The sequence below is a fragment of the Cupressus sempervirens genome, chromosome 10 (genome assembly GCF_028749045.1).
Source record: "Cupressus sempervirens isolate cs-2001-9-10 chromosome 10, ASM2874904v1, whole genome shotgun sequence".
In the NCBI taxonomy this organism is placed as follows: domain Eukaryota; kingdom Viridiplantae; phylum Streptophyta; class Pinopsida; order Cupressales; family Cupressaceae; genus Cupressus; species Cupressus sempervirens.
In genome coordinates, this window is record NC_143127.1 from 118,533,713 (window position 1) to 118,605,801 (window position 72,089).

General features: G+C 35.4%; 1 protein-coding gene and 1 pseudogene across 1 annotated transcript; both read right to left on the reverse strand.

Moving 5' to 3' along the window:
* Positions 1–12,721: 12,721 nt before the first annotated feature.
* LOC149532878 (uncharacterized) lies at positions 12,722–13,980 on the reverse strand (annotated as a pseudogene).
* A 326-nt stretch (positions 13,981–14,306) lies between these two features.
* LOC149532879 (uncharacterized) lies at positions 14,307–16,638 on the reverse strand. Its single transcript, XM_089805460.1, has one exon. The coding sequence runs from the start codon at positions 15,983–15,985 to the stop codon at positions 14,840–14,842; it is 1,146 nt and encodes a 381-aa protein (XP_089661586.1). The 5' UTR covers positions 15,986–16,638; the 3' UTR covers positions 14,307–14,839.
* Between the last annotated feature and the right edge of the window lie 55,451 nt (positions 16,639–72,089).

Sequence of the window (72,089 nt, forward strand, 5' to 3'; positions counted from 1 at the left end):
ACAGAATTGAATTGGACTTTGAGGGTCGCTAGAGAGAATCCGGTAACTTGGCAATTTTGGAATATACCATCACAAGTGAAGGCTTGATAATGTTGAATATCAAGAGATATTTTCTCATAACCAAATGATTCATCAAGTCTATAGATAAGGGATATTGAGGTGGCGCCCACTTTCTTCAACTAATTAGAAGGCTCCAAATGCACATCTTCAAACTCATTCAATCAAATCACGCCAAGTGTACATACGGAGTCCACATCATGCCTCTACCTAATTTATTTTCTCATTGGTCCTCAAAGACATCGTAATTTTCTTACCAGGCCCACATGGCGGTGCTTTGATATCATTGGATGATAGTGTGGCAACCCTGATTAAGGTTTTTAATGGATCAATCTTGGCCATCAATCTTGAATCAATCTTGGCCCTTCATTTTAACTAAACAACTATAAAAGGCCAAGGTCTTCTCATTTGTAATGAATTAGATTGAGGAGATCAGTTTTAGAGTAGGAGAGGAGACTTGTTGAAATTGTTGTCATAATGTTATCAAACTGATTGCTAATTCAATGTTGGTCTTTCATGGTGGATTACTTATGTTGCTTTGGATTATTACATGGCTTCTAAATTTCCTCACATAAGATTAGATTTATTTCATGTCGGTTACAAACAGAGTTTAGTTGAATGGAAGTGATTTTGTATGCATCTTTGGTGAGCTCGCTTATCAAAAACCACTGGCTACTTGTTGATTGTTGCTTGCACATTGATATGCATTGATAGATGGTGTTAATGGTATGGTGGTAGTTTGAACATCTTGCATTTACCATAGGAGATTGCACTAGCTTGGTTGATGTTGGTGGCTAAAGTCTAGTAAAGTCATAAAGACATCCACAGTTTCTTGCATTCTAAGAGTAGATTAGCTTTATAAACTCTTTCCCTTAGCAGTATGTTGTTTGAAGTTGTTAAAGTAGTTGATATCCATTGAATGAACAACGTAAGTCCCTTTGTGATAACCAATATATCACATCATTAAAACTGACTGAAAGTTCACGATAAGAAGGAACCTTGGGGTTGTCTCATTTGATCACACAATCCAAATACATTGTTTAGCATATGAGCATCCTTATTCGAGAGAGTTGGAGATTTGGTATTTCATGCAGTAATTTTAAGTATTTGACTCTACATGTTTAGGGGAACAAACTCACATCACTAGTGCTTCAACTGTTCTTGGTGGGTGTTCTTATATTGCTAACACATTCACAAGTGAGCATTTTCTTGCTCGTTGCATTCCCTATAAAAACGAATAAGCAATTTCTATACACAGAAAGAGTGGATAAAGAACAAGTCTCTTTCAGTCAACCTCAAAAATACATTGCAAATGGCTCTAATAAAAAGATCGGGTCATTTGATTTGGAGATTTTAGAGATACAATAAGAAACACCTAGTATACTGACTAAAATGCTAAACTAGCTTTGGTCAAGACAATGAGTAGGGATGTGAGTTCCTTTAGGTAAACTTCACATTCACTCGTGGATTCAGAACCTTGCTGCTTAAATGTGCATTTCTGCACCAAAAGGCTGGGTAGCTTACCAAGAGTAATCCAACATATCAATGATGATAATGATTTGCTGTTTTATAAGCCCAAGTATCAGACTTCTAAAATAGCAAAGTCTCTAGGGTTTTATGCATCCTTCACTTATTTGAATAAAAAACAAAAAGCACCAAGTTATTTTTACTTCTCAGTAATTAACAGATTTTGGAGACAATTTCTTATGTTCTACATTCTGAGGCACAAATTTTCAATATTTTCCTTTTATTACTGGCATGATGCATGCTTGGTAGAGATTTATCTTTTTGTGATTATACAAGGGGCAAAGCTTAGTAGAAGATTAGTTTCATGTGCACAACTATCTGAGAAATAATTTCTGAGTTCATCCAAAAAAAAATCAGATTATCGTTCAGAAATCATGATTCTATCTGTTTGTTGATCAACATGTCACCTCCGATATGATGTTATCATCTAAGCGAACTGCCAGGATCATGAAAAGTAGACAGTAAGATACATTTGTAGAATGAAAAAAAAAGATTCCTCTCTACCTCATAGACTACAAAGCTGCAAAGTTAAATATTTAAATGAAAACTCCCACTGATATATCTGTGTGACTGACAACAATGGATTCCATGCCAACTTTAGAAGACCAAAACTCCTAAAAATAGCTCTACACAAAAATTGCTTTTTAGAGAAATGTAAGAACCAAATTGGCATCAAAACACCAAATGCCTACAGAAAGAAACATTAAATAGTTGCACAGAACGTAATTGGAAAATAGAACTTGAAATTCAAATAATGGTACAGCCAGCTACATTTCAGGTAGCCATAGGGCAAAGAAGGTTTGGTCCTCTCCCAGTAGAGTAGTATCTCCCAATAGAGTAGTTAACCAACTAGCTTCAATCAGTGACTTTCATGAGGAGCTGCCATTTTCATTATTTTGTTCTACTTGTTCTGAAAAATTGGTATTATGTTCCAGGAGAGAAACGCAGTCAAAGCTTTCTGAAGTAGACTATTTGCATGTGAAATAGAAAATGCAGCTCGTCATGACATCAAAAAGAATCACAGGTGAATGCATTATGACCAACAGAGGACCCTCTCAAATCTTAAATTTGTAATGCCCCTAATCTGTAAGGTGACAATTAATTAAATTAATTTTTCTTAAATTGTCAAAAAATATATATATGAAATATTCAAATCATTTATTCAAGTAATAATAATAATAAAACATTCTAAAATGTTTGTTATCTAATAAAGTCCTCCAAATATTCTTAATAATAAAGCCTAATATTCTACATACTTCTTGGAGTTCTTTATAATGAGGTTGGATTAAGAAGTGCTATTTGATAAACTTTTAATGATTTTGAGGATGAAAACCTTCAGGAGCTCAACGGTAGAGTTGCACAAGAACCTAGCTCTTCCAAAAAGAAGTGGATTCATTACAGAGCCTATATTTGAGCCAAATTTGAGGTTATATATTATCTTGTTATTCCATATTATCAGCTATCGCAGATAAAGAGACCTTTTACATCATTGCCAAGGTGCTTGCCTGTCTGCTGGATCAAATTACAGTCCCCATCTTGGTCTGTCATTCTTGGGGCACTAAAACATCCAACATCAGTATTCTGCAACAGGTGGATTGCTAGGATTGCGGTCACTCAAATTCTAAATTTCAATATGAATTTGTGATCCTTCATTAATTGACTCAATCAGATCTTAATAATATGTAGTTGCTAGGCTGATTCCTTTGTTGTACATATAAAAGTTTGTGGTTAGTGCATTAAGTCTGAAACCTAGAGGCTGTTCAATGTATAAGGTATTGTATTCATCAAGCACTCAGAATTGACAGTTTGCTGCTTATTAAGGTCGGACAATTAATTGTAGATTTATCTCTGTTTTTAGCTCTTTCAGTCAAATGCTGCAGTCAGCTATTAAACGGATATAAGGTTGCATCAGAATTTTTATATACAGCTATTATTACGGAAGTAATTGGAAAGTATTTGCTTGTTATTAACAGAGACCGAGAGGTCATTATATAAAAAAGAACAAAACGATGTTTCCTTAGGAAAAGATCGTAAAGAATAGAAACATTCTATTCTAGCTGAAAGAAAGCTAAAAATGCTAACAGATAACTACAGCTAACTAAATATTAGAAACATTCATTCTAATATTTACAATAGATTACAAATAGATTACCATTAACTAATAATAAACATTTATCTACTATCATAATAGCTATTTGGCATTTTATAATGAATAATCTACCATCAATTTTGTTAGTGAATAGTTTTTCCTCCCGATTATTTGAATTTATATCAACAAGAAAAACAACTTCCACCACAACTTGAACAGACTCTCTATGTTTTTAAGGCACAGCTCCCTTCTACAATAATTTATCGATGCAACTCTTATTGTAAATGAATTATAACAGTCGTTCTTTTAACCTGAAAGAACTTAAGGAAAATGAAAACATCCTCTCGTAACCATAAAAGAATGCTGTAGATTGAACAATTAACATTTAATACATGCCGTATGACACAGTTTAAATTTTCACAACTATGATCAAGCTCACCAAACCAACAAAAGGAAAAGTAATCTCAGCACAGTTTATGAAACAACATCTATACAGGAATGAATTTCACATGAGTTTCATCACCCAGCAAGACAACCACATGATTATCAACAGATGCACCAGAAATAACCATACAATCACTTCTATTATCATTAACTTTACTGTTCATACCACAAAAAGGGAAACAACTAAACTTACTAGTAAAAAGAAAGATACTAAGTCCAAAGCGTCGACCCTTTAGATCGATCAAAACATCACATATATAGCCATGCAAGGCTTTTCAAATTCTTTCAAAAAGTAACTCCTTAAGGGAATTCCAAATGTTTTTAAACGAACAGAATTTTAAAGCAAAGTTAACTAAAAATAGGGAAATGATGCATGTGACTCTTCGATCCTCTCCTAAGCGCTAGTTGTATTATTGATATTGGCACGAGGTTCATGGACATTAGAGCAGCCACTGCCGTTTTCTTTTCAAACTTTGTGCGTTGCGAGGAAACCAACCAACTCCTGCTGCTGCGGGACACCTAGCTGCTCCAAGCAAAGTTTCCACATCTTCATAATCCAGCAAATATGATCAAGCTTTTTGTCTTGTACATCCAAGTGATCGGTACAAATGATCATTATGGAGTCTGCTCTGGCGACAATGGTTAAATCTTTGACTGAGACTTCGCTCGTTTCCTTCAACAGTTTAATCTTGGAGAAGAAGGTTGTTTCCACTTCCTTCGGGGGCTTTTCATTCCGATCTTCATTTCCCATAATCTCGACATCAATGTATTTAATATCAGCCACTAGGATTTCCTTCAGACATCTACTTGTTTTAGTAGTTCAGAGCATTCTTCTAACCCCTGTTCCATCACTATGTTTCTCCATTCCAGGTTAGCTCGGGCGATGAATAGAAAATCAGCATCGAAATTGGTTTTTGAATTTTCATTCAAGAATCTATCTATGCCATATTCCTGAACCTCGAAAATGTTGATGACATATTCATCTTATTTGATCTTTTCGTGATTCTCAGGCTTTCATCTCTGATTCCAAGGCTATTGTCAGTTTATCAGCTCTTACATTGGTATTTGTAAAATGAGAGAAATAATTGGTCGCCTGAGCATGAACTGTGTTCAACCACTCGCCATAGGCTTGGGAAATGGAACGATCCCTTTTAACCTGTTCGATAAAGCTCTTATTCAGGGGAGATTCAATGTCGATGACAGAAATGGCAGTAGGTAGAGCTTCTGCATTTGAGTTTTGAATTTCATGGATATACTCGGCCATTTTCTATAGTGATTGCTTTAGCTCCTGCTTATCTCTCCGATCTTTCCATGTAGGCTAGGAAACCTTGGAGTTCCCTACGTTCCATATCTTCATATAAGTTGCCCTGGAGGCAACGCCAAGGATGGTTTTCTCAGCTGCATAATCCTAAGGCTGTATTTCATCTATACCTTTCTTAGTCGTTGGCTTCATTACTTATGCTACCCACTACCCTGTATTCTTATCAATATTCAGCATAGTTTTAATTTTGCCCTTTTGGTTTTAGGAGTCTTCCCAAGGCATTTGCTTACCATATCGCCCACTGGGAGAGTCGTTGGCACTATGCTCCTCTTCTTACTCACTAGTAACCAATTAGGGACAGAAGCATTCTCTTTAGGAGGAGTTTGTAGTACAAGCGATGAACTGAGTGCCATCACACTCAAAGTATTAGCCCCTTCAATTACTTGTTGACTCCCCTATTCCATCTCACCAATCGGGGATTCCCTGTTCCTTCTGTCTCTTCCCTTAAGTCAAGCTCTATCGTTACCAATTTGTCAGGAGTCTCCTTCAAGATCCTCCTCTACTCCTGCTTCATCCTGCTATGAGAATGGATCCACTTGACGGAAGGAGAGAGATGAATTGAACCTTGAACAAAGTGTTCAGGTTCAACACTTGACTTTAGCTTTCCTGCAGCGGAAGAAGGAACAACTTCATTAGTACCGAGAACAACTAAAGGTGAACTGGAACTAGCATGAACCCTTCGAACACTATGAGCCACTGATTTTGACTACTTCTTGCTTATGAGCCATTGTTCTGTTCAGGTTAGGACAAGCAGGATTCTTGTATGCAAGTCATCCTCCTCTAGCAATGTCCAATCAATTTCCGACAATAGGTAAGCTTCCACTTGCTCAATGTAAGTTGGGTCAACAACTTCTCCATCTGCTTCCTCGATTACCCCAAAAGTATCAAGCGGGAGATTGAAATCTTTGATTTGTGCTAGTGACAACCTAGACCATAGCCTCCTCTTAACTTCATAATCATCTTGACAGTTAGCCCAGAAATCTTCTAAATGGGAAACATGGAGAGCAGAGGAACCTAGCTCGGAGTACCTTAGGGCAAACTCTTGACTGACAAAGTTAGGTCTAGCAGAATAGGTTAATAGATTCCTAGATCTAATCTCAACTTTAAGCTTAAGGATGTCTTGGATTGTCCTGCATTTGTAGTGCCCCAGTTCGATAGGGAACGTGTAGCCAGAACCTTTCTGAATATTACAATTCTTGTCAACATCTGCCAATTGCCTACATATCTCGATCAACACAAAATGATCCAGATAGTAACGAGGTAGCCTTAGAGGTTTTCCCTCATATCCTCCAATCCTAAGGTAGGTGAACTTGGGGAATTGAGTAAAGAAACTATCGTAAATATCAATCAATTGAGTGGCTTCCTCTGTCAACCTCACATTTTCCTTCCCTTGCAATTCAAACACCAATTTAGCCAAGAAGGTATCTTGGACTATTTTGAAACCCTCAGGATTTTTATTCTTCTGCAAGAGAAGATAGTACTCGTAAAAAGGCATGCTTGGATTCTAGTTTGAGTGTGGTAAACCCTTCCACTCTCTACCAAAAGCCAGGATATAAAACAAGTAGGAGGTCATATAAAATCTAAAAATTCCAAAAGCCTGGGAGAGCTCTTCTTGCAGTCTAGTAGCTATGATATCTCCCCAATCGATGAATTTATCTTCTCCCAAGATTGTCTGGATGAAAAAGTACATCCAATTCTCCCAATGAAAAGCGTGTGGGTTCCCCTTCACTCTGTTCAGCAGTGTAATGACATCCTTAATCTTGGGGATCATGTATTCTCTGCTCAATGGATGTGGAAGGCGAGAACCCCCTCTCTCGGATTTGAAAAGCTAGCCTTTTGCAATGGTATTGTTGAATTCAATGACATCCATCGAGGATTGGGTATAGGAACAACTAATATCTAGTCCTCATAGACTTCGCACGGAGGGATTCTTAGTACACCCATGACAGCAACTCGGCTAACATACACCAGGACTTCACCATTAAAGGCATGGATACAATTCTCAGCTGCATGGTACCTACCCCTGCAAGCAAGGACCAATTAGAGGAAGGGGAGAAAGCTTCGGGGAAAGCAGAAGCTTGCAACAGACCGCTATCTGAGACTTTCTAGGATATGGAACCGGGTTTTGGGTTTGCAAATCTAGCCAACAATTCACCCATATCTTCGTTTTCCACGAAAGTATCTTCGATGTCAGGCATGACGCTACTTAAAACAAACTCCTTGACCTTATCGGGTAACTTAGGATAGAAAGCGGCATCCATGGCAAGAAAGTTAACCAAAACGAAACAAAATAGAAAGAATGCATAGCCCTTAAGATAATGCAGAAAGAAATGACACCTGAAAGATGAAGGGCTAGAGAGTCACCACGCTGAGTGCATGCAAGCTTGCAGAAACAGAATGCTTAAGCTACCACCGCATATATCTAGACGAGACAAAACAACCTTTACAAAAAGCAGAAATGGCAAGGGAATGGAAACAAGACGGCTTCCTTTTAAAACATAAAACCCGGGCTTAAAGCGTGCAGATGGCTAACAAGATCGGTGACAAGACAAGTATTTGCAATCATTAAAAGCTCACTCGAGTTCCACACGTACTGCGACATGCCTTACCACCATTACTTTTAACTCCTAATTAATACATATCTTTTTGGTAGATTTGGTAAACATTGTGCTTCCGCTGAGCTATCAACTTGGACATGTGGCACCAAAGGCATCAGTCTTTATGACCAAGTGAACATGAACAATTGAACTACAAAACAGTTCAATGTTCAAGTTCAATAGTCGCGATGTATTGGAAACTATGCTCTTTGACAATAGACTGGACACGAAGGTGAACCCGTGAACCTTGAACCTTGAACAAAGTGTTCAATGTTCAACTTCAACTTCAATGATGAGCAAAAGTATCCTTGGGACAATTGACCTTCCTGACTCAACCAAGAAAACCGATGAACCTATGAACCTTGAACCTTGAACAAAGTGTTCAAGGTTCAAGTTCAGAGATTTGTTCGACCGAGAGACTTGAAAACAAGGAATGCCGAACTAGTTAATGTTCACAATGGGACTACGATAGGAGACCCTCCTACAGCAGCTTAAAAATGCCATGATCATGTACGAGAAATAAATGTGGACCATTCATGGGTAACAAATTGAAAGGAGCATTATAATTTTGTTTTCAATATGACATGCTTTTTATAGAGCGGAACTGGTGTGAAATTGAATAAGCAAACCTGAATTAGAATCCTCAGAAGAAGAAGTGTTTAACAAAATCTGTGAGAAAGGACTACATTATTTTTGTGAAACTATAAAAGGGATTCAGAGCTAATCTTGTCAATGATATCAGAGCTAATACTAAGGTTCATTACAGAAATTGAAGAAAGGGATACTGAAATTGCAGGATGGTATAATAGATATCAAAAGTTTAAGAATCTACTAACATTTCAGGAATATCCAAGTCTGGCGAGAAATATTATACCCATGAATGAGGAGATTATTGCACCTAGAAGTGGAGAACAGATAAGCCTTAATAGCAAACACAAGGTTGAAGTTAATGCTTTCACAGAATTTGCCAAACCATCATTGATTGACCAGCTATGTGGAGGTATAAATTGTACTGATGTTCCTTTGTGTGAACAAAACTCTGCATCTTATTAGTAAGAAATCAGTTTGTAATTTGGATAGTGATGATGTTCATACATATGAAAGCAATACAGAGGTGTGATCATGTAGTGAGATTGACTTCCCTTGTTTCACATACATGATTACATTGGAGGAATACTTAGAGAGCTGATTGTAGATACTAAGAGATTTCCTGAATCCTAACAAGAAGGTCTTACAATTTGATAATGCTTAGATTGTCATGGATGCTTCACCATGGACTTGGTCGGGTTCAACAAAAATAACAGCTAAGGAGGTGCTGGTATGGATCAATACAGTGATAACTAAAGCAGCTAGGAGAACATGTGACTTTCAGCTGGACACACCCATAGACCAGCACTTATGAAGAAGAGACCTACCTGGGAAGAAGGTGCAATAAAGGACAACGGAGACATTTAAAAAACACATAAAGATGATTCTAATTTTTTGAGTTCGACCAACAGTCTTTTATCACCACATGAGCATTGCATTGAGGACAGCCAAGAGCGGATTGATAAGTATGACATAAAAGTTGGAGATTATATTGCTCAATCTAATTTTGTATCAGCAGTTGAAGAAGAGCATGAGGTAAATGATTCTACTCACGGTTTTCCTTTGATTAAGCATGACATTTTCTAACCTCAAAATGAAAAGTTGTTGTGAAAAGATACGTTCTTGAATGGCATGATTATGAAGACAAACCAGAACACTTGTTGCAAGATGTCAGACCTCAACAGTTGCATCGCTTGGAAGGTCAATTGAGAATAAACGAAGAAATGATTATTGTAACTATAACTTTAATCGATGATGTGCATAAGATGATGGCAGATTATTTTTGGAGGCTCAAGGAAAACACGTAGGCCTTGAAGGATAACTAGTTCTTGCAGACTTACAGGTACTCGAAGAAGCTTTGTTTTGATGAAATCAAATTACCTGCACCTAAACTCAGATAGCGATCATCTCCTCTGCTTAATGAGATACATTTCGATGGATTGAGAAAAAAAAATGATGAAGCTAATAAGCTTACCTATGAGCTTAGAGCTACTATGGATGCATTGGAGAGTACTCAAATGGCCCTTAAAGAATAAGGAAATTGAGTAGATGAGCTTTGTGTGGAGTTGAGCTTGACAGATTCCTCATCATCCAAGCCAGAAATTCAGTCATCTGCAGCAGCCACATCCAAAGAGCATAAACTCAATATGAAGATTGTGAGGACCAGAAACATAGATGAAGAAGTTATGGGACCTCAATGCGAGGTTTTTAGAACTGAAGATGAAGATATAACTTGCAACCATGGGACAGAAGTTAAGACAGGAGGTACATTTCATTTCCAGTTGGAAACGTTCCTTGAGCCAGCATTTGTTGATGATCACACTCGTGAAAAGAGAGGTGATTAAGATCCATGAAGACATCATAAAAAGGCACGAGGAAAGAACTGATTTTCTAATTTAGAACAGCAATCCCCAGTCTTCCCATTTTCATGAGTTGACAACCTGTATACATGAAGATGTTAATATGATAGGGACTTCCAAGCTTGGCACTCAACTTTTGCGTGTTCAACACAAGAAATGTATTGAGGGTACAAGCCACTTAGGTTCTGATTCTGATTAATTATGGCATACCCTGGAGAATGTTAATAAGACACAAGGCATATGTGACAAATGGGTCCAGAGAACTAGGGAGACAAAGTTGCTCGCTGGCAAAGCAAAGCAACATCTACAAGGAATCTAGGAATGCTGCAATCATATATCTCAAGCAAGACAACGAAGAAAAGACCATCTTCGTTCACTATTTCTTCTAAAGGAAGACATGGAGATGGAGTATACAAGAGATAAGCCTCTTGAGATAAGGAAGAAAGAAGAACATGTAGTTGCATGTGAAGAAGAGATGAGGTACGATTCAAAAGCTTCTATTTTGATATCTGCTTTGCACCATGAGGTTCATGAATTTCCTTTTTAGAGAACCCATTGAAGGCTCAAGTCATAGAATTGGATCAGGAAGTTGAGCATACATTTTGCAGACCAAGCAACAATGAGAGGCAGGTATGTGTAAATAGAGACATGGGTGGTTCAGACTCGGTCGAACACTTAGCCGTCGATGGACTTGTGACACATGATATGGGGATTCTTGTCTTTGATTGGTATGCACTTGGAGAAGTGGAGTCTTAGCTGGTCTATAAACCAAGGTATGTAAAAGTTGCTGCAGAAAAAATTGGTTTTGAGTGGCAAAAGTTTGAGTTTCAGCCGGGATGTGATCCATGGTATGTACATGAGCATAATGGCAGAAATACTCCAATCGTAACTCAGGAGTTTCTGCTACAAACATTGTTGAGCAATGACAGTTCACAGCTCCCTGAGATAGTTTTGTCTCTTTATATTTGTCGAATATGACAGCAGGATGATATGGGGTCCATTAATCATCTTGATTGTGGGAATGCTTTAGAATTAACAAAGTTGCAGGTGTCACACCAGTTGGTTCCATTGGTGGAGCAGTAGAGTGATACGGTGTTTTTCATATGGCTAGTCTCAGATCCTGGTGGTGCAGCAAAGAATTTCTCAAGGACAAGCAATTTTCTTCAGCTGGGAGCACTGTGATGTCCCAAATTTTTAAGGTGGCAATCAATTAAAAAATAATTATTATTAAGTTGACAAAAAGCATATGAAATGTTCAAATGATGACTTAACCTTAATTAATTTTGTTAAACAAAATAATAATATTTAAATATTCTAAAATCTACTTTATTTAATATTAAAATAAGTTCTGCAAATATGATTAATAATAAAGTCGGCCAAGTCAGCATAATATTCCAAATGCTTCTTGGAGTTTTTATAAGGAGGTTGAGTGGAGGGAGTAAGGCATGCTATGGATTTGATAAACATATAATGACTTCTGGGAATGAAACCTTCAGGAGTTTGACAGTAGAGTTGGACTACAACCTAGCTCTTTCAAAAAAAGATGATTCATGACAGAATTTACATCTAAGCCAAACTTGTGAGGTCTCTGATAGGGAAAAATTTATAGTAATAAGGGATTCACAGATATTGAGGTTCCATATTATCTTGTTATTCCATGTTATCAGCTATCACAGATAAAAGGACCTTTTATATTATTGGTGTGGCGCTTATCTGTCTGCTTGGTCAAAATACAATCCTGATCTTAGTCTGCCATTCTTCGGTCCCTAAAACATCCAACATCAGTATTCTGCAACAGGCAGATTGCAAGGAGTGTGATAATTGAAATTCTGAATTTCAATACCAATTTGTGGTCCTTAATTAATTAGCTAAATCAGATGGGAATCGTATTTAGTTGCTGGACCAATCCTTTTGTTGTAAACATTGATATAAAGGCTTGTGGTCAGTGCATGAAGTCTGAAAACCTAAAGGCTGATCAATCTATAAGGTATTGTGTTCGTCAAGCACCCAGAATTGACAGTCTGCTGCTCATAAGGTCAGACGGTTGCAGATTTATCTCTATTTTTGGCTCTGTGAAAGTGAAACCATACTGCAGTCAGCTGTTAAAATAAATAAACTGTTGCTTCAAAAAAATTATATATAGCTATTTTATTATTTATAATCTGCTGTCAAGTGAAATAAAAATTATATCTTTGTTTTCAATATGCCAAGCTTCTTATAGAATGAACCAAGTGCAAAATGGAATAAACGCACCTGCATTAGAACTCTTCTCAGAAGTATGCAAAGTGTCTTACAAAGTGTGGATGAAGAGGAAAACATGATTTTGACGAAACTATAGTAGGGTTCTTACATAGAATATCCATCCCCATAGCTGAGCATCTTCACTCTGTAGTCAAATAGACCCTCCACAAAAGCTGTCCCAATACATGTTCCTAAGAATATCAGTAAGCCCAATTGGGTTCTTTCGTTGACCAAGGTCCAAAAACATTGATCTAAAAAATGCTCCCATCCCATTGTTACCTTACAAGATTGAAACTACTATCACCAAATTGCAGATAATCATAACACATGCAAACAACATAGAGAAATTTACCCATTCTCCAAGGTCAACATATATTGTCTAAGTGGAAGGAACCCCCAGGGAAATAATCAGATTTATTGAAACCGTGACCAGCAGGAGAAAAATACAAGGTATTCCCAGATCATCTCTATCATGGTAAGAATTTTTTCTATTAGAAGCTTTTTGCTTGCATAGATTTAAGCTACAGAATAAACTACTATAGCCTTGGAGAATATAAAAAGGAAAACAAAATGCGAATGACAGAAGACTCTCAGATAGTTTGTGGAAACCTGATCGAGCAAAATGACCTTTAATAAACCCAATAGATTTGGCTACTCATTGAAACCAGGGAGATAACTTTTGCACCTTAAACTGATTGACAAAAACATTGGAAAGAAAGATTACAGATACTAGGCAAATGAATACTGCTGCAACTGTCAGAAAGGCAGTACAATTGAACCAAAGAAGTTTTATGGTTTCCCTCAAGATCTCCAGTGGTTTTAGAGTGTTGAATTGTTCTATCAAAATGACCAAGTTACTGGGCAGTCTAGGGAGCACATCCTCCTCCCTCTCCGTTGCATTGTCTTCAATGAGGTCGTGTATCCATATTTCCTCCCTTGTATCTCTTGGAGAGCTTGATCAATGTAAAGAACCATCAATTAATTCAGTAGTTTCATCACACTAGACCATCGCCGGCACCTCATAGCTGCTTCCCCTGCAATAATGTAGAAGTCCTTTGCTAATGGACAATCTTTATCACAGTGTCCATGTTGAAGCCAGTTGGGCTTTATGTAGATCTACAATATCCTTCCTGAATCAAATATGGATTATTGACAGATCTCAATTGTTGAAACTATACCAAATCACCAATGATGCCTCTACTATGTGATGTTTGTTGGTCAAGCTAACAAAATCACCTCAGAAATGATGTTAATCATCCAAGCCAAAATGCTAGATTCATGAAAACTAGACAGTAATATACATGTATTAGAAAGTAAGAAAGAAAGACTCCTCTCCATCTCAAAGATTGCAGAAGTGCAAAGTTAACGATAAAATTAATAAAAGCTCCCACTAACATGCCTGTGTGACCAACAAAAAATGGCTTCCGTGCCAACCTTAAAAGCCCAAAACTCCTATAAAATAGTCCCATACAAACAAAATCAAGTTTTTTACAAAATTGCTTCTTAGAGAAATGTGGGAACCAAATTGGCATCAAAATGCTGGATGTCTACAGATGGCAACATTAATTAGTTGCATACAATAATTTAGGTAAATCAAATTTGATTCAAAATACAAATAGTGGTACAGACAGTTGCATTTCAGAATTTAGAAACAGAACAAGAAAATAAGCGTGTCTAGAAAATATATATTGCAAGGAATAGCTCCCCACTCTCAACAGTGAGAATAATGGAGTCAAAAAATAATGAGAGCACTTATTCATTTTTTGACAGGGATGTGTGTTTCAGAAAACAATGTAGCCCTGAATGAAGCCAAAAAATAGTGTAAGGAAGGATATTGGGATGTTGGCAACTAAACAGAGCACATGAACTGCAGTAGAACTAACAACTTCTCCAATCTTGATTTACATCAGTGGACAGAATGAAATTTACGTTAATGGAATATGAAACCTGATATAATAGCCCTATAGCTGCATCTGAGTCATTCCATTGAGGAAACAATACCAGAACTCCCCTGCATCAAAAGTGGCTGCCTACATTTTCAGGTAGGCACAGGGTATAGGAGGTTTGGTCCTCTCCCTGTAGACTAGTTGACCAACTATCTTCCAAAGAGTGACTTTTATGGAGAACTTTCATTTTCATTATTTTGTTCTCTCTGTTCAGAAAAACTTGTATTAAGTTCCACGGGAGAAGTACTATCAAAACCTTCCGAAGTAGACACTTTGCATGTGAAATAGAAGATGCAACTCATCATGGCATCAATAAGAATCACAAATGAATGCATTATGACTAACAGAGGACCCTCCCAAATTCTCGAAGATCCATCACCATAGCTGAGCGTCTTCACTCTGTGGTCAAAAAGGCCCTCCACAAAAGCTGTCGCAATACATGTCCCTAAGAATATCCATAGGCCCACTTGGGTTCTTTTTTTGATCAAAAACATTGATCTAGAAAATGCTCTCACGCCATAGTAATCTTCCAAGATTGAAACTACTGTCGCCAAATTGCAGATAATCATAGCATGTGCAAACAACAAAGAGAAAATTACCCCTTCTCCGAGAACAACATATGTTGCCCAAGCAGAAGGAACCCCCAGGAAAATAATCGCATTTACTGAAACCACGACGAGCAGGAGAGAAATAACTATGCACCCAAGAATAGTAACACAGTTCCACAGATATGTTAGAACAAGGTGTTTCCAGATCTTCCTTAGCATGGTAAGAAATTTTTCTACTAAAAGCTTTTTGCTTGCATAGGTTAAAGCTACAGAATAAACCACTATAGCCTTGGAGAATAGTAAGAGGGTAATATAAAAGGGGAAACAAAATGCGAATGATAAAACACTCTCAGATAGTTTATGGAAACCTGATCTAGCAAAATGACCTTTAGGAAGTCCAATGGATTCGGCTACTAATTGAAACCAAAGAGCTAACTTTTCCACCTTAAAATGATTGACAAATACATTGGAAAGAAAGATTGCAGATACCGGACAAATAAATACTGCTGCAACTGTCAGAAACGCAGTGGAATTGAACCGAAGAATTCTTACAGTTTCCCTTAAGATCTCCAATGCTGTTAGTGAGTCGAATTGCTCCATCGGAATGTTCAACTTACTGGGTAATCTGCGAAGCACATTCTCCTCCATCTCCACTGCATTGTCGCCAATGGGGTTTTGTATCCATATTTCCTCCCTTGTTTCTCTTGAAGAGCTTGATCTATGTAAAGAAACATCTATTAATTCAATAGTTTCATCAGGGTGCACCATGGCTAACAACTCTTTCCTGCTTTCCCTGCAGTAGTTTTAGCAGCCTTTTACTTAATGGGCATTCTTTATCACAATGTCCATGTTGAACCCAGCTGGGACTTATGGTAGATCTATATATCCTTCCTGAATCCAGTTGTCTTTTTTGTTACATCTACAACAGCTTTCTTGAACCAAGCTTGGATTTTTGACAAATTTCAATTATACCAAATTCCTCTACTCTGTGCTGTTATTTGCTTTTCTAGGAAATGTGCCCGTGACAGTACCTAGTCCTTATGAAAATCTTCTAGGTGTTTGGAGACGGTAAATCTTGAAGATGGGGTCGGAGAAATAATATAGTACCTCGGCTTGGGAGATTACTGACATCCTGATTTGATCTCCATATGTATTGATTGTCAATACTGCCAGAAACTCCCCGTTTCAGAAAAAATAAGCAGATAAGTCGCTTGAATGACAATGCAATGCTTAGAATTTTTTTTATAGCATCTACTGGTACGCAGGTAACTATATTTTATAGAACTTTACCATGTTGGTGTTTGACAATACCTCTTCCATCTTCAGCGTGCATCTGTGAATTATTCGTAACGTGAGACGAAAAAACACGGGGTATTTGTTTGACCCTTTGCTCCACAGAAGACTGCCAAGTACCAATTTTATTGTTAAGAAAGATTTGGTTTAAAGATGGTTTATGCTAAAAATGGGAGTTACACAAGAGTCACATTATTTTTTGCTTTTTTTAAAGAAATTACTAATTTAAATGAGAACGTACAACTAAACTAAAATCAATGAGAGTAATTATCACTCCCTCAAAGTCATATGGGAGAAGACAAGAAATCATAAGAACAAGGGTGAAGCCTTAAAATATAAACATCATAAAGATAAATGGGTGTAGTCGATAAAGGAAATACTCTCAAGCAACAAAAGTTGTAGTCAAGGAGGTGGAGGGTCTAGACCATCCTTCTTTCTATATCATGGCTCATGATCTAGTTCAAGGTCTAGCAATGTCCAACCATCTACATTATCCTCTCTAACCTCCTTATCTTCTCGTTGTAGGGAGATGGCCATAGCTAACCTAGGGTAGCCTTTAGAAGACGAGGTGATAGGGAGACATCCACACGGAATTCCTTTAAACTCCTCACAAGGCCACTCTTAAACCTTCTAGGGTTTGCTCTCTCTTCAACTCCATACCCCTTGGGAAACCCAATCCACTTTCTCCTTACTCTAGAGTCTCTCTGTTGATTCAAAGTTGTACTTGCTTTCTTGAACTCACTAAAGTAAGTCCACTCAACTGCTTTGACCACTCACCATCATCTTGCAAGAGTATTTGGCTTCTAGTCCCACTATTCTAATCACCGTTGATCTCAATTTGCATGATCTTGACATACTTCTCTTACCGATCTCCAAATTTCCTAGTTTTAGGAATTTTAGGCCTATTAGACCTAATTAGGTCTCTTAATTGAGTCTTTGTCTAATAACTCCAAAATTTCCCAAATGAGACCATAGACCAATCACCAATGTTGATGTACCCTTTTTGGAGAACTTAAGTCCCCACCCTATTTGTACAGTACCATACCCAATTAGAACCAAAATCAAAAGGAAATGAGTTAGGTTCAATCTTCCAATGGAAAATATTCCCAAATGAATTCAATTAAGTTTGATATCACACTCAAGGTCTCTCTAGACTCCATACAACTCATCTATGCTCATAGATTGCATATATCAATCCACTCCTGCAAGAATGATCAAATAGTGATCCTTCACTCCTAGTTGGGCTACCACTATGCTCACCAAGGGCATCAGAGAGAAAATAGAAAACTATATTTTCTAGACCTATACAAAAGGTAGCATTATGTACATTGGCTCTACTTTCAATCCTTCCAAGGCCATTTAAGTCCCACGGTTAAATTTCAGTTAGAGTAATTTGTTCAACACAACCCTAAACCTAGTAGTGAACACTCTAGTATGCTTCAAATTTTATTTAACCAAGTAAGAGTATTCACAATGTCACAATAAAGCTTCAAATGAAAGAAAATGACTAATTCTAATTGTACATGATGAAAAGAAGGCAATGTCAATCCTTGGAAGTGGATTTGCTCGAGCAAAGTCTTGACTGTGATAAAATGTTTATAAATTTGTCTTCTATTCAAGTTGCTTAATCAACAAAATGCCTTCCAACCTAGCAAAATCAATTTGAAATGTCTTAAATCGGCCTACTTCAATTGTCCTAAGTGATTCTTGGTGCCTTTAACTAATTTGGCATGAAGTTGCACATTCTTGCAAAAAGTTGTCATGCAACTGTGCAAAATGTGACAAAATTTTCATTTTTGCGTCTCGTTGTATCAACTAGACTCCAACGTGTTCAGAATGTCCGAGAATCATGTTCAAAGCATGTCTAGCACTATTTTGACCCATTTTAAGCATTTTGAGATCCTTGCACTTATTGGGCCAAATTTGGCCTATATAGGAACTTTTCACTATGTAATGATAACTTTTTGGCCAACTTAGGCAATGACTCACGTACACATTATCAAACCTCCTAAACACACTTATTGGATCCACAAATGATCCTTATTTCACTCATGGCCTGACTAAGGTCATTACAAGCCAAAATTTCAAGTGTTATTGCTCAAACCCTAGGTGCTTATGTACAATGAAGGTCAGCCCCAGATCACCACCCAAAGTTGGCAAACCCAAGTAAGGTGAAGTATGTTGGTGTTTTAACACTACTGAATCAACAAAATGTTCAATACCAAAATGATAACACTCATATAACCTAAGGATTAGCCAATTCTCATCAACAATTACATAAGTAAACCATTTTGGACCCAACTTCAACAAAACCAAGGATGGTTTCCTACTCTTTAGGCTCTACAAAACCAAGGTGGGTGTACCTAGGGGATAATTCACCAAGATATTGCTGCATGAGACTTAATTTAGTTTCATTTTGATTTTCATCCTCTATCACTGTCACATGTGCAATTTATCCATTTGTTGATATTCTCTAATTCATATATATCCCTCCTAAGCAGATTTGGTCCTAATTCTCCTTAACTTTACAATTACTTCTGGGAATAGTAGCTACCTAATATCCAGAAGTAAAATATAAATGAGTGCTAACCAACATGATAAATTTAAACAAAATGGAACAAGAATGATTTTAAATTTGAAATGTTTGGACATGTAGCAGCTGAAATTACTCTTAACACCTATGATTTATATGACCAGTGCTTTATCCATAGGGGCAAAGAGTCAACTATTAGCAGGAGATCTTGTTCAATTAACTTGTAATTGAATTTATCAACTGTAATCACCTATTTCCATTCTTATGAGATATCATTTTCATAAACTCATGAATTCTACCGATCTAGTGAAGCATTTACATAATCCCTTGAATTAAAAGCAACAATAAACTAATATACAACCCATCCAGACTGCATTCGACCAAATGAACCTTATTCAAATGATCTCAAAATTAATAAACTCGTCAAATGGAGACATAAAATAGTGACACATATCTAGTGTAAATACCCTTTTGTATTATCCGTTTGCTGACTAATACAAGAACCAATAGAGACTCAATGAAGAACCCATGAATTCATGCTAGTACTGTCATTTCTATTTGTTATCATAAAAGTAAATTACTAAAAGTAAACTCGAGAATAGCTACACATGACGAGATTGACTGTACTATTTCTTGACAATCCCAAAAAATACATCAGAATTCGGACCATCACATTGCCTTGAAAACTCATTTATATAGGCATGAGTTGCAACAAGCAAAGGGCAAATGTGATTGACAGGTGTCCTTCCAAACTAGAAACAAATACAACTAACAAAAGACAAAACAATGTGTAGCAAAATGCTAAGAGCATCAAAATGTTCATTGGTAGGCCCACTTATGTTATATTGTTACAAAATATCAACTCCTTGGTTTGCCACCACTACTCTGGAACTTCAGATAATGTAGCTACTAAACTAGCCAATGACGAGTCATCCTGTGGTGCTTCTAAATCAATTTTTACCCTTGGATTTTCATTGTTTTCATCTTGGACAGACAATATTACTTCTACCCTCGATTGTTCCTCTGTCACGTCCACATCTTGGGCTTCTGCACCTACAACTGGAGCTAACTGGTGACCTTCACCTTCTTCATTTCTTAGATTTGGTGCTGATGTGTCAATAATCTACATCTCATCTTCATCTGTTCCAACTTCCTCAAATTGCTCATCAAAAGCAATATTCACCGTCCATGTGTCAAACACTATATCATCTGGCCAGTTGAATTGCAAAATATCATTCTTTCTTTTGAGCACATACTCAGCCTCATTATCAATAGTAACAAAATCTTGTTTCAAAGAATCAAAGAGTAACTGAACCTTTACCAACTCTTAAGTTGAAGTGGCCCACCAAGCATGTCCTTTTTCATTTATGATTTTGTTCATCCTTAAACAGAACAAATCACCTAATTGTTTGGTCCACTCATCTGTGCTTTTCACTTTATTCTTTTTGTCTATAGCATGCAAAAACAAATCAAATTTTTGGCGCTTGTACTTACTCAAGTAGCCCACTATTATTCTTTGCAAACAAACCCTCCTATTATCAAAATCTGGCAGGTCAGTGACAATGTCATAAATCCTTTCAATTTGGTCATGGGATAACCTTATGACTAAATAGCACAGAAATGTCACCTCTTTTCTTCTCCTTTTCTTCCCCCACTTATTCACAATAAGTTTTAAAGCCTCGTCTTTCGCTTTCAATTCTTCACAAATGTTTACTACCCTTGCTAATTGATCATAAAACAATGGCCACTCAATTTTGCCTGCAAGGTAGATAAGAGATTTTCTTAATTTATCTTCATATTGTATATTTAGCTCCACATGTAAGGCCCACAACTTGCTTCTTTCTTCGTCAAAATCTTCAATAGTATAATATTTCGGCCTTTGGGGTCTGTCTAGTATTTCTTAAAGGGGGGTTGGATTTGAAAGGTTCCACTGGAGGATGAGGGTATGTTATTCTAGGCCTTGTGGACCTCCCCATTAGCTTGTTCTCAATCTCAATTCTCTCTTTTACCTCCTTATTGTAGGCCTCAAGAATTGTTTCATATTTACTTTGTAGTTCAAACATGGCCTGTTCCTCCTTCTTAGTAGTAGCCAAGACAAATTGGGATGAATTCACATTCCAATGTGTTGCTTGCACATGTGATGTGTCAGCAACTCTCCTTACAATTATGCTTCCCATCAATCCAAACTCACATGGTTGTGATGATGTGGCTCTAGATCCTCTTCTTAATGACCAACTGACCAGTGCAGCTTGATCTTCACTAAATGCAGTGTCTTGGAAGTCTTTTTTACTTTGATCTTGCAAATTCAATTTATTTGAAACAAAATTGAAAACTAAGGCATCAATAATGTCCCAATTTGGTAACAATAAAATATTTGATGCCCTCACCATTTGCCTTCCCTCCTCAGGGCTTATATTATGAAATTCTTTTATCATTTCTTCTTTTATTTGGTTATGGATGGAAGCTTCATCCATTTATGGATGCTCTGTTTTTAACTTTTTGCATCTTTCTTCAAAATTATTCATATTTTCCCTCCATGCAAATTGATGGAAAGCCCTAGACTTTACAAAGCTGTCATCAACCCAAAATTGATGACTTTCTTGTTCTAACATAGGGTCCAATTCCCTACCCTTATAGTCAGCTATTGTTAAATCCAAACTCGGTGGAGGAGGTTCTTAAGGGTTACTCTCATCTAACTCTGCTTGGGTAATAAAAATACCTCCTTGTGATCCTATTTGTTCAATTTTCTCACCAGTGAGTCGTTCTTCTCCAATGCTCAAAGGGGATTAAGTGGGTGAATATTCCTCAACTTGAGGCCTCTTTTCCTTCATTACCTTCTGCCTCTTAGGAGAAGGTTCATCAGGTCTCTCCTCTTGGACTACACTTGTGGATCCCATCATTTGCTTGCCCTTATCTACAGGAGCCCTCTTATTCTAAATTACAGTATAGCCTGCTCTCTTTTGAACAACTATTTGACTAGCTCCTACATTAGGAGTGAAAGCCAACCTCCTCATGACCTCTCTAGCCTTGTCTGGGTATGAATCAATAAAAAAAAAATTCTTCTCATTCGTAGCTTCCATTATTTCAAGGAAGGTATTCGTGAGTTTATTTATTTTATCAGCCTCTGAATTAGCATTATCTAGAGGACTATACTTTTGATCAAAACAATGAATGAATTCTAAAACCCAAGAATAGACTCTCCACTTTTCCTTTTTAGTTTCCTATTCCTGCAATGAGAACTCATTCCTTATAATGTCCTCTGGATAGTATGAGTCATGTTTGACCTGTCTCAAGGTTCGATTATAAAACCCCTCAGTATCACAAAAATGGGGATGGGAAACAACCATTTTGTACTGATCCAAAATTTTATGCAAAAAGAGCCAACCCCTTTTGGTAATCACAAACTGGTGTGCCACAGTACAAGTAGGAAAAATTAACCCCAGTGACCTTTTCAACGGAAACATCTCCTCCACTCCTAATTGCCACAAAACTTCAACCATTCCTACCTTTAAAGGTACTTGGTAGGGCAACACATGAGAGCTCCCCTTAAAACCATAAACTCTAAAAATAGTAGAAAGGAATAATATCTCCCCAATTATGTGAAACTTTCAAATCATGGGGGTTATCCATAGGCCTAATGAGATTCATTAGTGCCTTGGGGATTATGGGATTGTCACTTGATATGAGGCATCTCAACTTAGAAGCAAAATACCTATCAAATCTAACAAAACTAGCATTATCAGCATCCCAAGTCATATCTACACTCCACAACTGGACTAGCAGTGCTTCCCCATCCTCCTCTCTGTTCAACTCCATCTCTTTACCAAAATATGCTACTCCCTTAAATAAGAACATATGCATCAATAGAGAATAATGGCCAAAAGTTTTCTCTAGTTTCCCTTTTGCAATTCAAACCAAACCAGTATGAATTTCTTCAGCCAAATAGGAAGCAAAATAAAAAATAACATCTACACCAAAAGAAGCAATTTGAACCATCATATACATAAAGCCAATGGGCATGAAATCCTGTTTGTCTTCACCAAAAACATGACATAGGGTCCTGTATATTTCTATAGCCCGGGAAGTGAAAAGACTCTTTTTAAAATGTTCCCTAGAGGCTACAATGATTACTGGCAAAGTTCCTATTGTGCCAATATGTGCCCTTAGTGCACCTCCCCTAATCACATCCTTCTTTGCTTTGTATTCATTTTCTAGGTCTGGCAGATTAATTGGCACATGATAATCTGTCAATGGCTCTAGGCAAAAAACCTCTCTAATTTCCTTAGGACTAATTGAGATTAGAGGCATACCATCAGTTCTTCTCACCACCCTAATAGCTTGGTCATAATTCTTTGTGATGGCTTCAAGCAAATCATAATCTATGAAAACACTTGGAACTACTAGTTTTCCCAAATCAAAATTCCAAACATTACCATGCGAGGCAAACAAATTTCTCTCTAAAAACCATTTTTTGAACAAAACAAGACCAGTTTGCAAAGTTGTTGCATCCCTAACCCAGTTCCCTTTGTCATACAGGCCATCAACAATCTCAAGCCTAGGATTTAAGGAAATTAAATTCTTAACTTGTGCAGTTTTGGTGGTGGACTCTACGAGTAATTCTAGCAAATTGTCATAAACATTCCTATCCATATAATTGACTTGCCTAGAAAATGCTTTCTTAGGAGGCATCTTGACTATAATTCACAGGAACTAGAATGTTACAGAAGTTATAATATGAGTACTTACTTGATTTTCCAAACTTGTTCTTCTCTGAACCTCTGCAGTAGCTCATGAATAGATGGGGGATTGTTTCACGTATTTGCTAGGCTTAACACAATATTCTCAGTAGGTTCTTGTGCTCAGAAAACATGAAATCTTTGTTTCCATGAGACTAGAACTGATGAAATCTCCTGTATTATACTCTATTTTCTTCACACACAAAGCTTTCATTCCTCATAAATACACATAATAGAAAAACAAAGTGGCATCACATTTCCTTTTAAAATTGTGTCATTGATCTTTGAAAAATCCTACGATCCAAGGATGAAAATTGGGATGACTCACCTTTATTCTTAACACACTAGCAGTGAAATGCTTCCATCTATACATTTCCTTCGATGCTAGCATTTCAGTCTGGGCCCAATGATGATTGGGGACACGTGTCATCAAGTCGCTACCTCTCTATACATAACTTTTGAGCATCTTGCTATAGTGAAATAGTGATAACCACTCATTCTGCTTTGATCTTGTGGAATACATTTGATACAACTCTTAAGAGAAATATGGTGGGTCCCTCATTCACTACCTTGCTATACATAAAAAGTGCACATCTTTCCATAGCGAGATAGCAAGAATCATTGATCCAAGCTTGATTTGACAATTAGAATCCCTTATATGTTTTATGCATGGGGTATGGGTCCAGGTTATTGATGATGTTGAGCTGGCTTAAGATGTTGGCATATATATATTATTTTAATCCCTAGTGACATCACACCTCCTTGACTTTTTCATGTTTTTTATTTTTCAAGTTGGTTGCTACCTCACTATTGGTGAAAGTCATTAACTTTTCGGTAGCGATATAGCGACCTCTGGTGGATTAAGAGTTTTCTGCATATAATTGCTTAGTAGGATGCCACTGTGTCTTTTGATCTGCACAGCTCATTTTTGATGAAAAACTCATTTGGGGCCCACCTTTTGAAATTGTTGTTACATTATAAATTTCTGACTAGTTGCTACCTCACTACTAGCGAAACTCATTAACTTTCCGATAGCAACATAGCGATTTTTGGTAATCCACCAAAATCGGTGTCAGGAAAAATTAAAATAGAATAACCATAAATGACACGACTATCACAGAAATAAAAGTAATAGTTTGCAAGATATCTTCCTTGGGATCCTCAAAATCATTGCTCGTCTTAAAAGAATGTTGTCTTTTGTAATATCCAGGCACTCACTATGTCGCTATTGGCGAAACACAATGATTTCTCGATCGCGACATAGCGACCTCCGGTGAGAATTGATTTATGATAACATAAAAATATAACACATTAATTGAATCTTCACCAATCAATACTGCTATCAGAAACAATGGTCGTACAAGTTTATGATATTGCATAGGAATTTCGCTTTCATGATCAACTTTAAAAGGTTGTCGCTTTCTTTATATTCTGAGCACTCGTTATGTCGCTATCGGCAAAAGTCATTAACTTTCCAGTCGCGACATAGCAACTCACCGGAAAAAACTCAAATTCTAGTGACACCATTTATAAATTGATCCATGTGTGTCCTTTATGATGCTGACAACCCTAGGACAGAGCATGTGACCATAACATTTTCAAATTGATACACTTCTCTAGCGTTGGACCTCATTTTTCCATACCATAACAAAGTTTTTCGATGATCGCTACATCGCTATAGTAAATAGCCTCACAATTTTTTATAACGAGCACATGATATTCATGGATCCACACAAAATCCAATGGTGGGACAAGACTTTTTCAAAAAGGACTCAACAATGACTTCAAGGCAGGCGAGAAAAGAATATTCAATCCTTTTTTTAAAACTTCGCGGTAGGATAAATTTATAAGGGCAAGACCTAGGGTTTTACACAAAATTTAAAAGATATCAAAAATACAAGACCAAAACTTGAAACCCTAGGATCAAATAAAAAGACTCACATCTGATTTTTTATACCATGATTTTAAGAAAAGTTATTATGCAAAAAATCAGACCAATAAAGTAGACTTGTTGTCGGAGGCCATGTTGATGAAATTTGAATTTGGGATATACCAATTTAGCATTTGAATCTAGAATATGTTGGAAATATAAGAGGAGTGACCGAGAGGGGAGGGGTGAATTAGTTACAACTAAAATAAATCCCATATCCCTTAGATGTTAGCACAAAATATAAACTCTAAAATAATGTAGCTCGGTAAGCACACAAGCACTCAGTTAATACTGATAATATGTGGTAACTCGGTAACCACTAAAATAACAACTGCAACTCGGTAAATGCTTAACATGCAAATCTTAGGATATTATCTGTGATTAACCTTAATTAACTTAGTTTTATACACATGAAAGAAATAGCATGAACACAACTGACACCAAGATTTAACGTGGAAACCCAATTTGGGAAAAACCACCAATTACATCTAGTTACTGATTTTCATTCTTCTAAAGTGAGCCCTATTAGTACCCAACCTTGTTAAAGGTTACAAAGCACACTATTAGGTGTGACCCTGTTAATGGATTTAATAACCCGTTAGGAGTAGCCTTGTTAGAGGTCTTTAGACACTTCAATCTAGAAATGCCACCTTGTTAGAGGATTTATAAATAGTTGTTAAGACAACTATGTTAAGAGATTTAGATCATTGCTACAATGGTTAGAGAGTAACAATGAGATGACCTAATTTCTTATGCATCTGTATTGCTAATTTCAGACCTCAATTCTAGCTCGAATACTTGATCCTTCCTGATCGAATGTATCTTTGCAGCTTCTCAAGGATATTCTGCCTATCCTTCTAATTCACTTCCTCTTAGCGTCTTCTACTCTTCCATGTACTCACACATTCAATCCTCAACTTGACCTTATACTTATATCATAAGTATTGTCAAATTAGCTTGAATACAACTTAGAATAATTAATATTCATCTCCTCAGTCCATTAAAGTCAATATGCCAAAATAAGAAAATCCTTTGTTAGATGACCCTGTGCGATAAACACTAACTCATAAATAATTTTCCTATGTTAACCAAGTGAACTTGGTTAATAGTGCATCTTCGCAAATTTTCTTTGGTAACTGAGTGAGCTTGATTGACACTAGTTCCATCCAAATTTCCTTTGTTACTTGAGTGAGCTTGATTGACACTAGTTCCATCCAAATTTCCTTTGTTACTTGAGTGAGCTCGGTTAACACTCAACTTCTGTGAACTTCTCTTTGATGATCGAGTGAACTCAGTAGTCACTGCCTTCTAAACTTGGCAAACACTAGAATGCTCAGCAGACACAAGAAACTGCCTTCATTGCCCAAGTGAGCTCGACATCCACTAACTAGTAAAGATATGACATTTTATGTAACATCAAAAAATATATACAATTGATCAATTGTTTTCAACAATCTCCCTCTTTGGCATTGATGGTAACACAACATTTCACAATACAATGAAAATGTAGAGCAAAATAGTAGTAAGGATAATATCCTTAGTTTAATTCTGATTCTCATCCATGAGAACACCCTCTATCACTGTGAACTCCCTTTGCCTTCAATTTCTCCCTCTGTCAACAAACTTTGTCTTCAACATCTCCTTCTAATAGCAAATACTCCCTCTTTGATATCAGTTCTAAACATTTCAAACCAAGTTCTTCCTCTTTGTCATCTCTGATTGATATATGATTTAGCTCTTCACAAACCCTCCCTCTTTATAATTTTTTTGTGAATACGACATCAAACTCTTCCTCTTTGACATCTTATGCCAAAGAAAATATTCATTGAATATCAATGTACCTTGTGTACTGATTCATGTGCAATCTGCCCTTGCAATACTGCATCAACTTGACCAATCTTCAACATGCTTTGGTTGATGCATCACTAAACTTCATTTAGTGAGCTTTAGATAGGGGAATAACCCCTAACTTACCTCTTAGATATAAAAATGTATCATTAGGTAATGGCTTAGTGAATATATCTGCAATTTGTTCTTTAGTATTCACATATTCCAATCTTACCTCTTTATCTTGCACCAATTCTCTCAGAAAATGATATTTTATTGCAATGTGCTTGGTCTTGGTATGCATCACATGGTTCTTTGATATATTAATTGCACTAGTGTTATCACATAAGATAACCATTGGATCCTTGATCTCTACCTTCATACCTACCAATAGTTACTTGAACCCAACAACATTGGAACAATTAAGTGCTACTGCAACATACTCTGCTTTTGCTCTAGACTAAGAAATACAATTTACCTTCTTACTTGTCCAAGACACTAGTCTTTTACCAAGAAAGAACACTCCACCACTGGTGCTCTTCCTATCATCAACACTTCCTGCCCAATCAGTATCTGTAAAGGCTTTTAAACCTAAAGTGCCTCCTTTCTTGTACTATAATCCATAGTCTTTAGTAATCTTCAGATACCTCATTATTCTCTTGATTGCTATCATATGATTTTCTTTTGGATTTGTTGAGAAACTTGCCACCATACCAACTACTAATGCAATATCAGGGCTTGTATGAACTACATATTGCAATTTTCTAATCACCAATATGTATGTGGTTTAATCTACTTCCTTGGAATCATCATTTTTGGAAAGCTTATGTCCACTAGACATAGGTGTTCCAATTGGTCTTAAATCTTCCATTCCAAATTTCTATAGTATCTCCTTAATATATTGGATTGAGTAATGTAGATACCATCTTTCTTCTATTGAATTTACAACCCAACAAAGAATTTAATCTCTCCAAACATGGACATCTCAAATTCCTTACTCATTTTCTCTAAAAAAAAGCTTTTCACAAGTCATCATTTCTAGTAAATAATGTGTCATCCACAAAGATATCTGCCAACACAATCTTCTTGTCTGGTCCTTCTTTCATATATAGGTTGTTGTTAACATTTGTCCTTTTGAAAACCAATCTTGATCAAATAGTTATGAAGTCTTTCATACCAAGCTCTGGGAGCTTGCTTAAGACCATACAATGCCTTGTGCAGTTTACAAACCATATCCTTTTTGCTAGGATCTACAAAACCTTCAAGTTCTTCTATGTAAACTTCCTCTTCAAGAATTCCAATCAAGAATGCAAATTTCACATCCATTTGATAAACTTTAAATCCTTTATATGAAATATAAGCAAGTAAAGTCCTAACACCTTCTAATCTTGCAACAGGAGCAAAAGTTTTACCATAATAAATACCTTCTTCCTGAGAATAACCTTTGCATACTAACTTTTCTTTTTTTCTAGAAACTTCTCCATCTTCATTCAACTTATTTTTGAAAACCACTTTGTGTCAATTACATTTTTATCCTTGGGTCTAGGAACAAGAGTCCAAGTCTTATTCATTTATATATGTTCTATCTCTTCATTCATTGCTTCAATCTAACTTTCATTATCCAAAGCATCTTTAACTGATCTAGGTTCAAATTCAGTAAGCAACATGTACATTTCAATTTGTTTCTTGTCATTGTACCATCTGAATTTTGTCCAATGATCTGATCAGGTGCATGGTGCCTTCTCACATATCTTGCTAACATAGGTACTTTGGATTTAGAATTTTTTCCCTTAGCCTCACCATGATCTTTTGTATCAAGCTCAAGTCCCACTATCTATGACTCGGGTCCTTCAAACTTGATTTTCTCTAATTGTAACTTGGTAGCTTTTGACTATGAGTTGGGTCCTTCAAACTGTGACTCGGGTTGCACTAGATGCAACTCGAGTGCTTCCAGAGATTTTGGGGACTCAGGAGGTGAAGTCTGTTGACTTCCAATTAGATTTGGCAATGTATCATGTTCATAGTAAATACATTTTCTGTAATCCTCAAGTTCTTTGTTGCTCTCTTCTTCACTCTTTTCTACAAACTTATCAATTCTCACACGTGCACTTTCTATGATCTTATGAGTTGTCAGATTCAAACATTTATATGCTTTACTTATACTGGAGTATCCTAGGAATATGCCTTCATCACCTTTGACATCAAATTTACCTTTCCTAGTCTCTTTCAAAATATAACATTTGCTACCAAATACTTTCAAGTAACTTACATTAGGTTTATAGTCATACCATAGTTGATAAGGAGTTTGATTTGAGTCTTTCTTCAGTTGTACTTCGTTCAAGGTATGCACTGTAGTACTTATTGCTTCTTTCTAGTATTTGATTGCAACATTATTTTCTATCATCAAAGTTCTTACACAATCCATGATGGATTAATTTCTTCTTTCAGCTATACCATTCTACTGTGGTGTACTAGGGGTTGATAATTGTCTTTTGATTCCTCTTTCAATGCAAAATTCATTGAATTCATTGGAAATAAATTCACCACCTCTATTTGATCTCAAATACTTTAGCTTTTTTCATATTTCCTTCTCTACTCTAGTTAGATACGTCACTTAAACTTTTGAAAAGCTTTAGACTTATCTTTTAGATACATTACAATCATCATTCTAGAATAATCATCAAAAAAAAGAATAAAGTACTTATCTCCACTATAGCTCTCAATTCCAATAAGTCCATATAAGTTAGTATGAACTAGCTCCAAGACTTCTACAAAATGATAGTTCCTGCTTTTGAAACTCGTCTTGCCCATCATATCAATTTGATAATTTTTGCATAGGCCCATATTAGGTTTCCTCAAACGAGGAATACTTCTTACTCTTTTGTTTTTTCTTATCTTGATCAGATTATCAAAATTCACATGACATAACATTTTATGCCATAACTAACTTTCTTCTACTTGAGCAATAAAACATGAACTTTCACTAAGATCTAGGTAGAATAACTTACCTTCTATTTGGTTACCAGACCCAACTAGATTTCCTTTTCCATCTAGCTGCTTGGCCTTCCCATTCATGAATTCTACCTTGGATCCAATGTTATTCAACTATGCCACACTCAGTAGATTATGCTTTAGTCCTTCAACCCAATAAGCATTATCACATCCAAGTTCATTGGTTAGTGAGATACAACCTTTTCCCTTTATGCAACATGGTTCATTATTTCCAAATGTTACACTTCCACCATCATAATGTTCCAAATGTTCAAACCTTGTCTTATCGCTAGTCATTGATGTGTGAAACCACTATCAATAATCCATGTATCATTTTTGCTAACATGAGAGATAAGTGCCATTTTATCTTCTTAATCAGTAGATTCATCCTTTATAGCAATATAGACCATTTCATCATCGCCACTACTATCTGAATCTTTAGCCAAAAGACAAGACTTCTTACCTTTTTCTTTGTAGTCTTTGAAGTTCTTGAAATCCATCTTTCCTTTATACTTGTTGGGCTTCTTTTTATCTTTGTCTTCTCTGTTTGGACACCTTGCAGCAATGTGACCAACTTCTTCACAAGAAAAATAGATTAAAGGAATTTTACCTTTGTACTTCCTTTTGCCTTTGGGATACCTTCTTGCAAGAAATGCTTCAATGGCTTCAAAATCACTGTTAGAACTATCTTCCTCTTTACTTTCATATTGTTTTGCTTTTAGACTTTTTGGCTTTCTTCTTGAGTGATAACTTGGCCTCAAATGCAAACTCAAGATTGCTAGAACCAGGAGTATAATTGTCATAGTTATCTAGCTCAAATGTAGTCAATCTTCCAACTAGAGCATCCAAATTTATCTTGTTATTTGGATCACATCTCATCTCTTGAATAGAAAATGCTCTAATTTCATAGATAGGAAGAAGGTTTATGAGTACCTTTCTTACCACTATTACCTCTTCAATTGTCCTTCTAGAGGCTTTGATTGCACTAACACTAGGTTTGATTCTCTCAACATATTTTGCAATGTTTTCATCCTCTCTCATTTTCATCTAATCAAACTGACCTATCAAGCTTTCTACTTTGGCTCTTTTCACATTATCGTTACCTCCATAGATACCCTTTAGTTTGGTCCACAAGTCATGAGTAGTAGCACATCCTTTGAGCTCATCAAATTCAACATGGTTAAGAGCTGATGCAATGTCAATCATCATAATGTTATGATTTTTCTTTCCAGCAATCTCCTCCATAATCAATGTTCTAGTATGAGCCTTGTAAGCATTTTCCAAATATTTCAAACTTGAATCAATGATGGTTGCCAGGTGTAACTTCATAAGTTCTTGTCATGCCTCGAAGTTATCTCTATTCAACTTGGAAATCTCTCATTTGTAAGACATCCTAATCTTTTAGCTCATGTCCTTGAAACCTTTTCTGCAAGCACCAAAAGCTTTGATACCAATTGTTGGAAATATAAGAGGAGTAACTGAAAGGGGAGCAGTGAATCAATTACCACTAAAATAAATCCCAGATCCCTTAGATGTTAGCACAGAATATAAACTCTAAAATATTGTAGCTCGGTAAACTCACACGCACTCAGTTAATACTAATAATATGTTGTAACTTGGTAACCACTAAAATAACAATTGCAACTCAACAAATGCTTAACATGAAAATCTTAGAATATTATCTATGATTAACCTTAATTAACTTAGTTGCATACACATGAAAGAAATAGCATGAACACAAGCAACACCAAGATTTAACGTAGAAACCCAATTTGAGAAAAACCACCAATTGCAACTAGTTACTAATTTTCATTCTTCTAAAGTGAGCGCTATTAGGAGCCAACCCTGTTAAAGGTTACAAAACACACTGTTAGGTGTGACCCTGTTAGAGGATTTAATCACCTTGTTAGGAGTGGCCTTGTTAGAGGTCTTTAGACACTCCAATCTAGAAATGTCACCTTGTTAGAGGATTTGCAAATAGTTGTTAAGCCAACTCTATTAAGAGATTTAGATCACTGTTACAATTGTTAGAGAGTAACAATGAGATGACCTGATTTCTGATGCAACTTTATTATTGATTTTACATCTCAATTCTGGTTTGAATACTTGATCATTCCTGATTCAATGTATCTTTGTAGCTCAAAGATATTTAGCTTATCCTTCTAATTTGATTCCTCTTATCATGTTTTATTCTTCCATATACTCACATTCAATCCTTAAGTTGACCTTATACTTATATCATAAGCTTGAATACTGTTGGAAAATGAAGATGGGGTAACTGAGAGGGGAGGGGTGAATCAGTTACCACAAAAACAAATTCAACAGTCCCAAAGATGCCTTAAACTTAGTTGCTGCTGCTACTTAGTAAACACATAAATTACTGCTTAAAACTTGATAGATGTTTAGTTAATTTATTAAGCATTTACTGAAATAAGCGACCATGCAAAAGAAAGTAATCATGAACACAGTAGACACCAGATTTACGTGGAAACCCAATATGGGAAAAACCACCAGCAACTAGTCACCAATTTTCACTCTTCTGAAGTGAGTCTTGTTAGGAGCCAACCCTGTTAAAGGTTACAAAACACACTGTTAGGTGTGACCCTGTTAGAGGATTTAATCACCCTGTTAGGAGTGGCCTTGTAAGAGGTCTTTAGAACAATTCAACTGAATTGCCACCCTGTTAAAGGATTTATGGAATGGCTGTTAAACCAACTCTGTTAGGAGATTTTGGAATCACTGTTACAATGGTTAGAAAACAACAATGAATGATCTGAAAATACATGCAACTTATCTTGCCAAATACAGATCTCAGTTTAGCTCCACAAGATCCTTACTGATTAAATATATCTTTGCAGCTCCAAGATTTCCCTCTGCTCAACTCTGCTTAGGCACACGCAAGTCTCTTCCTTGCACTTCCTTGCACTATCCGTATACTCTCTATTCCACTTTTCCGCATCTTGAGCACCTCTTTATATACTATACATAATACCAGGTCGGCCCAACCAACTTGACAAAACATATTCCAAAGTCGGCTTGAACTAACAATCAAAACAAAATTCTTCACTGGCCGACTTTGCTCAAAAAAAATTGCTTCCTGTGTTAACCGGCAGAACTCGGTAAAAACTACAGTTACCGGAGAATTCGGTAAACCTGCCACTTCCTTTGGAAACCGACTAGACTCAGTAAAAGCTGTCTTCGATTACCGAGTGAGCTCGGTGAAAACTAAGCTTTCCTTAGCTTACCGTGCGAACTCGGTTAACACTAACCGTCCGCTACAAAATCCTTTGATACCCAAGTGATCTCGGTAAGAACTAAACTTTCTTTAGCTTACTGTGCGAACTTGGTTAACACTAACTCATCGTGTGACATATAGGAACGCTCGGTACACACTGCAAAAGGCTTTACTGATCGACTGAGCTCGGTAGACTCTGTAAACTATTTTCCTGACCGACAGAACTCGGTAGACTCTGTCTGATAACTGATATGGCATTTGTATAACATCAAAGACAATACACAATTACTTAATTGTATCCAACAATCTCCCTCTTTGGCATTGATGGCAACACAACATGTCATAGCAGAAATGAAATTTGAAAGCAAGTCTACAGCAACACAACACAATTAACAATTCTCCCTCTAAGATAGAGAACTCTCCCTCTTACAGTAATCTCCCTCTGTGAAGAAATTACATAATCAAATTTCGGAAAGATATGACAGTAAAACTCTCCCTCTTTGACAACACATGCCAAAGACAATCCAATTTCAATGAATTTTATTGTACCTTTAGTACTGATTCATATGCAATATTTCCTTGATTTGCTGCATCAACTGATGATTGTTCAATTTTGTAAGAGTTGATGCATCACTAAAACTTATTTTTAGTGAACTTCAGATAGGGGAATAACCCCTAACTTACCTCTGAGATACAAAAATGCATCCTTAGGTAAAGGCTTTGTGAATATGTCAGCAATCTGTTCCTTTGTATGGACATATTCCAATCTGATTTCCTTGTCCTGCACCAATTCTCTGACAAAGTGATACTTGATTGCAATGTGCTTAGTCTTAGAATGCATTACTAGATTCTTAGATATGTTGATTGCACTTGTATTATCACAAAACATGACAACTGGTTCCTTGATTTCCATCTTCATGCCTTGTAGCAATTGCTTGAACCAAACAATATTAGAATAGTTTACTGCTGCAGCAACATACTCTGCCTCTGTTGTTGATTGAGATGTACAATTTTGCTTTTTGCTTGTCCAAGAAACCAACCTCTTTCCAAGAAAGAATGCACCTCCACTTGTGCTTTTTCTATCGTCAAGGTTTCCTACCCAATCAGTATCAGTAAACACTTTTAAGTCTAGGTTTCCTCCAAATTTATACCATAATCCATAATCTTCAGTTCCTTTCAGATATCTCATTATCCTCTTGATTGCCATCATGTGATTTTCTCTTGGTTTGGCTGAAAATCTTGCCACAATTCCAACTGCAAGAGCAATATCTGGCCTAGTATGAACTACATATTGCAACTTTCCAATCATAGATATGTACAATGTCTGATCTATTTCCTTTGAATCATCTTCTTTGGTAAGTTTTAGTCCAGTACACATGGGAGTTCCAACTGGTTTACAGTCTTCCATACCAAACTTTTTCAATATCTCTTTGATGTATTTTTCTTGAGTGATGTAGATGCCATTCTTGTTCTGCTGAATTTGAAGTCCAACAAAGAATTTGATTTCACTGAACATTGACATTTCAAATTCCTTGCTCATTTGTTCTGAAAATTCTTTGCAAAGATCATCATTCCCTGTGAAAATAGTATCATCTACAAATATTTCTGCCAGGACAATCTTATTTTCTGGTCCTTCCTTGATATACAAACTACTGTTATCATTATTTCTTTGAAATCCAATTTGAATAAGATAGCTATGCAATCTTTCATACCATGCTCTAGGGGCTTGTTTCAGACCATACAATGCCTTGTGCAATTTGCAAACCATGTTCTTTTTATCTGGATCTATAAAACCTTCTGGTTGTTCAATGTAGACCTCTTCATCCAGTATACCATTTAGAAATGCTGACTTGACATCCATCTGATAAACTTTAAATCTTTTGTAAGCAGCATATGCTAATAAGGTTCTAACACTTTCCAATCTAGCAACGGGAGCAAAGGTTTCTCCATAATCTATGCCTTCCTCTTGAGAATATCCTTTGCACACTAATCTAACTTTGTTTCTTGATACTTTACCATTTTCATCCAACTTATTTCTGAAAACCCACTTTGTACCGATTACATTTTTATCTTTAGGCCTGGGTACAAGAGTCCATGTCTTGTTTTTCTCTATCTTCTCTATTTCTTCATTCATTGCTTCAATCCAATTATCATTTTCTAATGCATCTTTGACAGTTCTAGGTTCAAAATCAGCAAGTAAACAAGTACCTTTCAACTTACTTCTTGTGATGGTTCCTTCAGATTTATTTCCAATGATCTGATCTGCTGAATGATGTCTCCTGACATATTTGGCTAGAACAGGTTCTTTTCCTTTTGGATGAATCTTGTCGTTATCTTCTTGCATTTCTCCTTCATGCTCGGTTTGGTCTGGCTCGGTATCAACTGGCTCAGTATGCACATGCTCGGTTACCTCTGGCTCGGTAATCTCTAACTCAGTATTTTTTGACTCGGTAGACGTTGGCTCGGTAGATGTTGACTCGGCAGATGTTTCCTGCAACTCGGTTAGTGATGACTCGGTAGAAGAAGGTTTCTGATTCTCAGATGCAGTTGATATTATATCCGGTTCACTGAAGACGAATCTTTTGTAATCTTCTGGTTCTCTTCTGCTTTCTTCTTCAGTCTTTTCTGCAAACTTATCAACTTTCACATGTATACTTTCTATGACTTTGTGAGTAGATAAGTTCAAGCATCTATATGCTTTACTCTTTCATGAGTATCCAAGAAATATACCTTCATCACCTTTTACATCAAATTTACCTTTTCTAGATTCTTTCAAGATATAACATTTGCTTCCAAATACTTTCAGATAACTTACATTGGGTTTATAGCCATACCATAATTCATAGGGAGTTTTGAATGAGTCCTTTTTTAACTGTACTCGATTTAAGGTATGAACTGTTGTACTGATAGCCTCCTTCCAGTATTTGATAGCAACATTCTTTTCTATCATCAAGGTTCTTGCACAATCCATGATGGATCTGTTCGTTCTTTCAGCTATGCCATTTTGTTTAGGAGTACCTGGTGCTGAAACCTGTCTTTTGATTCCTCTTTCAATACAAAAGTTATTGAATTCATGTGAAATAAATTCACCACCTCTGTCTGACCTTAGGCATTTCAATCTTTTCCTTGTTTCTTTTTCTACTCTTGCCAAATACCATTTGAACTTTTCAAATGCTTCTGATTTGTTCCTTAGGTACATGATGGTCATCATTCTTGAATAATCATCAACAAAAAGAATAAAATATTTTTCACCAGTATAGCTTTCAGTTTCAATAGGTCCACATAAGTCAGTATGCACAATTTCTAATAAATCTTCAGACTGATAATTTTTGCTTTTGAAACTAGACTTACCCATCTTTCCAATTTGACAATTCTTGCATAAACCGACCTCTAGTTTCTTTAAATCAGGAATGCCTCTCACTTTCTTGAATTTGCTTATCTTTACGAAATTGTCAAAATTCACATGACATAACCTTTTATGCCATAACCAACTCTCTTCTACTTGAGCAATAAAACATGAATGTTCATCAAGTTCAATATAGAACAAGTTACCTTTAGTTTGAGTACCAGATCCAATCAGCTTTCCTTTACCATTCAGCAGTCTTGCTTTGCCTTGGATGAATTCTACTTTGAGTCCATTGTTGAGTAATTGTGCCACACTCAACAAATTGTGCTTTAGGCCTTCTACCCAATAAGCATTATCACATACAAGTTCCTGGGTTAGAGTGATTCTTCCTTTTCCTTTGATGCAACAAGGTTCATTGTTTCCAAATCTTACACTGCCACCATCATACTCTTCAAATTGATCAAACTTTGTTTTATCTCCAGTCATATGATGTGAGCAGCCACTATCAATGATCCATGTATCATTCTTACTTATGTGAGAGATGAGTGCCATTTCTTCATTGTCAGATTCATCTTTTACAACAATGTAAACAATCTCATCCTCTTTTTCATCATTAGAATCATTAGAATCTTTAGCCATAAAACATGATTTCTTACTTTTATCCTTAAATGATTTGAGATCTTTCTTACTGTTCCATTTATTATCTTTCTTTTCATCTTTATCTTTCTTGTTTGGACACCTTGCAGCAATATGACCGACTTCTTCACATGAAAAGCAGATTAGGGGTACTTTACCTCTGTATTTACCTCTTCCTCTTGAATATTTCCTTGCAAGTAGAGCTTCAATTACTTCAAGGTCGCTGTCAGAACTCTGATCTGATTGATCTTCACTCTCTGACTTAGATTCCTTCTTCTTCTTGCCTTTATCCTTGAGTGAAAGCTTGGCTTCAAATGCAGACTCAATGTTCTTTGCAGCTGGAACATAATTATCAAAATTATCTAGTTCAAATGTTGTCAATCTTCCAACTATGGCCTCTAGGTTTATCTTGTGATTGGCCTCACACCTTCTTTCTTGAATGGTTGATACCCTGATGGCATAAACTGGAAGTAGAGTTCTAAGAACTTTACTTATGACTGTTTCTTCACTGATACTTCCTCCAGAAGCTTTGATAGCACTAACACATGCTTTAATTCTTTCAACATATTTGGCAATGTTTTCATCTTCTTTCATTTTCATCTGATCGAACTGTCCTCTCAGACTTTCAGCTTTGGCTCTTCTGACATTGTCATCTCCACCATAGATCTCTTTTAGTCTTTCCCACATTTCATAGGCAGTAGTGTAGTCCTTGACATCATCAAACTCTTCATAACTCAAGGTAGATGCAATATCAATCATCATAATGTTATGAGTCTTCTTTATAGAAATGTCATTGACTGATAATGTACCTGATGGTTCTACATATTTCTCATCAAGATATTTCAGACCAGTGTCACCAATGGAAGCTAGATGAAGTCTCATTAATCCCTGCCATGCTGAGAAGTTGTTTCGGTTAAGCCTTGGGATTTCCCTCTTGTAAGACATCTTGATCTTTGGCTTAGATCTTTGAAATCTCCTCCTGCAAGCACCAAAAGCTTTGATACCAATTGTTGGAAAATGAAGATGGGGTAACTGAGAGGGGAGGGGTGAATCAGTTACCACAAAAACAAATTCAACAGTCCCAAAGATGCCTTAAACTTAGTTGTTGCTGCTACTCAGTAAACACATAAATTATTGCTTAAAACTTGATAGATGTTTAGTTAATTTATTAAGCATTTACTGAAATAAGCGACCATGCAAAAGAAAGTAATCATGAACACAGTAGACACCAGATTTACGTGGAAACCCAATATGGGAAAAACCACCAGCAACTAGTCACCAATTTTCACTCTTCTGAAGTGAGCCCTGTTAGGAGCCAACCCTGTTAAAGGTTACAAAACACACTGTTAGGTGTGACCCTGTTAGAGGATTTAATCACCCTGTTAGGAGTGGCCTTGTAAGAGGTCTTTAGAACAATTCAACTGAATTGCCACCCTGTTAAAGGATTTATGGAATGGCTGTTAAACCAACTCTATTAGGAGATTTTGGAATCACTGTTACAATGGTTAGAAAGCAACAATGAATGATCTGAAAATACATGCAACTTATCTTGCCGAATACAGATCTCAGTTTAGCTCCACAAGATCCTTACTGATTAAATATATCTTTGCAGCTCCAAGATTTCCCTCTGCTCAACTCTGCTTAGGCACACGCAAGTCTCTTCCTTGCACTTCCTTGCACTATCCGTATACTCTCTATTCCACTTTTCCGCATCTTGAGCACCTCTTTATATACTATACATAATACCAGGTCGGCCCAACCAACTTGACAAAACATATTCCAAAGTCGGCTTGAACTAACAATCAAAACAAAATTCTTCACTGGTCGACTCTGCTAAAAAAAAATTGCTTCCTGTGTTAACCGGCAGAACTCGGTAAAAACTACAGTTACCGGGGAATTCGGTAAACCTGCCACTTCCTTTGGAAACTGACTAGACTCGATAAAAGCTGTCTTCGATTACTGAGTGAGCTCGGTGAAAACTAAGCTTTCCTTAGCTTATCGTGCGAACTCGGTTAACACTAATCGTCTGCTACAAAATCCTTTGATACCCGAGTGATCTCGGTAAGAACTAAACTTTCTTTAGCTTACCGTGCGAACTTGGTTAACACTAACTCACCGTGTGACATACAGGAACGCTCGGTACACACTGCAAAAGGCTTTACTGACCAACTGAGCTCGATAGACTCTGTAAACTGTTTTCCTGACCGACAGAACTCGGTAGACTCTGTCTGATAACTGATATGGAATTTGTGTAACATCAAAGACAATACACAATTACTTAATTGTATCCAATAGAATACAACTTAGAATAATTAATATTCATCTCCTCAATCAACTAGAACCAACAAACAAATCTATTAAACTCAATATACCAAAATAAGAAAATCCTTTGTTAGCCAACCCTACTTGGTAGACACTAACTCAGAAATGATTTTCCTATGTTAACCAAGTGAACTCAGTTAACGCTGCATCTTCACAAACTTTCTTTGGTAATTGAGTGAGCTCAATTAACACTAGTTCCATCCAACTTTCCCTTGTTACCCAAGTGAGCTTGGTTAACACTCAACTTTTGCAAACTTCTCTTTGATGCCCGAGTGAACTCGGTAGTCACTGCCTTCTTAACTTGGAAAACACTAGAATGCTCAGCAGACACAGGAACTATCTTCATCGCCCGAGTGAGCTCAACATACACTGGCTGGTAAAGATATGACATTTTGTGTAACATCAAAGGCAATATACAATTGATCAATTGTTTTCAACATAATACTATGTATAAAAGTGTTTTTTAAAATATTATAGAGAATTACATATTTTTTAAGATCAAATTTGTTAAGATTTGAGAAGAAGAGGTATTATCTATTTATCCAAGTTTGATAGAAGCACATCCCAAACTCCCTTTCAAATATCATACAAGTTTAAATCTAGGTTGATGGTCAATGAATGTACCATCATCTTCACCAATTAAATTTAATTGGTTGAACTGCAAACCTCGTCCAAATTCAAAATTTCACAACATATGTAGGTGATTTATAATACACTAAGACCACTACTTTCATGCTATGTAGTTGGAAAGAAGGAAAAAGGGGCCCCAAAATGTAGATTCATTTTAGTTGAAAACCAAATCAATGCTACCAAAATAAGATGTAGGGTGCTAATTAAAGATTCACAACTAAGAGGAAATGTAAATTCAAGATCCATTCATCCTTTTAGGGTGTTCTTTTATGATTAATGTAAATAAATGGGATATGTATGCAAAGAAAACACTTATTCAATGATAAGCAACAAGATATATGATCTAGTGTACCAAAACAAGTTCTATGGAGGAGAGAGAAATATCAAGAACTCAAGGGCTAGTAGAGAATACAATTTCAAATTCGAAATAACCTTGAGAAACTATATCAAAATCTTAAATAGACTAAGATATGAAATCTTAAGACCTATGACTCTTATTTGTAAAGATCAAAGAGCACTAATGTAGATTCCTTTTAGTTGAAAACCAAATCAATACTACCCATATATGATGTAGGGTGTTAACTCAAGATTCACACCTAAGAGGAAATGTAAGTTTAATATCCCTTTGTCCTTTTAGGATGACCTTTTCTATTTAATGTAAATGAATCTGACATGTATGCAAAGGAAACACCTATACAATGATAAGCAACAAGATATATGATCTAGTGTACCAAAATAAGTGTTATGGGGTAGAGAGAAAGACTAAGAACTCAAGGGCCATTAAAGGATGTGTTAATCTCATATTGGTTTTGACATATGAGTGACAATATACTTAAGTCATTTGCTTAGTTCATGCCGAACAAGTTATGGATGCTGAGCATAAGTTGATAGATAGTATATGTCAAGTAACTAGTAAGTACCTAGTCACTCAAGTGTTGAGCAGATAGTAGATGCCGAGTCATTCAAATGTCGAGTGATTAGTGGATGTCGAGTCATTCAGAGGCCGAGTTACAACATTGAAGAGACAGTGGATGCCAAGCATCAAACACTTCAAGTGTCGAGTAAATAATTTTGGACATAGTTGTTTGTAATGGTACAAACTTCTATGTGAACCATTTTTTTGCTGACTTAAGGATTGTTTTGTGATTCTAGATGACAAGGACGAATCTTTATTGAGGATCCCTATGTATTAAATGCAACCAATAAGTTGAAGGGATGTTTTAAGCAACAAAATGGATGAATCACAATCATTGATTCATACCTAACCCTAAATCATCTAGGTATTCTTAAGGAGGACAAACCCTAAACATTGTGTACGTAGAAGGAGTGAAGAGAGAATTTTGCATGCGAAAATAAAGTATTCATGGTGGCTAAGGAGTTGCAAATTGAGATACATTACAAAATCAGTTAGAAGAGAATGAAGGAAAGGAGTTAGAGAATAGAAGTGATACATATGATCAGTGAGGATCAAGTACACATTAGGAAAGAGGTGATATGTTATCTAGCAATAGAGTGCTAACTATGGGATAATTCCTTATACATTCTAGCAAGTGAATTAGTTAAATCTCTTAACAGAGTAGTCCTAACAGGCTATTGTAAATCCTTTAACAGGGTGCTTACTTCATTGTGAGTTTTAAGTCCTTTAATCAGACACACTTCTAATAGGGTGTTGAAATCCTTTAACAAGGTAAGATCTAACAATCTTGTAAGCCTTTAATAGGGTAGATCATAATTTACGATCAAACATTGTAGCCTTCATTGGATACATTTTATTACTATAGTAGTGGAGATTTGTGGGTGTCATCCCCACCCTACTTTTAGCTTCTCATTGAAGGGTTTCTAGGTTACCAAATATCTCATGCCATATATGTGTTTAATGTTATTTGCTTTCATGCTATGGATGAATATGTTTAGCTAGCTATTTCAGTTTATATGCAAATTGTGAGATGAATGTATGGTGAATGATTTTATGGTTAAAGTTTGATGGACTAATTCACCCCCCTCTTAGAGTTTACTTTCCCTATTGTATTTCCAACAGGATGCACTTTCAAATTTGAAATAACCTTAACAAACTATATCAAAATCTTAAATTGATTGAGATATGAAATCTTAAGACTTGTAGCTTTTATCTATAAAAATCATAGAACACTGAGAACATTCCATTTTTGGGCAACCTATACCTATCATAGGAAGTTTTGGGTGACCTATACTTGGAAGAGTTGAAAATAGAAATCTCATATATGTGATGGAAATTGTATCTTTGGATATGCAATTATGTGAACCTACACCTGTATACAAGAGAAGGGGGAAAAGTTTGTAGAAAGAGACTTGCCTTTATGAAGCTTTTTTGTATGAGTTAACCTTGAAATAAAGTAATTAGAGAATGTAAACAAGACAAATGTTGATATTTACCTTACTTGTGAAACCTTCATGGATGGATTCAAGACTTCTATCCACAAATATGTCCACTTCCTTGTGTGTATGTTGAAATATAGAGAAGTAGAATGTAGGATGTCTTCACTTATGAAATAGAACAAATCTTGTCATGATTCATAAAAGAAGAAAGTATAATGAATGATGTAGATCTGTTCCCTTGATGGCCAACTCCTTTTCTTCCTAAAGAGAAAGGAACTAGATCCACGAGTGGAAATGCTTCAATGCTTGCTTGCTTGAACTCCTTAAGTGCATAATAGCTTGCTTGAACTCGTTGAATATATAGTATATTTCTTTATTAAGAGTTTTGAAGCATTTCTTATGTATGTATGTGTGAGAGTAATAAGGTGTTTTCTTATTAACTCTATTTTACTTAATCCAAACTTTAGGCATAAAATAATTAATTCTTTTATTAATTATTATCATGCAACCTAGGTTTTAACTTTTAGGAATTTGATCTCCTTTATAAGGATGATCTCTCTTTGTAATCTCACATTAATTCACTTTTTGATTAATATCAATTTCTTTTTTTGCTAATCAAGAATGTCTCTTCTCTAGATTTGTGAATTTCATCCCTTGTAGCTTTGCTCCTCTCTTTTTTGTCATAGGTGTTTGCATGTAGTGATTCTTGAGAGCTATGGGGTTGATATTTTTTCAACTCCAACATGGTATCGGAGCTCTAGATCTTCATGCCCATGTTTTGTTTTTGAGAGGTTTGACTTGGTTTTCATATTTGTATATTTTTTTTCTTTTCTTTTAGAGGGTTTCAGTTTTCAAAGGTGCTTTTGTATTGGATTTGGGGGGTGGGTCACTTTTTTTGGTGCACTTTGAGCCCAAACGAACAACACCATTGAGCTCAGAGCATCTAAAAACCCCCCATTTCCATAAAAAAAATTGTCATGTTTGGACACTATTAAAATATGAGGCAAAAAAAATTGCACTAGGTCATATAGCTTGGGCACATTATGAGGCGGATATTATTTTTTGTTATTGAAAATTTATTTAGAAGGGTCAATTTTTATTGTTTATTTTAAACAAAATTGCATATTTTTGGCAAAGGAGGTGTAATTTTTTTGTCAAGATATCACATGTTGTTTCATGTGAAAAAGTGCCCTATTGTTAGCAAGACCCCTATATTTCCTTTGGTAAGGTCAGACCTTGGGCCCCATCATGTTATTTATGGGAATCTTCTACTTCATCTAAGGCTCGACCTCCATATTGTGTCCCTACACCTTGGACCACAATCATTTTAAGTTATTTTTGGGTGGTGGGTGCACTTCAATACCCATGCCTAGAATTTTTGGACTTTTTTGGGGAGTTAAGAATCTTGGAAGCTCTACTTTGCATGGAAGCTTGTGCTCTACAATTTTTGGTCATTTAATGAGCGCTACAATTCTTTGGAAGGAACGATTGCCTTTTTCAATGCCTTAAGTCACTCCTTGGGTCTACACGGGCTCCTATTCCACAACTCATGCTCAGGCTTTCCACCTTTTGAGTGTGCAATTTGATCGAAGGGGCATGCCTTTGAAGTTCTTGGGCCCATAAAACTCCACATCAACTTGTGTGTAAGCACAATTTGTTGTCCTTTCTTCGTGCATGTGTTATGGTTTGGAAGCTTCACCTTTCCTCGTTAAGCATGTCACCATTGACTTTGACTAGCACCTTGGGTCCTCTTTTTCTTAAACTTCACGACATGGATGCAAATGGTGGTTTGGGTAGATTTAGCAGTTTAAAGGGTTGCATGTGTACAAGTTATTTTTTGGAGCACATTGTTTCTTGTTTTTGGCACGCAGTTTATGAAGACAAGCACCTTCATTTCTTGGAATTGACATCATTTAATGCTCTTAGCCAACCTTTGAAAGTGTCCACATCACATTTTTACAGTATTTGGGTTCTTTCGGTGGTTTGGAGGATTTTCCCATCATGGGCGGTTTTATGCCCAAACAACATTTTTTTTGGGCAAACCAAAGACTTTATTTTATGATCTCCTTGTGGGGTGTTTTTTAAAGTTCGGTGCATTTTATATTTTGTGGGACCACATTTTGTCGCAATTTTTGGGACCAATATCTTTTCCATGAATTTTGACCATGAAACCCCTATAGTGGAAGGTTCGCATGCCTCCGCTAGGCTCTATGTGGACCCTTGTCCTTGCATTAGTGACAACTTACAAGTGCTTAGGGATTTTTTTGCCTTTACTCTTGTGGTTTTAGTGCCCCTTTTAAAGCATTATCATGTGCTTGGAGTAGTATTTTTTTAACACGTGATTTGTAGCCACTAAATTTTTTCTCTAGCTCTGGCTCTCATCTTTTTTGGTATACTGATTATTTATCCAATGAAGAGGATTTTTTTGTGGCATTTTTTTTTGCCTAGAAGACCATTTGAACATCAAATTTGGGCTTGTTACTTACCAATGTCAGCACTACATTAGTGAGCCTAGAAGCCCTTCTAGCTCAATTTGGACCAATACGTGGTTTTTTTGCTATATCTTGCTCATTCAGACTCTGTTTTTGGCAAATGAGATATTACCGAAAAGCTATTTCAGAGCCTATTATATATCTAGGTTATTTTTAGTTTTGATTACTTGTTTTATTGTCAATGTCAGGAATTCTATTTTGCTATCAGGGAGACATATCTTGAGCATATGATCTCTGATTTGGAAATTCTTTGTATCATTGGAAAGGTATTTCAAAGCTCTTTCTAGTGATGATGGTTGTTTTTCTAGATTTTTCTCCATGCACATTCTATTAAGTTTTTTGCATTAAGGTGTATATCTTGGTTGTTCCAAGCCTAGCGATCAATTTTGTTGCTTCAGATGGTTCATCATAGGTTGTATTATTTGTTGTATCAACCTTATATCTCTTCAGGTCTTTATAAACATTATTTGTATGCATTTTTGCAAACACACTGAGATAAAATGACATATTCCATTTGTATTTTTATTTCAGTTATTTTGTCTTATCTTGCCTTCTAATTTGAGCATTGTCATCTAAGGGCACTCATACAAATTACTATATTTTTGGGATTCACCATATCTTGTGCCTTATTGTACATGCACTACTTTGATTCAAGTGCACTAGGGGGGTGATGTTTGCCTTTGTTTGCTATCTACCTTTGTTCAGTGAGTTTCTCAAGTAAGTACAAAGTTGTGTCACCTTTCAGGATGACTTATCAAAATGACTGAATTTGAGTATTTCTATCAAAAAATCAATTTTGTTCAAGCATATGATCTTGACAAATTTATTCTAGCTAAGTTATATACAGTCTCACACTTTTCCAATTGGAAATGTCCATTAAATGCACATTTTATACTAGTTAGTATTCAATTACTAAAGAGATACAATTATTTCGGAAAAATGAAATTTCAATAACTCTTACTATTTGTTATGATATTTTTTTAATAACATATAAACACCATTTTATAGAGCTCAAACTCAAGAATATTCTCATATAGAATTCATATTGTTTTAATTAGATATAGTATATTATAATTAAAAAATTCTACAAGTATGTATTTTAACACTCGAGAACATGTCAATTTTGAGAAAGAAAAAAATACTAAATCATATTAATTTTTTTTTAAAAAATATATGACCCTCTAGAGGAGAGAGTCCTCTTCTAGAATCTATAGTTTTCATTTTTGTTGGATTATATTTATTTTGAAAAATGTGGTGGGAGATGAAAACTATCGATTTGAATAAGTTAAAATTTGAATTGTTATAAAAGAGAAAATATAGATCTAAAGCCAATTTATATTTTTGATTGTTCTAGCTAGTTATGTTATCTATAACATAATCCGAGATCAAAGGGAAATAAATTTATTTCCATGTAGTTTTATGGTGGGAACTAGACTCCTAATTTCTAGCATTTTTTAGCAACTAAAAATTATCTTTAAAAAATAGGAAAATATATAATTTCTTATTCCAAATAATTATTAAAAATTATAATCCTAAACTTCATCCATTTCTACACATTTCATTAGTTTACTTGATTTTTAAATTCTAAATAATAATACTAGTCTTATGTCTTTGAAGGTGAACAATTATACTTTTGTTAGCCTTTTCCTTTGTAAAAGGGTGACATAGGTTTGTGCTTTTACCATCCCTTCTATAACATTAGTCTCATGACATGTTTGAGATTGATCACCTCAATATACACATGTGTTCTTTTTTGCATCTTGATCGTGGTTCCTTGACATATAATTCTTTTGGCCCACTTTTTTAATTGCTTTTCATCTCACCTCTATCTGCACTAAGGGGGTTCTTCTATCGGTTCTTATGCTTTCATGGTTCGATGAAGTGAGCTATGTATTTAGTATTGTTCCTATGTACTAGGTGGATGCAATGGCCTATGCATTTTGGTGAGATGGATCATTTACCGTATAGACACACTTCTTTTCATTCCTACTTTGGTTGTATCCTTCCATGTTCGATTGATCAACTCTTCAAGCTTTGGTGTTTTATGTCTTATGTATCTTTGAGTTCAATTGTTTGCCTTTGTGTACCTCTTGATTCAAGTAGCATCTTCTAAGAGCACTCATGTAAATTATAGTCTTCTCTACATTGTCAGGTTCTATTTCAGTGGAGGATCTTCATATCTAGTATTCTCTACCTTGTCAAGTTCTATTTCAGTGGAGGATCTTCATATCAGCAATTACTTTTTTATAGAGCCTTGCAATTTCTACATGCTTCAATGGTGTTCTTCATGATTATCCTTTTATTCCTATCTTTTGGGACATTCTCTAGTTTGGAGGCTTCTGCAATCCTTCACTAGTTCTTTCAACTTTCTTTCCATCTCTTCTTGGAGTAGGGTTTTTCCCATGTGGTTTTCTTTATTTCTCCTTTTTATAGAGATTTGGTTGTGCTTGGGTACCTCATTAGGCCTTGTTACTGGGACCCAAATTTACTTTCAATATTAGTTTTGAGGTTTTTGGCTACTCCCTAAGTTTATCTTAAGGGGGTGTTATAATAATAAGGTTTTTTTTTATTAACTATATTTTACTTAAGCTAAACTTTAGGCATATAATAGTTAAATCTTTTATTATATTATCATGCAACCTAGGTTTTACCTTTTAGGGTTTTTATCTCCTTTGTAAGGATGATCTCTCTTTGTAATCTTACATTAATTCACTTCTTGATTAATAAAATTATTATTTGTGCTTGTCAAGAATGTCTCTTCTCTAGATCTATGAATTTCATCCTCCATAGCTTTGCTCCTCTATTTTTGTGACAGATGTTTGCATACATTGATTCTTGGGAGCTGTGAGGTTAAGCTTTCCTCGACTTCAATAATATGTATGTGGATGAAATGTGAGAATAAAGGGAGAAGTCTTCCTTTATAGTGATTTCAGAGGTAAATTTTTGGGAAGCTGACTCCGTAAGTCAAGAAAGGGAAAATACCTTTCATCAGGCCCTAAAGCCCTTTAAAATAAGGTCCTCAAAGTATGGGTCACCTAGGGATGACCTATCCTAGTATAGGTCACTTCTAAATGACTCATTCCTGAGAGTACAAACTCTAATGTAAATGGTGCATAATCCAAGAGGAATTCAGAATTTTGATTTAAAAAAAGGATAAATAAGTGGGAAAACGAAATATAAAGGCTAAAATGGGGTCAAAAAGGAAGGTGAATTGGGTAAATAAATGAGTAAATAAGAAATTATGCATAGGAATAGAGCCAACATATATTTTTGAGCAAGGTAAAAGGAAAACAAAGGATATTGAATTAAATGATTTATGCAATTAAATGCAATGCAAGGTCTTAATGAGAATGACCACACTAATGATGGATAAAATGGTAAAAAAATACATAAAGTAAGTGATTACTTTTTAAGATGATACAAGAGGAAGATTAGATCAAAGGATAAGAAACATATATTTTATAGTTAAAGATAAGGGAGAAAATGAAGATTCTATATCATAAGTGGATAAGGATTGTGCCAAGTCTCAAGGAAATAGTGGAGAATGGATTTAGAGGAAAATAAGAGTATCATCATTAGATTAGATCCATTATTTTCTCCATTTCTATATATACAACATGTTAATGTATTAGTATGAGTTTACGAGCATTGCCCAATAATTGTGTGCAATTATAATGATATTGCCATAAATTTGTCTTCAAATTTGTGCACTTTCGGTTATATGATTTGAATACATAAAGGATTTTTAAATCCACCTTTGTACATTCTTGCTAGTTGTATTGCTTGTTTATTAATCTCTTTGAAGAAAATAGATAAATCTCTCTACTTACACATATATAATCTTGAGTTTTTTATTCAATTCATACAATAACAAAGTTTAGGGTATTTAAAGTTGTCTTTACGATCCTCTCTATTTTGTGATATTTGTGCACATGTTCCTTCCAAGGGAAGCATTAAACACGTTAAGTGGATATTTGTGGTTTCAAATACACAAATTAAATTTGTAAGAAGAGTTTGATGACAAGATGAATGAATTTATAGTGCAAGGCATTAACATATAGAAACACATTGGTTTTGTTTGTTCACAAGATCTCTATTTGTGTTTCATTTTGATTTTATAACCCAAGATTTGGCACTGGTCTGTTTTAAAGGTTGCTGCATTTTCATAATCAACTTTTGATCAAAAGTCATTTTACTTTCATTTTTTTGATAGGGAAAATAGGTTTTGAAGTGCCTCTGAAACCCTTTACATAGTAGAAGAGATTTATAATAAAAGCCCATAATAGGATAAAATAGAACAACAAAAGGACAATGAACAAAATGTCCAGCGAAAAAGGCCATCAACAAAAGGATAGCCAGAAACAACAAAATAGAAACAAACAGAAATAGGAAAACATTAATCCATATTCATAAGGAGATTTGCAGCCTCCTTCTCCAGAATGTTCATCTTCCCAACATCCTCTTTGATCTCAATGAGCTCATTGTCATACTTAGAGGCTTTCTTTTCTCGTTGGCTCTAGTCCTTTTCCCTGGGCCTTCAATCTCAATTCCACCAACACCATCTGCAATGATCATCATTGTTTCCATACTAGTGCCTTCCAGCCTGCTGATAAGTGCCTTGAGGTTTTCATTGGAGGCCTTTAGGATATGGTAGCTCTAGTTAGCTATGCCCTACAAAGTAGCCTAAATAGCATCCACTTTATTGGTAGGATCCAACACTTTAGCTTCGAGAACATAAAAGGCAACGAGTTTTAAGGTTGTAGATTCTGTCAGATTGATTTTAACATGAGATACCTTATTGATGGTAAATCATCTTTAAGATAAATATCTTATATATATAATATATCTCATATATGTAATATAATATATATTATTATATTAAATATATAATAATATATTACATATATGGTTATTTATATTAATATATTAACTAGTGATGATTACACGTAGAGACCTGTATCCTCTTCTCATATTTATAAGCCTTCATTTGCATTTGGAATACAATTAATACAATGGCATTATTAGTACATTTAAAGCAATCCTAGAAATTAACATGGTATCAGAGCCAAACTAAAAATGTAAGGAAATAAGGAAGAATATAGAATTGGACGAGAATAAAGAAAAATACAGAAAAATTTAGCAATACATATAGACATCATGAACAATTGATAATAAGTATGTGTATTAATAAAAGTCAACCCTTAAGTAGTTTACAAAGAAGAGGATAGGGTAGAGGATGATTAGAGAAGTATAGAGGGGAACACACAAAAAAAGAGCTTCAGATCACTGTAAAACATTATTATCGAAGAGGAGTTACCAAACTCAAAAATTGAAAGAGAGATAGCAATTTATACGTAGGAGATCATAGTTCATATAATGGAGATCGCAGTTTATAATGAAGGTTGCAGTTTTTGCAATATAAATGATTGGAGAGGATAACATATAAAGTAGGATATTTATAAAAGAATAAGAATCATATTTCATATTGAGAGGGAAGAGATATCCTTCTTCATCAGTGAAAAGGAGTAGAAAATACATAACAATATTAACAATAGTCAACACAATATTTTTCAATAGGATGATATCTATTGGAAGGCTATATATATTTATATAAATATACTAAATTCATTACACCAAAATATTAGAAGAGCCATATCAACTAAGGCAACAATTATAGTAGACTAGATATACATTGCATTATCAGCATCAAGAAAGAACTAGCACATTAAAAATAGAAGTTATATGAGAGGTGTTATCCAACAAAAGAATTCCTGGGAATCTAAATAAACTTGGGGGCATTAATAGTTGCACATATCAAATTGTCATGGCAAAGATTGCGATGATGTTTTGAAATAAATTTATCACTGCTACATCTTACTTAATACACAAAGTTTAAAGCAATAATTCACAGTACGGATAGAGAATCCAAGAGAATTGTCCCAAATTACTAAGCCAATCTACTAAGCAACAATTCATATGTGCAGGCCAAAGTACAATGAAACAAAGTACGAAATCAAGAAAAGAGTAACTACAAAATAGATTGAACTAAGAATCTTTCTTAGGTATATTCTCAGATGTCATATCTAAAGGGTGTTTGTTATCTTTAGGGCATCTACTAACTATGATAGAGTCATCGATGAACTTAACAAGTGAGTCCCCTAATATCATGCACCAAGGTAGAATTTTTTTTCGGATATCATTAAAATCCCCTATGTTGGAAATCTTCCTATGATAAGGTTCTAGTACAAGAGTTTGAGGATGTCAAGTTAAAATTCTTCATTAGTAGTAATGATATAAAAATGAAGTATGTGAGAATTTTACATTGTGGGGGATGAATAATTACCCAATGTTTCATTCCCATACGGACCTTCATTGGAGTATAAAGAACATTAATGCAGAGATAAGTATCTATTATATTTGAGTATTATATTTACTTACTTATTGCAGCCTCTCTCTTATTTTTAATTATATTTGTATACTATAAGATTTATTTTCCTTGATCTTTTCCTTTGTATCTGAAGTTGATCTTGCAGGAAAAGAAGAATGGTCACATTAGACAACTTAAAAGAAGTTACGATTAGGCTAGATAAAGTGAGGTTCTTGAAGAAAATATCTTTGATGATTGAAATTATGAGTATCCTTCTACATTAAGAGGGGGTATGACACTTCTTTGAAGGCAACGCAAGAGCTTAGAAGATTAATACTCAAAGGGAGTCTAGAAATACATGTGTGTGACTGCATGATTTTGATGGGCCTACTTTTGAATGCATCATGAGGAAATATTGACTTATCACCAAAAAGTTGTAAGATTGATATTAGATTTAGAGGGAGTTTGACAAGCATCCTTGGGTGAAGAGAGCTTCTAAGGAAGTAACTAGAGGACCTGACTTCCCAGGATCAATGTTTAGAGGGAGAAATTTTTAGGTGCAATCTTTTATGAATGACATCTTCTCTGTGAGGATAAGTTCTAAGTGAAACTCCTTGTAATGCATTATTCTTTGTGAGAGAAAATTAAGGTGAAAACCTTTGTACCACCCTTTGACTCTGTTCATGGTGGTTACTATTTCACATATGATATGTAATGAATGGTGATGATCTTTCATTGGCATACATAAATAGAAGGTAACCATTATAAGATGATAATCTTATAAATGGTAGACCTATTATCATGTCAGACTTCATTAAATTGTTGTCCCAGAGAGCTGGAAATCGTGATAATGAACAAATAGAAGGTAACCATTGTAAGTTGGCGATCTTATAAATGCTAGACCTGTTATCATGGTTCTTTGGGCCAAAAAAAATTGAACATCATGATAACCAACTTGTTATGGTTCCTTGGGTCAGATCTTGTCAAACACCATGACATAGTTACTACTATAGACCACACTTAAGGTTGTGTTTTAAAGTTATGGAAATTGCTTCAATTTTGTGTTATGAAAGGTGAGAAATTTAGCCTCATAGTGAATTGAATATCATACTGAGATGATATCTCTTCATATTCTTAAGAGCATAATGTGTTCTATAAATCCTCCCTAGCCAAGAGAGAGTGTTAAGGTTGTAGCTTTTGTCAGATTGGTTTTAACATGAGATATCTTGTTGATGGTAAATCATCTTTAAGATAAATATCTTATATATATAATATATATTAAATATTATATATAATAATATAATAATACATATTATATATTATTATATAATAATATAATAATATATTACATATATGGTTATTTCTATTACTATTATATTAATATATTAACTAGTGATGATTAAACGTAGAGACATGTTTCTTCATGAGACACGTCTCCTCCTCTCATATTTATAAGCCTTCATTTGCATTTGGAACACAATCAATACAATGGAATTATCAGTACATTTGTAACAATCTTAGAAATTAATAATGAGGTCCACATAATGGTTGGAGTCAACGCTCACCCGCTCCCCAATTACCTTCTTTCCTTCCAACAGACTCATTTTATCCTTTATCTCAACAATCTGGTGGAATAAACATTTAATGGACCTGAAGTTGCCCATCATATTGTTCTTGCCATTATTGAGAATATTGATGTCATCTTCCTTACTAAAGTCACTCATGATTAACATCGTAGGGTCCATGAGCTTCTGAAGATCCACCTTCCCTTTCAAGTCCTCATGAATTTGTAGGTTGATAGTTTCTCTCACAATCCTAAGCTGGATATTATCCATATTCAATTTTTTCTAGGTAGTCACCCTCCCTTTAGTAGAGTTAGTAAAAAACATTGTTTGTTCTTTCATTAGATCTTCCATAGGATTGATAGAGCTCTCAATCCCCTGCTGGTCTCCCAGACCCAAATTGTTGATAGGGTTGTACTTCCTGTCCTCTGCAAAACCAATAATCTCCTCTTGAATAGGACACTTCTCCTTTTTTTTAGGGCTCTTTATCTTAACTTCAACCTCATCCTCCCCTTACATTTCCATCTCCTTTCTTTCCTCATCCTCATCCTTAGTGGATGACTCCCTCTTTTTTTTCTTCAAGGGCTTCTTAGGATTTCTTTTCTTCCTCTACCTCTTAGTTGAGCTAGTCTTGTCAACAATATCAAAATCCTCCATATCCGTGTCTATATCATCATCACTAGCATTGAGCTCTTTTTCAGACTCACTAGGGTTACTCGGTGACACTTTGGTAGACCCTTTTTGCATCTGGGCTCTAGAAGCTTTCCTTTTAGAAGCTTTATTCTTGCTCTTGCTAAGTTCAAAGCCCTCATTAGAGTCAAGGCCATCACTATCCTCCTCGTTTGAGGATTCTTCAAAATCATCAGAATCATCTCTATCGCCCTCAACATGCTTGGTCTCAATGAACTTCCCCACATAATTGGCTTTAATGTCCTCATAAATAAGGAGCATGAGGCCATAGTGAAGTGAGGGGTTGGTGATGCTTTGATCTCTTACCTTATTGATGTTATTGTTCAACGAAGAGTATAGATAAAAAGGAAAAGAAATCTTCACATTGTGCCTAAAGTGATTTAACAGGAAAAAATGATAAGAATAAACCCTAGAAAATCTGCCATCTAGGATGATGTAGGAAACTATAGCCTTAAGGATAAACCTCCAAAATTTCTTCAATGAATGGGGCTAAAAGTAAGTAATACCTTTTTTCTTAACCAATTTCTTCCTCTCCTTAGGTGTCTTTGGGAAGGTGTCAACAATAGAGTCAGATATCTTCCTATCTCTGTAGAACTTATTTCCAACTATTGGGATGCCATTGACCTTGGAAATATACTCCTCTATGATAGAGAACTTCTTACCATTCACCGTCAAGCATGCCTCATTCCAATTTTGCAAGAACAATTGGGTAACTTGGGAAACGCCCCCATGCAGTTTCTCTAGAAAAGTAGCAATATCCCCTTTGCTTAGCACATCCCATATACACATTCTCTTCCTCCATTTGTCATAGCTAGGTGGCTTCCGACATCTTCTTTGGCCTCCCATTCTATTCGCATCATTTGTAGAGCTAAATGAAATGCATGAAGTGAAGGGAAAAACAACAAATAAGACAAAAAAGACCCAAAATTCGTGTGAAATAATAATAGAGTAATGGCGAGTAGCACTGCCAACTCCACCACACCTCGTAATCAAAAACATATCCTTCTTAGCATGCATCACTATCTCTAATGATGACCCCTTCAATGCTTACCATCACATCATAATTGATTCTTGAGATGATTGGATCAGGTAGGTTTTCATTCCATTTTTGTAAACTATGACACATCACAACCACGTTGGCCATAGCATCAACAAGCCATTGGTTTCACAGTAAGTATGGCTAATAAAGTAGTCCCCAAAAGTATTAAGAATATAAATATTTATCTTAATCATATTGTATATGGTCCAAGAGGGGATAGTTTGGCCTTTAAGGCACTTGACAATGTTGAGTGAATCTCCCTCTAGCGAAAGCTTAGAAACACCCTCTCTTTAGCCAATTTAGTGGTTTGAAGGGCAATCATGGCTTCATCAATATGGTTAGTCTAAACAACCATTTTACTTTCATGTTGTAGAAGTAAGTTTAGTATAATTTTGTTCTCAGTGATATATAAGTAAGTGGGATGATGCTTGAAATTTATGAAACATAAACACCCATAAATCATAAAATTTGAGAGCAATCCACCACCATAATTTTATAGTTTATTGTTCATGGTGAGTTTTTCATATGTGCATACTTATAAGTTAGGAACACCCTCTCAATTTTGGTAGAGGTTGAAGTGAAGAAGGCTATCCAAACCTTGTGTTGTTAACACCATTCATGTGGAGATACTAACTACCCAATTGGGAAGTGCGCCCATTATGGCCAGTGAAGGTAGGAATAGTTATTACCCACTTGCATCACTTTATTTCTTACATGCCTCACTTTTTAATTTAAATATACCATCCACTTTAGTTTCCCTTGGCTAAAATTGTTTGTTGCTTGAATTATTTTGGACTCATTGAATTTCCTCACGATCTCTTTGAATTGGCCTCAATGAGTTTTCCAAATTCCATTTTGGGATTGAATTATTTCCCAATTGTGTTAACCATCAATAGGGAGTCTCCTTGCTGGTGTATTCTCTTTGCCCCCGCTTTGAGTCTATACTTTAAACCCAATAAAATCAATCTAAATTTTGTTTCATGATTCATCATTATTCCCACATGATCAAACATTTATCTTAAGATTTTAATTTCATAAGGCTATCCAAGCCTCATGTTCTTTTCCCAAAAGACTAATAATGTCCAATTGGGAAGTGTACCCACTATTACCAATGAAGGTAGGAATATTTATTACCTACTTGCCTCACTTTGTTTTCCACACTCATAGTTTGCACCACCATCTCAACTTTTATTAGACACTAACACCTCTTCAGTTGCCCCCTACTATTTTTTTTCTCCTACTCAATTTCCTTCTCTGTACACTTGGGTTTGTTTAGACTCATCAATTTTTCTCATGAGATTTCTAAATTTGCCTCAACCAATTTTCTAATTTCCCATTCGGGATCAAATTTTGTTTGATTATGGCAATTAACAAGGCACTCCCTAATTTTTTTACCCTTGACATAAAATGGGGGAAGAGGCTACAATCTATAGTCTACGAGAATGATGGATTGTACTACAAAAGTTGTTCAAAGTTTGGTCATGTGGTTTTTGATTGTAAGGCTCTCCAAAATAAATAAAATGAGAAGCTAGGTTCTCTAGGGACAATCTTGGAAGAATTGCCGAAAGGGGAATCCTCTTCCTATCTCACTCCTGAGGATGGTAAGGGAGGGAATCAAGAACCTCTAACTGAGAAGACTGACCAGGAGGAAATTGGTGTTGTCCTTGAAGATAACTTTGAAGAAAAGATTGGATAGGAAGAAATTGGTGTTGAACTTAATGTGAACGCTGAAGAAAACAAAATTGATGATTACCCCTTCTTACAAGGGATTAATGACTTGTTAAAGACTCCAAATAAATAAGTAGGTAAGAAATGTTCAAAGACGGTTACCCTCTTTGAAGAAAGAGAGATCCTAGATCTAACAAGAATGGAAGATGGGAGTAATGGAATGGGAACTATGGGAGTTGGTACTTCCATGAGAGTGAAACAACATGGGGAGATAGTATTTGTCACACTCCTCCAAAAAATGATGCTATATCAAACTTCATATCACCACCACTTAATGAGATGACCAACATCTTGGTGTGTGACATGTTTTATACCCCTTCATCTCAACATGATAGTGAAGCTGGTAAGTGGCAAGTTTAGAAGAAAAATACCAAAGGAGGTAAGAAAGCAGATGTGGACTTAGAGGTGAAGTAGGGGAGACCATCCAAAAAAAGTAGAAGAGCTAATAAAATGAAAAAGGAGATTGCTAATGGTAAGCAATCAACCTTGGACAGTGTCAAAAAAGGTAAGAAATAAAGTTTCTTTTATAGAAAATGAGAGGACTAAATGGTCCTCATAAACAATTTGCTCTCAAGAAGTCAATTTATTCTTTAAGGATTGATATTCTTCTTATTTAGGAAGTGAAAATTTATTCTTTGAATTTTTTTGAATTAGTTAATAAAATATGCTTTGGGGATATGGATAGTTATAGTGAAGTTGATGGGGCTTCACGAGGTGTGGTCATTACTTTGTGGTGACTAATCATTGAAGTACTGTACATGCTTCATAATTCTTTGGGGTTTGGAACATTAGCCCGAATTTTATTTTGAGCTATGGCCAATATTATAGCGAACATATGGCCGAAATGTTGTAAGCCTAAAGTAGCATGAATAGTTGTATAAAAGCGCTTAGGGTTAGGTATCTTTTTAATTGAGTGTGACAAAAATTGCTTCTTGCAGTAGTATTGAGTTGTAAGGTATTACAAATTGTAATCAAGTTGTAATCACTAGATCGTAATAATATCAGACTTGCTATTTGGTGGATGTAGCTGAGGGATTGGGTGAACCAAATTAAATCTTGGTGTCTTGTGTTCTCTTATGTGTGATCTATTATTTTTCTGATATTGTTTATATTTGCATGTAATTGTTATTTCTGTCTAAGGTTAATCCTAACAAGTGGTATCAAAGTGAGGTTATTTTTTCACTTATCCTCTATAGGAAAGTCTCATAGTTGAGTGGAAATGATGGTTGATGAGGGTAAGCTGAAGGTTGACAAGTTTAATGGGCAAAACTTTTAGTTATAAAAAATGCAAATGGAGGACTATCTTTATCAGAAGGATTTATGGAAGCTATTGGAAGGAAAAACCAAGCATCAGGTAACTATGACAAATGAGGACTAGGATCTTTTAGAAAAAATGGCACTTGGAAGTGTTTGATTATGCTTGGAAGCATCAGCGACATTTAACATTACAAAAGTGAAGATGATGAAAGAATTGATGAAAACCCTAGCAACATTGTATGAAAAGCCCTCTGCTTCAAATAAGGTATTTCTCATGAAGCATTTATTTAATATGGAAATGGTAGAAAGTGGATCTATTGCAGATCATTTAAATGAGTTTAGCATTGTTACTAGTTAGTTATCTTCTGTGGGTATTAATTATGATGAAGAAATTAGGGCTCTCTTGATTTTGTGTTCGTTGCCTAAAAGATATAATGGCTTGGTAATGGATGTGAGTAATTATATCTCTGGATCTAATACCCTACAATATAATGTTGTGATCAGTGTTATTTTGAGTGAGGAAATATGTGGGAAAACCTCAAGTGGATCTAAATTAGGAAGTGCTTTGAATGCACAAAGTAATGACTAAATGACCGAGAGAGGAAATAATTCTAGAAATTGTGGGAAATCAAGAGGAAAGTCGAAGGGAAAGAAGTCTCAATCCAGAGGACCAAGAGATTGTTGGTATTATGGTAAACTAGGGCATAAGAAGAAAGATTGCTGGACTTGAAAGAACGCTGAATGAGATTAACCACAAGGGAACAAGGAGGCAAATGTGGTAAGTAATAAATTCGAAGATTCATGGGTTTTAGATTTTGGTGCTTCATTTCATACTACACCCCATAGAGGTTATTTTATTGATTATGTCCAAGGGGATTTTGGGCTTGTTTATTTGGGGATAGTGAACCCTGCTAGATTGTTGGAAAGGGAAAAGTTAAGGTTAAGTTGTAGAATGAGAATCATTGGCTACTACATGAGGTAAGACATGTTCCAAGGTTGAGTAGGAATTTAATTTCAGCATGGCAACTCGGTGATGATAGTTGTGTAGTTACTTTTAATGATAAAAATTGGAAGGTTTCAAAAGGTTCCCTTGCAGTAGAAAAAGGTGTGAAAGTAGGCACCTTATATCTTTGTAAAAGTGATATTGTTCCTTCTACTTTGATTGTTTTAGAGAAAAATGAATGTTCAAGAATAGTTGCTACAATTGAGCAGGGAGAAAAAATAGTTTTTGTAGATTTCGATACAAAGCTATGGAACAATAGACTTGGGCACATGAGTGAGAAAGGTATGAAAGTACTTCATTCAAAGAAAGTTTTATCGGGTTTAAAATGTGTCAATATGGATTTCTATGAAAGTTTTATGTATGAACAAAAAAAGAGTGAGTTTTATGAAGACTGAGAAGGAAAATAAAAGTGAGAGATTAGAGCTTGTGCATACAGATGTATGGGGACCAGTTCAGGTATCTTCCCTTGATGACTCTTAACATTATGTTACATTTATTGATGATGCAACTAGAAAAGTATGGATTTATTTCCTTGCATAGAAATTTGATGTATTCCAAACTTTTAAGAAATGGAAATGCTTGGTTGAAAATAAGATTGGTAAGAAATTAAAATGTCTCATATCTGATAATGATGGTGAGTATTGCAGTCATGAATTTGAAGATTATTGCTCCACTAATTATATTCGTAGACAAAAAATTGTTCCAAGAACTCCACATGAAAATGGAGTAGCTGGATGCATGAACATGACTATAATGGAGCGTGCAAGGAGCACGAGGTTACATGCTAGGTTGCTCTTAAACATGTGGGCAAAGGCTATCAATACTACTGTATATTTGATTAATATAGGTCCATTACTCTTTTGGACTCTGGTATTCTAGAGGAAGCATGGAGTGGTAGGAAGGTGAGTTATTCTTTTCTCGAAACTTTCAGTTGTGAAGCATTTGCCCATTTAGATTCTAAAATTAGAACCAAGCTAGAAGCTAAGTCAAAGAAATGTGTATTTTTTGGATATGGCATTGATGATTTTGGTTATAGGCTTTGAAATTTTAAAATTTATAAAATTGTAAGAAGTAGGGATGTCGTATTCAATGAGAAAGTGTTATACAAAGATCTGTTACAACAACATGAGAAGAAAGAAGATGATTATGTAGTGTTCGATGATACTCCAAAAGATGATGTTCTAGCAATTCCGCATGATTTGCAATAACCACAAGAACAAATACCACATGCCTCCAGTGAATGTTAGTTGGTCAACAAGGCTAAGTAGACCTACAGAAAGAGTTTCACCCTCTTCGTACTCTATTTTACTAAAAAATGTTGGTGAACTTGAATGTCACAATGAAATTGTGCAAGTGGACACTAAGATTCAGTGGGAGTCTACAATGGTAGATGAAATGGACTCCTTGCTAGAAAATAAGACATGGGATTTATGCAAGTTGCATGGAAGTAAATGGGCCTTATAGAATAAATGGATTTACAAGTTGAAAGAAGAGGATGGAGGTGAGAAAAGATTTAAAGCCAGGTTAGTTGTAAAAGGATTTGCACAGAAAATGGACATTGATTTTGATGAGATATTCTCTCCTATTGTAAAAATGACTTCTATCCGAAGTATTGTGGCTACTGAAGATTTGTATTTGGAGTAGCTTGATGTTAAAACAACATTCCTTCATGGTGATTTGGATGAAGAGATATATATGGCACAATCACAAGGATTTGAGGTAAAACATAAGGAGAACTTAGTGTGCAGATGGAAGAAAAGTTTATATGGCTTGAAGCAAGCACCTCGACAATGGTATCTAAAATTTGACAATTTTATGTATGAGCGTGGATATAGTAGGTGTCATTCAGATCATTGTGTTTACTTTAAGAGGTTGGATGATGACAACTACATTATTTATTTTTATATGTTGACAATATGCTTGTAGCTAGGTCTAACATGGATCACATTAAGGGGCTAAAACACCAACTAGCACATGCATTTTCTATGAAGGATTTGGGGGAATCAAAACAAATCCTTAGTATTCAGATTTGTTGACATAGGAAGAATAGACAACTAACATTATCTCAGGTTGATTATATTGCAAAGGTGTTGAAGCGTTTCTCTATGGAGAATGTTTAAGTTGTCAGTACACCTTTACCTGGTCATTTGAAGTTGACCAAGGAGATGTGTCCAAAGACACAAGAAGAGGAGGATAAGATGTCCAAGGTACCTTATGCTTTAGTTTCAGAAGCTTGATGTATGCTATGGTACATAAAAGGCTAGATATTGCACATGTAGTGGGAGTTGTTAGCAGGTATATGAGCCATCTAGGGCTTGAGCAGTGAAATGCAATTAAATGGATTCTTAGATATTTGAGAGGAACATCCAGTAAGTGTCTACATTTTGGAGGCTTTACTACTGCTTTACATGGATATGTTGACTAGATTTGGTTGGGGATATTGATACCAGACTGAGTACTACAAGTTATGTATTTACTATTGGTGGGGTAACAATGAGCTAGGTTTCTAGGTTATAGAAGGTGAACGCTTTATCCACTATAGAGGTAGAGTATGTTGCTACTACAAAGGAAACCAAGGAGATGATATGGCTTCAGTTCTTCCTAGAAGAATTGGGACACCCTTTGAAGGATAATTATTCATTTATAGATAGTCAGAGTGATATTCATCTTGTGAAGAATTCAATTCTGCATTCAAAAACAAAACACATATAGTAGCGGTACCATTTCATTTAGTTAGTTTTGGATGATGGACATTTAAAGATGGACAAGATACATATAGATGACAATCCAACATATATGTTTACAAAGGTAGTGATAAGGGAGAAGTTGAACTCCTCCTTAGCTTCGGTTGGTCTTCTAGACTAAACAGAATAAAAGAACAACAAAGTTCAAGGTGGTTTGACATAGTGGGACCCCATGTGGTAGTGATATTGCTATAGGATTAGTCTCCAAGTGGGAGATTTTTGTTTAGTGTGGAGCCTGATTAGTCCCCATGTGGGAGATTATTAGTTTGTGGTGACTAATCAGGGAAGTACTATACATACTTCATAATTCTTTGGGGTTTAGGGCTTTGGCTCAGCAAAAAATTGGGTTATGGCCGACATATGATCAACATGTTGTAACCCCAAAGTGGTAAAAATACTTGTATAAAAGAACTTAGGGTTAGGCATCTTTTTAATTAAGTGTGACATGAAAATTGCTTCTTGTGGCGGTATTGAGTTGTAAGGGATTACAGATTGTAATTAGGTTGTAATCACTAGATCGTAATAATATTGGAGTTGTTGTTTGGTGGACATAGCCCAGGGACCAGGTGAACCATGTTGAATCTTGGTGTCTCGTGTTCTCTTCTGTGTGATCTATTATTTTTTGATATTGTTTATATTTGCATGTAATTGTTATTTCTATCTGAGGTTAATACTAACAGTGGCCACTCTTTGGAATCCTAGAGTTGTTTCTGAGACAACTTTATGGAAAGATAAAAAATTTATTGCTACTAAAAAAAATCACAATATGAATTGTTGCATCTTAAATTTTTATGCTCAGTAATCTCCAACTTCATGAATAATAATAGGGAGAAGAAATTTTTATGTATTGGGAGGGATGAATGACTTCATAGAGAGTACACAAGATTTGACAAAAATTATTAATCTCATTGATTTATATATGCAAGGGCCCCCATTTACCTGGTCAGATAATATGAAAGGACAAGAACTAATTCAGTTCAAATTAGATAGACTCCTTATTTCGACTGACTGACAATATCTCATTTCCTCTACTCTGACAACTCTCCCTAGAACTATTTTAGACCATTCACCAATATTGTTTAATTGGTCTTATGGTTTTTTTTGTGGTCTTAAATTGTTCAAATATGATATTAGGTGGTAGTCACGTCCTGACTTTGGTCAATGTGTTGAAGAATGGTGGGAAATTAGAATTTAAGGTACTATCATGTATAGATTGGTTGCTAAATTAGAGAATGTGAGGTGAAATGTTGTCAAGTGGATTAAAACCTCCTTTGAAGACATTTTTGAGAAGGAGGAGGTGATGGAGATAAAATTGGAGGACATCTAGAATGTTATAGCCATGAGAGATTTGTATGTTGATGCCCTAATGGAGGAAGAGGATTGTAGGACTGAACGACAAGATGTCACTGCTAAGGAGGAAATGTATTGGAAGCAAAGGTCTAAGATCCAATGGATTATGGAGGGAGATAGGAATACCACCTTCTTACATATTTCAACCTCAAAGCATAAAAGGAGAAACATTATTACTTCCTTGCAAGATAGTAACAATAATACCTTAGTGGATCAAGAGGATATTGGGAGATGGGTTGTCGGTTATTTTATTGAATCCTATATCGGTCTGAACATGAATTTTTATGTGATAAAAAGGGATAAGCTTATCTAAAAAATTTCTACTGCATTAAAAGAGAAGGACAATGAGCTCATTGGTAGTCATGTTATAGAGGAGAAAGTGAGGAGGTGGTTTTTTCAATGAAGGCCTATAAAGCTGATGGACTAGATGGCTTTCCCTCAACCTTCTTCCAATATTTATGGGAGATGGTTGAGAAATATTTGACTAGGGTTTTAGAGATTTCTTTAGAGTAGGTAAATTACTAAGGAGGCTTGAAAACACATTTATTGTCCTTGTTCCCAAAGTTCAAGATCCTAAAAGTCTTATTATTTTAGGCCCATTAGTATATGCAACACGATTTATAAAGTTTTATCTAAAACATTGGTTAACAAAATAAAACCCTTTCTAGAGAACTTTTTAGGTGCCCCCCAAAAAAGATTTTTCCTAGATAGACAAATTTTGGATGCAATAGTTACTACACACAAGGTGATCCACTCAATGGACAAGATCAGAATCCTCGATATGTCACTTAAACTTCATATTTCAAAAGATTATGATAAGGTTGATTGGGAATTTATTTATGAAGTTCTTTGGAGGATTGGCTTTGATAGCAAAATTGTGGGATTGATTAAAACTATGGTGGAAACTATCAAATTCTCTATTATTATCAATGCGACTCCTTGGGGATTATTTAATGTTGGTAGGGACCTTAGGAAAGGAGACCCAATATCACTTTATCTATTTATAACGATATTTGAAGTGTTGGAGAGATCCTTCTCAAGACTAGCCTATGTGGGATCATTGGTTGGGGTCAAGGTTGTCACCTCTATACCTCCTAAAGTTATATAGTAGTTTTTTGATGGAACCTTCTTATATAGCCATGCTTTAGTTGTGGAAGCTAGGATATAGTGTAATTTTCTTGATGATTATGTGGATTTCTCAGGGTAACATATAAATTTTAGCAAGAGTAAAATATACTTCTTTAACACTAATATGAACCTCCAGTTATGAGTATAGATTATACTAGGTTGTTAGTCTATTGATCTTCTTGATACCTGCCTTGGTCTTCTCCTGGTAATGAAGGAAGTCTCAAACCAATTTTGGAATACTATACTAGAAAGAATGCAAAAAAAACTTGTTGGATGGAAGTGCAAGTTGTTTAGTAGTGTTGGGAAGTTATAATTACTTACAACTTTGTTGCAAGGGGTTCCTATGTATTTCCTTTCCTTGTTTAAGATAACCCAGATAATGGAAGAAAAATTGGAGAAACTCCAACAATTTTTTTTATGGACAGGGAGTGAAGAAAGGAATGGACTTAGCATTATCAATTGGGAAATGATATGTAAACCAAAGGATAAGGGGGGTTGGGTGTTAGAAGGATAATGGAATTGAATAGAGCGATCCTTGCTAAGATAGGTTGGAGACTTGCTGAGAATCTAGAGAGCTAGTGTAACATAATAAAGGCAAAGTATCTTGGCAATGTCCATTGTGTCTATTGTTTTATGGAAAATGATTGGCCATAGGTATCCAAAATTTGGAATAATGTGATGAAAAACTCTAAGATTCAGGGAGGAAAATTGGTTAGAGGAAACCCCCTTATACAAAGTAAATTCACTCAACTGGAAGGGTTGTTAAAACTAAACTTTGGTGAAAAGGTCAGTGACTATTTTACTAGGCAGAGGAAGTGGACAAATTATTCTTGAGGTACTCCTTAACAAATTAAGAGCCTTAGTTGGTGAGCTTAAGGAGAGGTTGGATTCTTGTAGGATTTCTCTCTTCCTTGAGGATGATAGGATTGTATGTGACAGAACCTCTAATCGGTTCACCTCTATCAAGTCTCCCCATCACATGTTGTTTGACAAGGATATAACACCTTACCCCCCCCTCATATTGGGGCAATATTTAGAATAGTCAGCTAATTCCTAAAGTCAATTTCTTTTGGTGGTTTTGTCTTCATGGAAAAATTGTTACCATTGATAATCTGAGCCAAAGAGGATCTTAAATTCCTAACATGTGCTACTTGTACAAAAATGATGAAGAAAGTATCCAACATGTTTTAATTTATTGCCCCTTTGCTTTGAATATTTGGAAATTCATTGTACATAAATTCTAGGTAGAGTGGGTCTTTTAGATGGACTTGCAGTAATTCATTTTAAATTGGGATTGTCCCTTCTTGCATCATTTGATCAAACTCATGTGGAAAATGATCACTCCTCGTGTTTCTAGAGGAATTTGGAAAGAGAAGAATGATACAATCTTCAAGAAAAAAGGAGAAAAAAGAGGAAATAGTGTGCAACATAATTGTTATATTGCTAAAGGAAATTTTGGAAAAAAGTAAATGGAAGATTCTCATGTTCCACCACCCATAAATGAGCAGAAGCTTTCTATGTGGTGGAATCTCCTAGATGCTTTCTATAAGTTTGATAACTTTAAAAATCTAAATTAGAGGAATAATAAATGAAAATCCCTAATATATCCAAAGGTGAGACTCAATTTTTATGGTGCTACCAAAAATGGTTGTGTTGTTGGTTGGGATATTGTCAGCGAATTTGTTGGTCAACAACTAATGACTTATGTGGCCATTGGGTGACACCTCAAATAATGTAGCTAAAGCTATGATTTTTTTTTAGGGATTGAAATTAGTTTTCAGCCTAGGGTGGAAGCATGTCAATAGTGAAGGTGATTCCATGCTGGTGGTGGAGGTAGTTAAATAGAACTATGACCTAAGGGCGTTAATAATTGGCATTGTAGAGGTTATTTGGAACCTCCTAGCTAAACTTGAGAGTTATGATCTCCAACACACTTGTCGGAAGAGCAATGTTGTGGCATATACGATGGCCAACTATGGGTTGTATGTTCAAGGTTTAAGGTATTGGAAGTAAATGCTTTCAATCCTAGAAGAGGTTCACACCCTTATTGAGAGGGAACACAATTTTAGATAAGGAGAATGATGATCAATTTGAAATTTATGTATTTCTGTTAGACCTTGTGGGTGGTGTTTATATTGAGGTGAGACATGGGTTTAAATTTGATTTTAAACCAAAATGGTTGTGATCATTGTTATTTGAATGATAATATTGGGGATTGGAAAAGGTATTTTTTAGCATTTACGGATATTAGTAGATGGGATTTCGTAAAGATTTTAATGGATTACATCAACATAAGATATAAAATGAGTATTTATTATATACTTATTAAACTTTCAAATGGCTTTACAGAGCATGATCCCTAGAGGCTTAGGTGGTAATTAAGGAAAAGGAAGGATGATAATGCACACATGTACACTTGTTGCTAAAGGGATGGTTTTTTAGTCACATACCTTATAATAATTATAGAAACTCAACCTATAAATTAATTATGAAGTAAATTGAGAACAATTTATTTCTAAGGCAAATACGAGAGAACAAGGGTATTCCAAATTTAACAATCTGGAGTTTTCAAAAAATTCTGAGCAGGGTTCAGATATGGGGGTGATATGGTATGCAGTGAGCCTTCAAGGATTAAGTATTATGCTAGGAACCCATGCACCTAGATGGATATGAGTGAAGGTGGTTTGGTTCCTTTTATGGAAGCCATGGTTGGGTAGGAGGATAATAATTTGTCTCAATCTGTTGATTCCTAGACTGATAGGAGATTTGTAAGATGCCTCCTCTAATGCATTAAATAAAACCATAGTTGTTCAAATCCAAAGGATAATTTTGGTCACAATGGTCTTACATATACCTTCATGGGAATTTTCATTGAGGAATTAGAACACCATAATATGATAACATAATGTTAGGTGTTAAGATAAATTAATGTGCATAAAATTTGTGGGGCTACATGTGGTAAAAATTTATATTGATGTACCATGGTGAGTATAGATTATCTATATGGGAATGATAACTAAAAGAAAATATAAGTTCAGGTTACTTTCGTAGATGCTTGAGAGAGTAGATGATTTAATTACGATAGAAATTGAACTAGAGTTTAACTAAAATAAATAGGTGAGTTAGATATGTTGGTTGAAGTTGTTCTCATCTACCTCAAATGCAAGGAACAATTACCGAATCAATGATGACATAACCAGTATGAATTTTGATTAATTGACTTAAGTAAATTTAGGGTTATGCCTCATCTCAGGATAATAATGGGATGATTTAGTAATATTATCATAAATAATTAATTTGAAAAGGAAGTACGACAAGAAGAATGTGCATTAGATGGAAGGATTCTAAAATGGCAAGGAATTCAATATTATGTGAGATTCTAGTGTAAATAATTTATGTTGTATTTGTTTATTGGAGGGTAGTGATATTTTTCTCATTTGGACGACGTGATGATCTCATGTGTTGTTGTTTAGGAAATTTTGTAGACATTGATATTTTAGATCCTCTAGACTATTGGATACAATTGATTAATTGTGTGTTGTATTTGATGTTACACAAATCTCATATCATTGTCAATCAGTATATGTCGAGCTCACTTGGGTAGTGAAGACAATTTTCTATATCTACTGAGCATTCTTGTGTTTGCCTAGTTCAGAAGGCAGTGTCTACTGAGTTCAGTCGGGCATCAAAAGAAAAGTTGCAGAAAGTGAGTGTTAATCGAGCTCACTCAATTAATGAAGGAAAGTTGGATGGAACCAGTGCTAATCGAGCTCACTCAGTTGCCAAAGGATTTTCATGAGTTTGCAGTGTTAAATGAGCTACTATTGGTTTACAAAGGAAATCATTTCTAAGTTAGTTTCTACCGAGCTGGGTCGGCTAATGAAGGATTTTCTTTTTTTTGGCATATTAAGCTTAATTGATTTATCTATTGATTCTAGCCGACTAAGGTGATGAATATTGATTATTCTAAGTTGTATTTGAGCTGACTTGACAAAGTGGAAGATATAAGTAAAAGTTCAAGTTGTGATTTCAAAGTATGAAAGTATGAAGATGTGATTGAAGATTTAATGATGAGAAGAGGAAGCAAATTTGAAGGACAGGAAAAATATCCTTGTGGAGTAGCAAAGCTATATTCAATTAGGAAGGATCAAGTACAAGCCAGAATAGAGATCTATAATCAGCAAATCAATTGCATTCAAATTAGGTCATTTCATTGTTACTCTCTAACCATTGTAGCAGTGATCTGAATCTCCTAATGGAGTTGGCTTAACAACTATTTGCAAATCCTCTAACAAGGTGGCATCTTCATTGAATTGTTCTCAAGATCTCTAACAAGGCCACTCCTAACAGGGTGATTAAATACTTTAACAGGGTCACACCTAACAGTGTATTTTGTAACCTTTAACAGGGTTGGCTCCTAACAAGGCTCACTTCAGAAGAGTGAAAACGGTAACTAGTTACAATTGGTGGTTTTTCCCAAATTGGGTTTCCATGTTAAATCCTGGTGTCAAATGTGTTCATGCCATTTTATGTTATGTGTTTGCAACTTAGTTAAAGTAATGGTGATCACATATAACATCTAAAGGTTTATATGTTAATCATTTACCAAGCTAATCCAGTTATTACCGAGATACAACATTCTGTATGTGTTTATTGAGCTTCAACAATATTTAGTTATCTATTTGCATTTTGTACTGATATCTAAGGGATCTGGGATTTATTTTTGTAGTAACTGATAATAATGGGATTATTTAGTAATATTATCATAAATAATTAATTTGAAAAGAGAGTATGACAAGAAGAATGTGCACTAGATGGAAGGACTCTAAAATGACAAGGAATTCAACATTATGTGAGATTCTAGGGTAAATTATTTATGTTGTATTTGTTTATTGGAGGATAGTGATATTTTTCTCATTTGGATGACGTGATGATATCATGTGTTGTTGTTTAGGAAATTTTGTAGACATTGATATTTTGGATCCTCTAGACTATGTGATGATTCCATGTGATGTTATTTAAGACATCCTTATCCAACTGCCTTATGTTCTATACACCATGATGATACTAATTTGATACATTAATTGTGATACTTTGGTTATCAAACATGGTTTCCATGTGATGTTAATTACTTATGTTTTAGCATACTTGTGTATTTGCGGTTATAATTCATATATCATTATTGTTAATGTGAAGCAATTTAATTATCTATTTTTCATTTGAATCCTACAGTAGCGTATGTAAGTTGATTTTACATTTGGAGTAGATAAGAATGATCATGGTGTATTATGTTTAGGAATGTGGATTTAAGTGTGTCAATGAAAGTGGATATGTAGATTTGATATTATAATGGTTTGAATATTCCTTATGAAAATGATTAGAAGGGAAAGTTAATTGCGATAAATGGATATGTTAATTAATGTGAATTATGCAATGCTAAATTGGTATACAATTATATACATGTATTTTTATATGATTTTCATTGAACTACTAATGCTCGAGTTTAGTATGCAAGAAAATGAACCATGGAAATTTATCGAGGAAATGAGGTCCAAACTTATGTGGAAACAGTTTAACCAAGGAAAATCTTTGGACAATTCAAAGCCTCATTGTGATGTGTTTATTTTGTAAATGTAAGTCTACAGGTGTGTGATAAGTTTAATTTCATAAATACATTAGGGACATGTCATGGTGATGTACAATGTATTTTAATGTGTCACTCGACACTTGTAATTATTTATGTGTTGATGACATGTTACCTAGGGTTTTGGTCATGAGTGCACTTAACGTTAAACCAATTGCCTTTCAGAGATTAAGTAAATCCACTTGGAGAAAGGATAGGATGGTTCACCATCAAGGGAAATTCGAATATAAACTTAACAAGGATTTTTAAGGGTCAATAAGTGGCCCTGGAGTGCCATTTTTGTCAAAATAAGCCACCCATATGTTAGCATAACATGTTAGGTAGCCTAGGGGACCCCTTAACCAATGCATTCTTCTACAAATTTGAAAATTGAGTTGTTCCATGAGTTTATGCCCATCTTCCCACTTAGTCAATGGTAGAAAAATTGGTAAGGAAAAAGTTGTATGAGATAGTGGCTTGATGTTTTTGCCAAAAATGAGTTAGTGGGAGAGTCTATTTAGTGAACTTGGACAAACTAGTGAGGTGCTCACCCACTCTTTAAGTTTAGAGACAATTAGGGTTTTGGAGGAAAGACTAAGGAGAAGGGAGCTCTTCATCATTTGTTATTGTTTTTAGCTTGGACCAAGGTTGGTGCCCATGCCATGACCTTCTTTTGCACTTGCATAATGGTTTTTTAATCTTGTTAAATTGTTGTTGGTGAAATTAGGCTTTGTGTTGTGTTGAAGTGATTGTAAATTGTTTTGCATTTACCTTCTTTGGATTTCCTTCATTGTTCCTGTTTTGAATGCTAATTGTTAATAAGTGTGAAGGCTTCACTCAACCTTGGGAGGGAAGAGGTGTGTTGGGTGAAGGGGTTAGTTGGGCTCAACATTGAAGTTGAGAGATTTTCCTCTTGGAGAGGATTTTGTTGTTCATGGAGTATGGGCTCCATTGAATCCATATGTCTTGTTTGTTATTATGAGAGGTATAAGTGTATTGATGTGATGAGGAGGATGTATTTTGATAGCCTTGAAGATACATTTGTATTATGGGAGTATAAGTGTATTTATGTGATGAGGAGGATGCATTTTGATAGCCTTGAAGAGGCATTATGCATTTGTAGATGTATATGTGTATATGGATATGATATTCTCCTCTTTGGAGAGCTCACCTTCACCTATTGCTTCATGATTCCAATGGTGAATCATTGTGTTAAACCTTGGAGGGATTTTACATGTATTGTGATGTTGTGTTTGTAAGCATTGTAAAATGTTTGAGTGTAACCTCATTTGAACCTTGTTTCCCCTAGCTTGGTGGGTGGCTTTTCAGAAGCCTAGGATGGGAGGTGAGCTTCCATGGTTCTTGGTTTTATGTTATTTTTTACAGGTCTGTCAGAATGGGATCTATGAAAAAGTTAGGGTTTCTCCCTTGTCATTGTTGAAGAATCAAGTGTTATGAAGAAATCAATCTTTTCCATGTCGTTTTGTAATGTGTTGTGATAGAAAAATATTCGCCATTGTTCTTTATAATGTGAGAGGGATTTACCCCCTATTGTATACTATTGTGAATGTGTAAAGTGAGATTTGATGCTTTACATATAGTTGGAATTGTAAGAGAAGGATTTTATCATGTTAATTGTTATATAGGAAGGAAAGAAGTAGTTCAATGTAAAGGAATATCTATTGTTGGAGTTAGGTAATTAAGTTACTTGTCCTTATGAAGATTTATGTATTCAATCAATAGTTAAACATTATGGAATTTTCATGTGAGAGAATCATCTTGATAATTAATCAATGTAGACTTGTGTGTTTTCATTGTAAGGTTCCCTATTATGGATTTCAATACAATGGAAATAAAAAGTCCTTGTATTGCAATAGTACATATGTATGCATGAAAAAGGTTTCAATATGTTTCAATAATAAGCAATGCCATAGAGAGTTTTATCATCATCTAGAGACATACAATTGATCTTGTGCAAACTGTATATGGTGTGCTAAACTTTTGATTTTTAAAAATATTAATGATAATATAGATTAGGTGGTTGCAATAGAGAAA

Excerpts from the sequence above, each read along its gene's own strand:
- LOC149532879 (XM_089805460.1), bottom strand. The coding sequence starts at position 15,985 with ATGGTGCACCCTGATGAAACTATTGAATTAATAGATGTTTCTTTACAT.